The 72,089-nt window shown below is 40.2% G+C and overlaps 1 protein-coding gene across 1 annotated transcript; it reads left to right on the forward strand.

Annotated features, from left to right (window-relative positions):
* Nucleotides 1–27,878: 27,878 nt before the first annotated feature.
* LOC149251851 (uncharacterized) lies at nt 27,879–33,109 on the forward strand. Its single transcript, XM_089454009.1, has 2 exons — nt 27,879–28,661; nt 29,129–33,109. The coding sequence occupies exons 1-2, from the start codon at nt 27,879–27,881 to the stop codon at nt 33,107–33,109; spliced, it is 4,764 nt and encodes a 1,587-aa protein (XP_089310135.1).
* Nucleotides 33,110–72,089: the final 38,980 nt, after the last annotated feature.

Raw genomic sequence — 72,089 nt, forward strand, 5'->3', positions numbered from 1 at the left:
AAAGGAGGTTGCCCCCTCGAAGAGGCTGACTTCTAAGGCGTGGATCTCTCTTTTCTATCTTTTTGTGAGCTAGTTTCATAACACTACCAACATTGAAGAAGGATTGTTGAATGTGCAACTCTTTGTAGTAAGGGTTGCTAATGAGCATTTTGTAGATATTATTTACTTTTTTACTACTGGAGTAGCCCCTACGGAGTATACAACGCAGTAGAAGACAGAACTAGTAGTCAGAGCCATAGATTTTTCTCTGATTGTTGGGAATTTGTATAAAATGGACCCTGATAAGACATTGCACAGATGTGTCCCTGATCATGAAAGACATAGTGTTTTGGTAGAAGCACATGGTGGTGTCGGGGGAGGACACTACATAGGAAAATCCACCTCACAGAAGATTTTGAGAGTAGGACTATGGTGGCCCACAATGCACAATGATTCTAAAGACTATTGTAGTGGTTGTGACATTTACTAGAGGACTGGAATACCATCAAGAAGAGATGAATTTCCACTGAATCCACAAGTTACTTTTCGGGATTTTGATAAGTGTGTGATTGATTTTGTTGGGCCGATCAATCCATCGGGCAAGATGACTAGTGCACGATACTTATTATTGTGACAAATTATCTGACCAGGTGGGTCGAGGCACAACTAGTGAAGGATTGTAGCACAAACATTGCTACACACTTCATCTTTGAGTATATATTTTCGAGGTTTGGGTGCCCAAAGATCTTGATGAGTGACAATGGATTGCACTTCCTAAACAACACTATTGAAGCATTAACAGAGGAGTTTAAGATACATCATCAGAAGATCACACCTTATCATCCTAAGGTGAATGACACATTTGAGGTTTTCAACAAAATTTTGGAGAACACTCTAATTAAGGTGTGCAATGTCAACAGGAATGATTGAGATGTGTGCATACCAACAATTTTATGGGCATATAGGACTACTTGCAAGAAGTTGACTGGGCATACTCTATTTAGACTGGTGTATGGATAGGAAGTTGTAATGTTGATGGAATATATAGTACCAAGTCTTAGAATCGTAGTAGTCATGAATATGGTAGACAACAATATTATGGAAGAAATATTGCAATAACTGCTCATGCTAGAAGAAGATTGCTTTCTTACAGTATTCAACCAACAAGTACAAAAAGCCTGAGAAAATGCGTGGCACAATCGAAATATTAAGCAATGAACTTTTAAGAATGGAGAATTAGTTTCATTGTACAATAGTAAGTTCACGCAGTTCCCTGGTAAGTTCAAGGTGCATTGGCTAGGCCTATACATTATTAGGGATATCTGAGATGGCGGCGTAGTTCATCTCGCAATTTTGAATGGAGAATTATTTGTTGGGTGAGAAAATGGGAGCAGGTTGAATATCAACAAGGATGATTCCATCATTGGGACTGGGCGATGACTATATGAATGTAGGATCGTCTTAGTGTTACAGGCAGTTGGAAGGAAGCACAGGACTATAAATTTCTCTGCCAAAGAAGGATTTTGTCGAAGAGGGCGAGCTTCGCAGTATTTAGGAGGATGGTGTAGATGGAGGAAGTTGCGATGAAGAAGGGGTACCTACACTACAGGGAAGGGTCTAATGCAGGTCGCCCAAGATATGACCATTGGGGTTGCTAGAGTTTATTTGACAAAGAAATTTTCATTAAAAGGAGTGGGGGAAAGACATTTAAGGAGCATATCTTGGCAAATATGGCGCCAAATTTGCATTTATGAGGAGGATCTAAAAGAGATAGAGGAGTTTGAATTTAAAAAAGGTTATAAATATGAAACCCCTCTCCACATTCAGACACTTTGCATGTTGAGAACTCGAAGTGTGATTTTTCACCTAAGTGTGAGCCAAGTGTTTTGTTGCATGTCTAGTTGGAGTTGGGAAAATCTTGAGCAAGAGTTTCTTAGGAAAGGGATAGGATCCATTATGACTGCTACACCACCTGTACATCCCACTTCACCAATATCGCCAAGAACAAAGCCTACTGCCACAACAGAAGTAACCAAGAAGCAGAAGAAGCCACAAAAGCCTCTAGTTGGGCAATCACCGTGGAAAATCCCCACAAAACAATGGTCTAAGAAGAGAATGGATAAGTTGAAGCAACCGATGTAGCCTAAAGATTTGGATGAGGAAGAAGTGGTCGGAAGAATAGAAGATATTAGTGCAGATGAGGTGGAAATCAATCTTTAGGTTACCACCCTATATGCCACCACGGAAGCCAACGTCAAAGGTGACCAAGGACCCAGATGCTATAAAATTTAAGCTCTTTACACCCTTATTACCACAGGACGTACCGATTGAGGGAGATTTGTTGGTAAGGGTGCCAAAATTGTGCATGGAGGTCTGGGATTTGAATGATCGAAGCAATTATCCCAAATTTGAGCACAACAAGTATTTGAAAGTTGTTTACTATGATGAATAAGGAGTCACAAGGGTCGAAGCACTATTGTGGGTAGCAGGAATTCATCGATTTGGGTTGATGAGTATGCTCTATGTTACACACTTTTGGCGTAGCAACATAAATACAATCTCTGTGTGCTATCTATTGGCATTGGCACATGATGGGTTCTTGTGGCTTGGGATGCTGATCCTAATTAATGATATGTTAATTCAAAGGATTACTGTGTTGCCTTACCAAGGAAAGAACTTTTCTAACACATTTGTCGGGAAGTCTCAAAAGAAAATTTTGGCTAATCAGATGAAGAATGACTTTAGCTCAGTTAAGAAATCCCTAGGATATGCTATTAGCTCTATCAGTAATCTAATTGTGCATTTTTCCGCACATATTTTTGTTGGTAAGATAATGAGGAAGTTTCGGGAAAACGAAGTGATAACCCCAGTTATATCTTTGGCTGTGCAGTGAAGTAAGGGGGTCCAGTTTAACTAGGCAGGGTATTTATGTCAGAAATATTTGGACGACTGTCGAGAAGCGCAAGAAGATGGGAAGCAATTGCACTATGCGTGTTTATTTCTCTTAATTGCACTAACAACATGGAGAACATCGAATGAGTCACAGTTCCCCATTGTGGACCCTGATGTGTGCGAGGCTATGAAGTATGCCTTGTTGTGGGCATCTAAAGAACCGACCCGGATTATAGAGAAAAAAAAAATTGGGTCTTATTTGAGATGGATCTGTGAACGGTGATTAGCCAGAAGCCACGACTATCACCAAGTTTGTTTCAAGAATATTATAGCATTGCCAACTTTAAAGTAGATTTTCACCATGTGTATATCCGTGCGAAGAAATATTTGGAGGCGATATGGTATGAATTACCATTCTTAGTTATTGAGGAGGACATCCTGCTCATAATAGGAATGTTGTCTAGTAATTGTCTCATTCCCACTGTAGAGGATCCATAGCAAGAAGACACAAGTAAGACACATCAAGCCACTGGAGGTGCATAGACCGAAAGGCCAATGGTAAAGGAGAAGGTGCCTCAAAAGGTCACAATTGACCTTGAGAAGAACACGACACAAGAACTAGAGTGTGAAGTTGAAGAAGAGGAACTAGCCACCGACGAGGGAGATCAGGGTGGTGATGACCCTTTTGTGGACACGGAGGACTTTAATTCCCCATTTATAGTCAAAATATGGAAGAAGCGAAGTGTTGGAGGTGCACAGAAGAAGCATAAGTCTGATAGATCCACTGGAACAGAGCCAATGGTCCTCATTGAATGGGACATCGATGAGATAGGAGAAATAGTATGGGCTATGATGAAGGAATTCTAGGGAAACATTGAGGACTAGTACAAAGCGGTGTTGATAGAGGTACAACAAGGCCTCAAGAAGTTGGAAGTTCAGGTGAGCGCAGTTCAAGCAAGAGTGACTCAGGAAATCATGTGTCAAGCGGGCGTGGAATTTTTTTTTACCACTATATAAATCACCTCTAAACTATGAGCAATGCAACTACTAGGGGGCTCTCTCAATTTTGAGATAGCTGAAGACTAGGAGTGCACGTTGTACTATAAAATATAAGTTTCAACCTTGTGTCGTTCCCCATTCAGGCATTGCATGATTTGCACTAGGGAGTCTCTCATGAACTGAAGATACGGGAGCAGTGAGCTCTATTGGTCATAAAAGAAGTGAAAAAAAACAACCAACAGATGTTCAAAGAGAAGAATAAAGTGATGCAAGATCACAATGAGGTAGTTTCATGTAGCCAACAACTGGAAGAGACTATAACCAAAGTCTGCAATGAGCTTCTAGAGCTCTAGATCCCAGCCGAGGAAGGTTCAGCAAAATATCTTCAGAAGCTGGAAACAGTGGTCAAGGAGTCAAAGGCAGAGGTGGGCAAAGTTAGACTTGAGTTGTAGATGTAGATTAAATAACTCTAAATGAAGTTGTATCCTACAACACCACCTAAAGTTTGAGAGCAACACGAAGTTGCAATAAAAGTTGATATGGAAAAGATAGCCACTATAGTCAAGGACTATGGTCAACATTTTGAGGATACAATGGAAATATGGGCGTCGCTACAGGAGGACCCACATGTGAAAAATATCGAGGTGTAAATCAGAGACAAACAACTACATTTTGATGAGCTCAAAGCTATAGCGCGGACCTTAGAACCTATGCAACGGTTTGTCTGTCTTCAGGAAGGAACACTTCTATAAGGACATATTGATGAGCTGCAGCAAAAAGCATAGATACTCTCCGTGTGAACATAGCCTTGGGTAGATGAGGCCTACCATATCTCACAAATAGTGGAGAGAAAATTAAATAGCATGCAACAGACATAGAGAACCATTGTGTTGGAAATAATACTGAGAGGGGGGGGGTGAATCAGTATTATCTAGCAATTTAACAAATCTTCCTTATTTGATCTTTTGAATTATTCTTGCATATCAGTACCATAAAATAATGAGCATGAACAAAGAAAATAGACAGTTACACCAAAGAACACAAGATGTAAGGTGGAAACCCAATGTGGGAGAAAACCACTTGCTGCAATATGTCTCTATCTTCTTTCAATTTAGAAATTCTTTTACAATGATTTTGTACTGGTGCAGTCCTTTACCAGTACGCAGGCTGCAACCTGCAGAGAGCTACAACTCTCTCTCGTTCTCCAGTCTCTCCTGGAAGGGAGCTACAACCCCCTACTTCTTTTCATGAAGAATCAAATGATCAACAAGTATACAACAGTTACAGTCCACTACAGTTATCAGATCAGTAATCACAGAACTAACCCAGAACACCTTATGAATAGAAAAATACAGTCAACAGATCATCTTAAGACAGGGACGCAATTTTTCTTTCTGTGGCCTGCGACTGGACGCAGTTTTACCTTCTGCTGCTCTGCGTACCGACGCACTGTTCCTTTAAACTGCTCTGCGTACCGGCGCACCCAACAATACTATCGCGCCACGTCTTTTGCTTCAGAGACGCACCCAATAATACTATCGCGCCGCGTCTTTCGCTTCAGAGACGCACCTGAGCCCTTACTGTACTGCGTCTCGGCGCACTTGCACTTCACTGAACCTGCGTCCCTTCAGATATAAAAGATATGAAGACTTCAGAACTAGCCCAAACAGTCAGATCTGCAGATCTGATCATGCGCCATAGAGATCACAGTCCATTAGAAGATTCGCCCTCATAGATCTGGACTAGATCACACCAAAAGATATTCAACCAAAGATGATGATTAATCCAAATGAACTCCTTTGCTTTATATAGGCAAGCTCCTCCCCAAAACATGGAACAATACCACGAGCCGACACCATAGAAACACAAAACCGTCGGCTAGATACCACACAAGAAACCCCCTCGTGCTTTTCTCTGTCTTGAAATGTGTGCACTGGGTGGACGCACCCCCTGAACGGCTGGCCTGCGTCCCTGGACGCGGGTTCTGCATGGTATACCTGCGGGGACGCACTTTCTGAACAGATTTCTTGCGTCCTTCTTAAAAATAGAGAGCTGATCATCAAGAATAGTGATCTACCACCTGAGTGGGTTGCCATCAAGGACAACACCTGAATCATAATGCCAACAATCTCCCCCTTTGGACTTGATGGCAACCTCATGATATTCAGCTTCATTCTCCCCCTTTGACATCAAGGGCAAAGGGTATGCTCCCCCTACGCTCATGCTCCTCCAGATCTGCAAATAACCAGAAATCCACCATGAAAGAGATAGAGACATATTGCAGCTATTTCCAAGATCTCCTTCTTCATAATGCCAACAATGCATTATGTGCTCCCCCTGAGCCTGTACCACCAATAAGAAGAGGTTCAACAAGATGATGCATCAACAACCCCCAGTTTTTGCCTGAGGTATTCAAAAGTGTCCCTGGGCAACGGTTTGGTGAAAATATCAGCAACTTGTTCCTTAGAAGGAACATACTCCAACTTGACCTTCTGTTCAAGTACTTGTTCCCGGAGAAAATGGTACTTGATTGGTATGTGCTTGGTTTTTGAATGCATAACCGGATTCTTTGAGATGCTGATTGCACTTGTGTTGTCACATAAGATAGGGATTGGAGGTGTACAAGTGATTTGATAATCCTGCAAGGTCTGCATCATCCAAAGGAGTTGGGTGCAACAAGATGCAGCAGCAACATATTCCGCTTCAGCTGTAGACAAGGCAATTGAACTCTGTTTCTTGCTGAACCAAGATACCAGTCTGGAACCCATAAAGAACGCACCACCACTTGTGCTTTTCCTGTCATCCATGCTTCCGGCCCAATCTGCATCTGTATAAGCATGAAGAGTGAGATCTGTATCTCTAGGATACCATAAGCCATAATTTTGAGTCCCTTGAAGATATTTGAAAATTCTCTTCACTGCCTGAAGATGAGTCTCCTTCGGATTTGCCTGAAATCTTCCAACTATTCCAACTGCATGCATGATGTCTGGTCGGGTACCTGTCAAATATAGTAAACTTCCAATCATAGATCTGTAGGTTGGTTGATGTACTGCTACAGATTCATCATTTGCACTGAGACTACATCCTGTGACCATGGGTGTACATACTGGTTTTGCATCTTCCATGCCATATTTCTTCAAAATCTGCTTGAGATACTTGGTTTGAGATAAAAGGATTCCTCCTTCCTTTTGTTGGATTTGCAAACCAAGGAAGTATGTCAGTTCTCCTAGTAAGGACATTTCAAATTCTTTCTGCATGACTGAGGCAAAGCTTTGACTCATAGCTTCTTCATTGCTGCCAAAAATAATGTCATCTACATACACAACAAGTATTAGCAATTTGTCATTTTCAACTTTTATATACAGATTGCTATCTGCTGAACCTTTTGAAAAACCTTGTTGATGAAGATATTTGTCCAACCGGTAGTACCAAGCCCTTGGGGCTTGTTTGAGACCATAGAGAGCCTTTTTCAATCGGCATACAAGATTTGGATCATTTCCAAGAATGAACCCATCTGGCTGTTCAATGTACACTTCTTCTTCCAAGTCTCCATTCAGAAAGGCTGATTTTACGTCCATTTGAAATACTTTGAAGTTCTGAAAACTTGAGAGAGCAAGGAACATTCGGATGGCCTCAAGTCTTGCAACAGGAGCAAAAGTTTCTTCAAAGTCTATTCCTTCTTGCTGCGCATACCCTTTACAAACAAGTTTGGCTTTGTTTCTAATTACTTCTCCATTTTCATTCAATTTATTTTTGAAGACCCATTTAGTTCCGATAACATTCTTATCCTTTGGTCTAGGAACCAGCTCCCAAGTGTTGTTCTTTTCGATTTGCTCAAGTTCTTCATCCATTGCTTTCACCCAACATTCATCTTTGCATGCCTCTTTCACATTTTGTGGTTCAGTAGAGGAGAGTAATGCCAAATAGCTTGAAGCTTCTGCAACTGTTCTTCTAGTTTGTATACCTGCTTCTTTCTGTCCCGTGATCTGAGATTCTGGATGGTTCTTCTGAACATATCTGGATGGAGTCTTTTCTTCTATTCTTGTTCGTTCTTCTGCGTCTTCATGAGGTTCTTCTTGAGATTCTTCTTGAGGTTCTTCTTCTTCATCATTCTGTTTTTGAGGGTAGCTTTCATCTTCTTCGATGTCTTCACGATGTATTTGCCTAGGAATGTATCCCTTCTCATCAACCACTACATCAATGCTGTCAACAATTCTGCCAAGTCTTTTATTGTAGCATTTGTATGCTTTGCTATGTGGAGAATAGCCAAGAAGAATGCCTTCATCTGCTCTAGGATCAAGTTTGCCAAGCTGCTCTTCAGTATTCTTGATATAGCATTTGCTCCCAAAGATTTTGAAGTGCTTTACCGAAGGAGTTTTACCACTCCAGAGCTCATGAGGAGTTTGAGTGTTGTTCACCCGGACATTTGTCTTGTTGAGAATAATAACCGCAGCATGTGCAGCTTCACCCCAGAAAGTTGCGGGAGTTCCTGATTCATCAAGCATAGCACGAGCCATTTGTTGGATTGTTCTGTTCATTCTTTCAACAACTCCATTTTGCTGAGGAGTTCTAGCCGTAGAGAATTCTCTCCTTATCCCATGTTCATCACAGAAATCGAAAAATTCATTTGAAGTAAATTCCCCACCTCTGTCGGATCTGAGGCACTTAATTTTGTGACCTGATTCATTTTCAACCAAGGCTTTGAAGGATTTGAATTTTTTGAATGCTTCATCTTTGTGCTTCATAAGTCCTAACCAAACAAACCTGGAGAAATCGTCAATAAATAATATCAAGTATTCCTCTCCTCTAGGTGTTCTTTTCCTGAATGGTCCACATACATCTGTATGTACTAGCTCAAGAGGCATGCTAGCTGATCCTTCTTTCTCTGGAAAGTTAGTCCTGGTTTGTTTTCCAAACTGACATGATCTGCATATGGTGTTGTCAGGAATTTTGATATCTGGAAGATCGCGAACTGCCTGATATTTGCATGCTTTCCTTATTTGTGAGAAGCTTAGATGTCCCAATCTTCGATGCCATAACCAGTGCTCTTCATCCTTGCTTAGATAGCATTGTTGTTGTCCTTCTTCAAATATGTATAGATTATTTGGAGTTCTTTTCCCTTTGAGAACTGTTTTTCCTGTATCAAGATCACGAACAAGACATCCATTTGATCTGAATATAACCTCGGTTCTTTGATCACACATCTAGCTGACACTTAGTAGATTATGCTTCAATCCATCAACAAACAAAACATTTCCAGCCTTAACATCTTCTTTTAAAGGAGCAATACCTTTTCCTTTTATAGTTGCAGGAGTATCATTTCCAAAAGAGACTTTCTTTCCCTTTTCTAAAATAGAATAAGACTCAAGTTTTTCTTTATCACCTGTCATATGCTTCGAACATCCACTGTCAATGTACCATAGATTTTCCTGTCCTTCTGCATAAAACGCTATCCCACATCTTTCTGTTTGAGGTTCCTTTATTCTCCATGTTTTGGTTCCTGAGGCTTGTTCCTTTTTCCGCTCTTGTTCCTTTCTTTCCTGAAACCTGCTTCTGCATTCAAAGTCTTCATGACCAAAATTATTGCAAATAGAACATTCAACTTCATTTTCAAGAGCCGAAAAGCTGTTATAGGTCTTTTTTGTAATCCCTGTCATACTTCTTTGTTTTTGAGCTTCCCTAGTCATGATTGTTTTATACGCAACACATTGAGCTGCTTTGTGACCAAAGTTATGGCAAGAAAAGCATTGTCCATTGAAGAAGCTTCTGCGGTTATTGAATCTACCAGCCAACTGATTGTAATTTCTATTTTCATCTATTCTTGAACCAAACTGGGAAGATTTTACCTGTGGCTGGTTGTGGCTTTTGTTCACCCTTAAGCTGGATTGCCCCTGATAGTTTCTGTTTGAAGTTTGTCCCTGCTTTACCTGATGATCTTCATTGTGCTTTTGCTCATTTCTTCTTGCTGCATCAAGATAACTTTTTGAAGTGGATGCTTGAGAAGTTTCTCCATTATAGCCTAGACCTGTCTTATTTAGTGGAGACCGCTGCACACTGATAATCTCATCCAAAGTTTCAGATCCTTTGACAAACTTGAGATTAATAGCTTTTGTTTTCTCAATTTCTTTTCTAAGACCAACAATTTCACCTTCTAATTTTTCAAGATGTTTTTCTTTTTCATCAATTTGAAATTGTAGAGTATCAATGATCATGTTCTTTTCTTCTATACATCTCTTGAGCCTAGTAATTTCATCATAAAGGTTATCCACATCTACAGCATCCTCATAATCATCATCTTCAAATGCCATTAACAACCTATATTTATTACCTTGTTCATCTTCATCACTGTTTGATAAGCCATCACTATCTTCATGGGTGTAATAGCTTTTCTTATTTGCACTTTGTTTCTTGTTCCATCTAGCTGGTTCCTTTCCTTTATCCTTATAAGGACATTTTGTAGCATAATGACCTACTCTCCCACAAGCAAAGCATTTGAAGGGTAGCTTACCTCTGAACCTTCCAGAACCCCTTTGAAGATTTCTGACAAAATTTGATTCTTCTTCCTCTTCTTCTGGAACATGGCTTGCTTCATAGTGATCTTCTTTGCCTGATGCCTTAAAAGCAGCCTCCCTTCTGTCTGATGGACCTCCCTTTCTCATTTCATAAGCAGTTAGAATTCCATGTAGCTGAGACATAGTGAGAACATGGAGATTTTCTTTTTCTTCTATTGCAGATACTTTAGATTCAAACTTGGGGGATAATGATCTTAGAATCTTTTGAACTACTATAGACTCTTTTACTTCTTCACCCAAATTTTTCATACAATTAACAATCTCATCTACCCGAAGAAAATAATTAGCTACACTTTCATCATTATACATCTTGAGAGTCTCATATTGAATCCTGAGAGTTTGAAGTTTAGCTTGTTTTACCTGTTCATCTCCTTCATAGCTCGTGATCATTTTGTCCCATATTTCCTTTGCTGATTTGAAGTGCATTACCTTCATGAATTCTGTTTGGGATATACTTCCTAATAGAGTACTGACTGCTTTTGCATTTGTTTCATACTTCTTTTTCTCAGCTGGATCTGTAGGAGTGGCTGAAGGAAAAGCATAGCCTGTTTCTACAATGTCCCAAACTTCTGTACCAAGAGATTGAAGATATGCAGTAACTCTTACCTTCTAATAATTGAAGTTTGTCCCATCAAAAACCGGTGGCCTGATTGATGCTTCTCTCTCGTAGTTGCTCATGATGAACGATCTACCTTCAAGCGATCAAGCTTTTCTGAAGGACCTGCTCTGATACCAATTGTTGGAAATAATACTGAGAGGGGGGGGTGAATCAGTATTATCTAGCAATTTAACAAATCTTCCTTATTTGATCTTTTGAATTATTCTTGCATATCAGTACCATAAAATAATGAGCATGAACAAAGAAAATAGACAGTTACACCAAAGAACACAAGATGTAAGGTGGAAACCCAATGTGGGAGAAAACCACCTGCTGCAATATGTCTCTATCTTCTTTCAATTTAGAAATTCTTTTACAATGATTTTGTACTGGTGCAGTCCTTTACCAGTACACAGGCTGCGACCTGCAGAGAGCTACAACTCTCTCTCGTTCTCCAGTCTCTCCTGGAAGGGAGCTACAACCCCCTACTTCTTTTCATGAAGAATCAAATGATCAACAAGTATACAACAGTTACAGTCCACTACAGTTATCAGATCAGTAATCACAGAACTAACCCAGAACACCTTATGAACAGAAAAATACAGTCAACAGATCATCTTAAGACAGGGACGCAATTTTTCTTTCTGTGGCCTGCGACTGGACGCAGTTTTACCTTCTGCTGCTCTGCGTACCGACGCACTGTTCCTTTAAACTGCTCTGCGTACCGGCGCACCCAACAATACTATCGCGCCGCGTCTTTTGCTTCAGAGACACACCCAATAATACTATCGCGCCGCGTCTTTCGCTTCAGAGACGCACCTGAGCCCTTACTGTACTGCGTCTTGGCGCACTTGCACTTCACTGAACCTGCGTCCCTTCAGATATAAAAGATATGAAGACTTCAGAACTAGCCCAAACAGTCAGATCTGCAGATCTGATCATGCGCCATAGAGATCACAATCCATTAGAAGATTCGCCCTCATAGATCTGGACTAGATCACACCAAAAGATATTCAACCAAAGATGATGATTAATCCAAATGAACTCCTTTGCTTTATATAGGCAAGCTCCTCCCCAAAACATGGAACAATACCACGAGCCGACACCATAGAAACACAAAACCGTCGGCTAGATACCACACAAGAAACCCCCTCGTGCTTTTCTCTGTCTTGAAATGTGTGCACTGGGTGGACGCACCCCCTGAACGGCTGGCCTGCGTCCCTGGACGCGGGTTCTGCATGGTATACCTGCGGGGACACACTTTCTGAACAGATTTCCTGCGTCCTTCTTAAAAATAGAGAGTTGATCATCAAGAATAGTGATCTACCACCTGAATGGGTTGCCATCAAGGACAACACCTGAATCATAATGCCAACACATTGGTCCAGCAACAAGATGGTCGATAACAAATAAGCTCGTAGAAGAAGTTCAACAGGCCACATCGCAATGCACAAAGAAACTTCATCCATTGAAATCTGAATACAGTGATGTCAAAGTAAAGATTGAGGACATATCAGCTGAGTGACTCAAGGAGAAGTCACATCTTTGTGTTGGGGGCATGTTGGGTAAGGGTCCCCTAGGTCGAAGTTTTGTCTAAGTCATGTAAAGTCTCAGTGTTTTGAGGAACAGAGAGTGATTAGTGCAGAGTTGTAAGAGTCAAAGGGGCATTAGGGTGGGTCAAAGCCCCTTATTTTGTAATGGGGTCGGATTATTTAGAATATTTTGAGCTCTGCCCATGGTTTGTGGACCATGGTATTGTAAGGGTAAAGGATATATAAAGGGATGCCTTAGAAATTCTAAGGCAGTGATGAATGTAATGTTCTGAATCTATTTTGGATATATTTATGTATTCGGGTGAAGGGGAAGGCTCCCGCAACTTTGTACGTGGAGACCTTGGTAATTTTGCAGTTGTGTGTGTAGGCCCCTGTAGCTGTGTGCACAGGGTCAGAATGATTGTATCTATGAAGATTTGAGCTAATAAAGAATAAATTGGGACAAATCTATGTAGTTTTGTATGTTCATGTAGCTTTCATGTTTTTTCTTGACTATGGTTTTCTTTTGTATATTCTTTTGTAATTTCATTGTGAAGGTTCAACTACTATTTTATATGATGAATAATGCATGTTAGACTAGCTGAGTGCAACTCATAAGACTATTAAGTAGGAAAACGCTCTAACAATAAGTTTAACGATTCGCAAAGGTTAGATTAAGCCCTAAACTATAATAAACCTTACATCCACACTGCATAGACCCTATGGATGCAAAAACCTAGTTCTAGCATCCCCTAATATTACCTCGGGTGAGACTATGGTCTGTGCTACACAGATCATTGCCAAAAGGGCTGGTAGTATAGGGTTTTGTTGGTTAGTGAAGACTAACTCTAAACCTAAGTCTAAGCCCCTCAAACCAACACTTTATCTAGTTTTGAATCCTTCTCTTGCTTGATCCATGGTTTTCCAAAACCTGGAGCCATTAACATGGTTTCTTGTTGACTCTATCAAAATTGGTTCTAGCCATTACAGTGTGTGCCCTTACTTTCTGCTGCACAAGTCCCAAAAAAAATATTATATTGTTGCTTTGATATTTAGATGATCTTCTTATGGCAACTTTATCCAAAGTGTCCTCTACAATTTCTATTCCTTCAAAAATGAAGGACCCAATATTCCCCAACCACAGCCCATTGACTCACCCTAAGTTCAATGTACTGCTGCTACGTCATAAAAATTTGGGATGGTTGGATTTCGCTTTGATCAGATGCAGTACCTTCAAACTAAGTACCCAACTGTGGAACACTTTGAAGAGTTGACTCCTTAAATGTGGTGAATGCATAAACATATGAGTTCCACGAGTCCATAAGTGTAGACATCTTACTCGAAAATTCACTAGGTTGCGACTGGAAAAGATCCTAGATCTATTGATCATCCATAGTAGACAATGTGCTCAAGGTGATGAAATGTTTATGTGCCTCCAGTCGGAGGTTGCGAAGAATGTGTTTAGTTTCCTTCTATGCAACTTCCAACTGATTAATTTGAGCATCTAATACATGGTCTTGATCCAAGATTTGCTTCTTCATTTCTAGATTTGAAGTCATCATCTCTTGCTAGAACAATTTCTTGATGTTCTTGTGTAAAGGATAAATAAGTGTATTCTTCTTTACAATAACACCACTCCCATAATAAATTTGACTAAACATCTGTTGTGACTCTTGCATAAGTTGTGGAAAAGTGTCACGAATAGAGGTGACTATCTAAATCTTGTCTATAGGGTAGCGATATTGTTTGGGAGTGCAAGATTCTTGGTGACAATTTGTTTACATGTCACTTCAACAAAATTACAACACTTGGCAGAGGAATAGGCAACTAGATATGTAGGTTGTTCTTTGGAAAAAGGAGAAAGTGTAGGCCACATTGACTACAGTCTGGAATGAATATGACTCCCCCGAGCCTCTAACACATCTTTCTGAAGGTGTAATTATGTTTGTATTGAAGCAATGAAATTGAGCTAATGTTTTTGTTCCTCACAGGTAACTTGAAGATTTGTGCACTAAGTATTGGTCTGAACTAGACGATTCTCCAATTGAGATACAAATGCATGAATGAACTGGAACAATTTATGCAAAGACCATGTGCTGAGGATGTCTATTGAAATTGTATCTTGCATTGGAAGTCATAATTGCAGTGGTTGGACATTAAAAATCAAATTCTCTTACTAAGCCTATGTTGAAGGTTCTCTTTCTAGAGTACCCTTCTGATTTTGTATAATTTTGTGAAGAATGGGGACTGGAAGAAAAGCAATGAGATCATGTTGTTGGGTGTCAAGGGAGATCATCTGATGACACTATTTTGGTTTTTTCATGAAATCAATGACATTCTCAGCAGAGATGAGTGAAGTGGTGGAAGATGAGGGATGAGATGAGGTATTGGTAGAAGGAAGAGAGGTTGATGATGGGGTAATGGTAGTGTTAGGAAAAATAGTAGAAATAATAAAACTGGAACTAGTTTCCATGTTTTCCATCTCATAAGTGGAAGTATTAGAATCTGGACAATCAGATAAGGTCACTTCTGATGAATGAGGTAACTTGTGTAAAGCTACATGCAAGGATGGGGGTTGTTCTTCAAAAAATGGGAAAAATAGGAACAGTGGATGGGGGCACGACATCAAGGTTGATGATGGTGGAGGCATGGGTAACGTGTCAGGTTTGGAGAGATAAAAGGAAAGAAGGGGTGGTAGTCGGTTGAATGGTGGTTTTGATAGTGGGCAGTGCATTGGACACAAGAGTGACTATATGTACATGAGTATCTTGTTCAACTAAAGAACCTACCTCAGTCCAGCTAGCATGTGCCGAGCTCACACACTCAGCTTTCTTCAGCAAGGGCTGGATATCTTCTATCGTACCTATAGAGTGCTTGCATGAGGATGAAGGGGCATCTTCGATAGGTCTCATTACATCAAAATTGTATAGGTCCTTCCCATCTAGCTGCCACAACAAGTCTCTTGGCCAAGTGATGACTTCATTATGGAAATCATTCTCGCTGATGTAGAATGACAAATTCTACATGGAAAAAGTTGTAGGATAGGCATGCAATGGTCAGAGTTAATAGGAACTATGTTTTATACCGAACCATACCTGATGAGTGTATTGGTTGAGCATAGGGAGCGACACTCATGGAATGGTTCTAGTCATAACATCCATTTTGTTGAACTGGTGGATAAATCCAAGATCATTAAATTCTTTGTTGACAATGTCTTTAGTGGTACACAAAGGTGCATAAGCATATGCAAGAGGTTCACCTTCAGAAACCATGGTAAGGTCTCAACCTTTTGGAGCACATCATTTGTACATAGCAAGTGGAAGAAGTAGAAATCCAAAAATAAAATACGTGTGCCAGGTATAAACATCATGGGAAACTTCAAATAACTCATCAAGGAGATAACTTGACCAATTGAGTTGGTCCCCTCAGATTCAAGCCTCTGCAACTGATATGGTGTCTAATGAACATTCTCCTCTGGTTAAATGGCACATGAATTTAGTAGCGATAATGGTGGTATCAAATCGAATTAGAAGATTATTGATCATATTAGAATAGCTCCAACACCCTTTTATGGTGGTTCCATATTTTTTGTACAAATTAGTCTCATATGTCCTCTTGTTGCGTTTAGTAGTTCTTTGAAAAGTTGAGCTAACGTTGGAACCATAAGCATACATTCATGTGAGTTTGTAAAAATCTTCATCATGGACGGGTTATTCTCAGTCCAACCAGAGAGAACCCCTATGGAACCGATTTATTAAGAACTCTGTGCAACACATTAGTTTGCCAATGGTGCCAAAAATAGGAAAGTCACGTAGAAGGAGAGTTGATTGTTTGAAATGATGGAAGTCAACTTTTACTTTCAAGGTAAAGTAGGCATTGGGATGGGCATTGGGCTCCATAAAGACATCGATTCGGAGTGCATGGAACAATGATAGATTAGATAGGTCATTATCAACAAGAGTGGCTTTCTCATACTTCCCCAAGAGGTCATCTTAGGAGTGGATACGAGAGTGAGTAGTGTACATATAGACAATGGTTTTAACTTGACTAACCATGGTTATAGAACGATGGGTATACATAAAATGAATAGGGGGGTGATAAGGAAATGAGGGTTCAAGGATAGGTGGTAACGAAGCGAGAGCAGAAGCTTAGAACTCTAGAAAGAAAAGGGTGAAAATGGAAATGAATGGCAGGCATATATAGAACGGTTTGATAGGGTGGAGAAATTAGCTGTTACATGCAATAAATGCAAATCAGACTCAAAGTAATGATAGGAAATTCTAGCATGTATCGAGGAATGTTGTGATCTAACAGAAAATCTAATGGTAGAAGGAAATATTATTGAGAATTTGGAAATGGATTTGGTAACTAACTTGGACATGAAAAGAAGTGATAAGTTATAACAAAAAGGATGAGTATTAATGAAACTTCCTAGATAAGATACGACAAAATATCTCTAGCCACAATGGGTTGTGGTGGGTCACAACTGAAAAGAAAACATACTTGTAGAAAATACTTAAGACACAAACTACGAAATTGACAAAAGACTTATTGATACAACTATCCTAACTCATACCTACTACTCTAGTGAAGAGAGGACACTTCATTTCGAGGTTGAAGCAAAAAAATAGGGCTTGTTTAGCGCCATTCACCCATCTAGATAAAAGTGTACTATCTAATTGAGCAAGTTGAACAACACCAAAATATTTTATTTCCGCAACATAAAAAGGACCAAGCTAATGCATCTGGAGCTTACCGGGATACCTGTGATACTTTCTATCATAGAGTAATACATGGTTTCCAATAGAAAATGATTTCTTCTTGATATATCGATCGTGCCAATCCTTCTACTACTCCTTCTCAACAGTTTGACAGAGATAAGCAAGAACTCGAGACTCATCAAGTTGTAATAATTCATGCACTCATTTGGGAATGGACTCATCTTTAGAATTTTGAGTTGCATGAGCAATAAAAATATTATGAACAATGAACTCAGCAGGAACAACATCTTCTTTCCCATAAACAAGTTCAAAGGAGTGTATGTTTGCAACCACTTGGTTGTAGTTTGATAGGCCCATAAAGTAGCAGGAACTTGTTCATCCCAATCATCTCTATTGGCAGAGAAAACCTTAGTAAGTCCTTTTTCTAAATTTTTATTAAAAGCTTCAACAATACCATTGGCTTGTGTATGATAAGGAGTGATCTTATGGTGTTGTATCATGAAATTTTGTAGCAAAGTCTGAATTGTTTCATTGATGAAATGGGAGCCTTGGTCAGCTGTAAGAATTTAGGGACAACCAAACCTCGTAATATTTTTTTCGAAAATAAACTAATCAGCTCAGTATCAGCAGTGCAATCTTTAATAGGAGCAGCTCCCTCCCAATGAGTCAAATAATCTATTACAGTCATGATATACCAAGCATGCGAATGAAAATCAAGAGGGTGAATAGGCGCAATAAAACCAATAGCACATTTCTCAAAAGAAGCAAGGGCTTTTAATAGATGCAAGGGAATTTCATCACAATGCAATGGTCGGCCAACTCATTGATAGACATCGCAAGTCTTTACATATTATTTTTCATCCTTAAAGAGAGTCGGCCACCAGAGTCCAGCATGCTGAAATTTCCAACCAGAAGCTTTCCCTCCAACATGACTTCCTGTAATTCCAACACATAATTCCCATAATATGCCTTCACATTCATGATCATGAATACAACGACACAAAACTTGGTCTAATCAAATTTTATGTAGTTTTCTTGTAATAAGTTGGTAGTCTACTGCTATAATTACCAAATGATTCTTTTACATAGTAGTATAATTAGGAGGGTATTGTCCTGTAGCAATAAAAGTGGAAATATCTTCTAAGTAACCAGGGAAATCTTCAATACGAAACAAATGAGCATCTAGAAAATGATCATTAATTGATCTCCCTGATTCTCATGACTCTAACATAGACAAATGGTCTGGCCCCACATTCGATCTTCTTGGCTTGACAATCATCTCGAAAGTAAATTCTTGAAATAACAATAACCACCAACAAATCCTTCCTTCGAGTATCATCTTATTAACTAAATATTTCAGGGTTGAGTGGTTTTTGAAGAACTTGAATGGACCTCCCAGCAACTAATGTCGGAATTTTTGGAGATTATATACCATAGCTAAAGCCTCTCGTTCTGTAGTAGCATAATTTTTCTCTACGGTGGAAAGTTTTTTTCTTACAAAATAAATAGGATGATCCAAGTTTCCTTCACCTGGTTGCATTAATATATCTCCTAAGGCAATTCTAGATTCATCAATATAGACATGGAATTTCTTATTCCAATCAAGGTAGACCAAGATGGGTGCAATTGCAAGTTTCTCCTTCAAAGTATCAAATGTAGCATCACATTCAATAGATCACACAAATCGTTTAGATTTTTTAAGAAGCTTCTTAAGAAATGTTGTGATTAAAGTGTAATTTCTTATAAATATGTGATAATAACCAGTGTGTCCCAAAGTGGAATGCAACTATTAGGTAGTAGTGGGTGGCAACATATCCAGTATTACCGTAACCTTGGAAGGGCCCAAACATACTCCTTCTTTGCAGACGATATGCCCCAATAATGTTCCAAAAGGAAAAATGCAAATACGTTTCTTCAAGTTCAAATATATTTGAAGGTGTATGCATCTATCAAACATAACTCTCAGCAAGCTAGGATGATTATTGAGAAATATGTAAACGGTCCAATCATCATATAAACTTCAAGAAACTTATGTATATATTCACGGAAGGCAGCAATAAAAATGCTCAAGAAAACAACAGGGAATTCTTCAACCCAAAGGGCATAACATTATAAGAATAACACCCCCATTTGATAGTGAATGTGGTCTTCCTCTTATCTTCTCTTACAATGTGGACTTGGTGATACCCTGAGAAACTATTAATAAAAGAGTAAGCTTCATTTCCCCCAACATTATCAAAGATTTCATCGCTAAAGGGAGTTGGAAATGGGTCATGTACACAAGTGTTATTAAGGCTCTGGTAATCAACAAACACACACATGAATTTCCTCTTAATCCTTCTTATCTTGGATCACAATGGGGCTTATCCATTTAGCCTCATCAACCAAGAATATAAGACCAACAACTAGCATTTTTTCAATTTCCTTCTTCACTTTCTCCTTGACTCGCAGATTCAATTTGTAGGGTCAATGTTTAACTGGCTTCACATCTGGCTTTAGTTCTATTTTCATTTTTCCCAAATATCTTTTAATTCCCTTCAATTCTAAGGTGGAACAAGGAAAAAAATCCTCATATTCTTTGAGTAGATCAAAAATTTCCCGAGTGATTTGATCATCCCAATAGTCCCCAATAGAAGCAAGCTTTGGTTTCTCTTTTATCCCGATATTCATCTTCTTCAACTTAAGAGGTTTCATATGTAGAGTATCATGTATAGGATCCTCTTTTACTTTCTTTCCCCTTTAGACTCTTTAAAGGAAAAATGTCTTAGCTCCTCCAGGTCATCATTCTAATCTTTATTAACTTTACTACAAACAACACCTTCATGGAACCCTGATTCACATTGGTGTGCAAAGTCTCCATACCTATTACATTTTGCCAAAGTATTCCCACCTGAAAATCATACTCCTATGATAGCTCAAAGGGCTTTCTCTATCCTTTCATTGGCATCATAAACTGAAAAGTTTCTATAGATTTGGGCAAACAACACATCGCAAACTATTGTTTTTCATTTCAACTCCTCCTGCAAATAGCAAGCTTGCAGAATATTTCCCTAGGAATGGATAAATAGATGCGGCCACATTTCAACTGCTAGGCCATCAGCGTACCATATAGAAAAACAATACTCAACATGCTGTTGTGGTCAAGTACGAACATCATAATTGGGGATTTTACCTAAAATATCATTCAAAGGAAGAAACCAATAAAGAAGGACAACCTTAATTGTGCTCCAATATTGAAGCTAATCTTGATGGGTTGCCCACCATCTTGCAATGGTCTCTTGCAAAGAAACACTCATTAGAGGAACCTTTTGAATTTATTCTATGCAGGATTCAACTTGTTTAATAAATTTTACAACAAATTTAGTACCATTTAAGATGGGATACCCATGTACCTTAGTACTAATCCAATAGACACATTGAACAATGGCACAATGTTGGGAATGAATTTCATGAGCTCCTTGTTGCCAATGTTCCATCGAAGCATCAAAGCCAACTTCACTACTTTGAATACTTCACCAACTAATAGTTCTAGCTACCATGGGTTAATATAATCTTGTCGCCTCCCAGTTGTTAGTTAATATAATCGGTCCAATATATTAGGTGGCTCAACATCGTCCATCAATTCAGTAAATCTTGGGCCCTGATAAGGATCAAGAGGTTGTATGAATCACATTCCATCTGCTTCAAAGGTAATAGTTTCTTGCTTCATATCAATGACTTCATAATTTTAAAAAGCCCGTCCGATGCCCAATAAAGATGGATATGGATCTTTGTCCCCAATAATGTCAACTTTAAATTTGCATATGTTTCAACACTAGAAATATCAACTTCAACATCCTCTAGTCTGCCAATAGGAAGAATGTAATGTTTATTTCCATTCACAACTGAATATAGGAAAATACCAACTTGGGCTTTCCAAGAACTTCCCAGGTGTTATCACTAGGTTGAAAAGGGTTGTGTTGTGTCAACATTCAACCCAGTGTAACTATTTCATACCAAATTTTGACAGGGCTCTCTCAATATACTTAAAATTTTGACTATGATAAACTCAAAAATACATATGGCTAACTCTGTGTTTCATGTGATTTTGCATGTGAAAGACTGTTAGGACAACCACCATTGGGCATGGAGTTAGTTAAAGAAAATCAATTACAAACAACATTGTTTTGTGGAAGCTGAGGCATTTTTTGGTTTACTAATGTGAATATGGACATTTACAGTAATCACAAAAATATTGAAGGAAGTTGGACCAATATAACATTAAATTCCAAGTAATCAAATAAGCTATGAAAACTGATAACAACATAGGATTATGATAGGATGGCACATAAAAAAAAAAATGAATCTCAGGTTAAAACAAAGTATTGCTGCAAATTGTATTTTTATTAACTGAAAAATATAAAAAATGTGGTCTTCTCACATCATCCATCCCCCCTTCCTTTCAAAGTTAAGAAACCACACATATGTAGAGTGAGACATCCTTTACAAAATCTGCCACCTGAGCTAGATTTGATCAACAACTAAGAGATATAATCCTATTTGAGTAATAAAACATTGAACCTTTATATGGATATTTTTGTTTTACTAGAATTTGAATACAAATAGGAGTCACTTAAACAAAACCTATCTAACAATCGAAATAATTTAGGAAAACTACTTGAAGTGTTAGTACTATATTTGTGGAAATTTAGAACATGTGGCCTTTCGAATCCTTCAAATGTCATTTTATAATTAAAACGTGCTTGAAAGTTTTCCCACTGTCCCACTGTCTCATTGTCCCACCTTTCACTGCATTCTATTTCATAATTGTGTTGCCGGATATACGCTGAAAAATACCCTCGATGTCCTTTGAATGGAAGGTGAAATGGATGTTTTAATGTTCATTTCTTTGGGCTGTTGATCTGAGCATGTTGGTATTTCAATCATAATAAAGGGAAGGGCCTCTTTACCATGTTTCATAGTGTTCACCGACTATCCGGATGCGAAACTTTCATACAACATGTCACATAAATTATCGCATCCAGAAGGGAACTTTGCATATCACCATCGGAAAGGGAAAAGGGGCTTTAACACTGATTTATAATGATTTTCCAATGTTCCAGACGTGATGTTTTATAGAATGAATCACATAAAATATCACATCTGGGAGGGTCCTCGCACATCGCAATCTCAAGTTAGAAGGGATTTACAATATCGTAATCGGTGGGTGGAACTTGTGATATCGGTGGAGAAGGAACTTTTGATTTGAGCGATCCTTGATTGCGATATAGCAATCAACGAGGAGAGGAATTATCATGATTGGCGGGAGGAATTTATCACAATCAGTGGGCGGAGTGGTAACCGGACTTGGATATGGAAATCAGTGGGTAAATTTGCGATATGTGATATCGCAATCACAAAAGAAAAAGGGAGACAGGCGGATATGTTTTCCAAAAAGGAAAATGGGCCAATAGTGATATGTTTTGCAGGTCTTGGCCCTTTAGAAAGGACTACGACATGATTTCTTAGTGTTAAATGGGTTAATGCAGCTAGAGTTGGGATATTAAGAATGAATGGAAAGGGGTAGAGTTAAAAAAAAAGGACGAAATGGGATGGGTTTTTAGAGAATATGGGAATTTCTCAAAAATAATTTAAACTAGACCTATTCTTTCTCCTTTAATCTCAAAATGTAAGCACAACAACTTATTTCAAAAAAGAAGTAGATAGATGCAAAGATAAATGGTGAAAAACATTATCTCAAATAGCTAATCAAACTAAAAATTATTTTTAGGGGTTATCATGGATAATAATGGCTCCAATAAGGATGTTGTGCCCTTGTGGTGCAACAAAGAACCAGAAAACCAATTGTGTGACCATTGGGCTAATCCCAATTTGAATACTACATTGAAACCTACTTCACCAAATTGAAAAGCGAACTGCAAACCAACTACAAACCAATTACTACTGCTGCAATGTGATATCAAACTTTTATACAAAATAAAACTGAAAACTACAAATTGTAGCCTAAATCTGAAGGAAATTCTTGTTCAACAAGCTTATTTATGTAACAATAAACCTACTCTAACATCTGAAAATCCACCTGCTTAATTTAAGCAATATGAAACCTCCAGTATAACTAGTAAAAAAGTTGATTCAACACTAGGGCTCCTAGACTGTGCTTGAACAAAACCATTAGTGAATCATCTATTGGAAACACAGAATAAAAATTGAATCCATCACCTGAGCTTATAAATTAAAGAAACTCCACCTTCATTGATGCTTGGAATAGACTTACCAAACGATCTTGATAATCATGAAAAATCACCTTTTCTTGATGAGTAACACCATGAGCACTGAATTCGTTCATAACTAATAGTCTCTGTTGTCATAACTGTTCAATTCCAAGAACATCATCAAATAAAAAGGAAACTATAGATTTGTCTTCCCTTCTATGTAAATCAACAAAACCATACATGCATCCTTGAACATCTTCAAACATGACATCCATATTATGTGTGTCAAAACTACTCTTTTTCTTATCAAACAAATCAGATATAACCTTTGGTAGTTTTGCTTGAGGAATGTCATCTTGAGTCTGAACACTAATGTCTCTTATACAAACAACTTCACGCATTTCATCCATGTCATTTTGATGATCTTCAAATAGAATAGGTAAAAATCGTATATTCAGCTCTTCATGTAACTAAGGTTTACCTAAAAGTGAACTTTCATGCACTTTAACCGAGACATCATTATGATTTTCAATAGAAAAAAGTTCTTGTCTAGGTAGACAACTTTCTTCACATGTTACCTCTTTGTTCATAATATTCATGCATGTATTTTCAACAACCTAATCTTGAGGAGTTTCTTCTTGACATAAAATCTTAGAAAAGGACCCATACCTTTGACTGCATATAGATTAACAGGGCTACAAGTCTTCATGGATTTCATGTAATATGACTTGATTGTCAAATTGTTGATCCATTTCATCTTCAACTAAAGAAGAGACATTTGCTTGTTGGAAAAATTCTTGATCATCATGACAACTAGCTTATGAACAAAATTCATAAAGTGCCTCTAACATCTCCTCATCATCCACACATTCTACATCATCATAATTATTTTTGAGATATTGAATGAAACATTTCCAAAAATTACAACATTCTTGAAACAATGGTGATGAAGGATGAGACTTCCCATAATGTCCAAAAAAAATTCTATGAAAATATTAAGAGAACACAAGCTTCTTGATGGGAACCCTTCATACCATAATATAGCTTTGTCTTCTAGAGTAGCTATAAACATCTTCATGAGACAATCCTCATGAAACTGAACCCTCAATCTACATACATGTATATGGAATTTAACCAAATGTAGACCAACATAATCTTTCTTTTCATCTTTAAATATGGGAAGATGGGTTGACCAACCAACACAAGGCATAGTATTTGGAAAACCATAGATATGAGACTGATCATAGGAGAATACCTGACATTTCTTCTTGTAGTAGAACTCATCTTGGAACTTCTTCAAGCTACTGATATTTAAGTAGTGGAGTCACCATGAAGCTTCGATCTTCTAGATATTTTGAAATTGGAATCACTCGGGTAATATCACAACCTTCAAAAAAATCTGATTTCATGTTACCCTCGGGAATAAGAATGAAGAGACTCAAAGAAAATCCGGGAAAAGGAGTTTTTCGGCTCCCGACGAATGCACCAAAATGTTATCACTGGGATGGAAAGGGTTGGGCTGTGTGAACCTTCAACCCAATGTAACTATTTCATGCCAACCTTTTATTGGAAGTTAGCCCTTCCAATCTGAGAGGGCTCTCCCATTATGCTTAAAATTTTGACTATGATAAGCTCAAAAATATAGATGGATAACAATGTGTTTCATGTGATTTTGCAGGTGAAAGAGTGTGAGGACAACCACCATTGGGCATGGAGTCAATTAAAGACAATCAATTACAAACAACATTGTTTTGTGGAAGCTAAGGCATTTTTTTGTTTACTAATGTGAATATGGACATTTACAGTAATCACAACAAAATTGAAAGGAAGTTGAAGTAATATAACATTGAATTCCAAGTAATTTAATAAGCTATGAAAACTAATAACAACATAGGAGCATGATAGGATGGAACTGAAACCAAAAACGAATCTCAGGTTAAAACAGAGTATTGCAAACTATATTTTTATTAACTGAAAAATATACAGAATGTGGTCTTCTCACATCATGGATCCCCCCTTACTTTCAAAGTCAAGAAACCACACATATATAGAGTGATATCTCCTTTACAAAATCTACCACCTCAGCTAGATTCAATCAACATCTAAGAGATCTAATCCTATTTTACTAATAAAACATTGAGCCTTTATAGGGATATTTTTGTTTCACCATAGTTTGAATACAAATAGGAGTCACTTACATAGAACCTGTCTAACTGTTGCAATCATTTAGGAAAACTACTTGAAGTGTTGGCACTGTATTTGTGGAATTCAGAACATCTGGCCTTTGGAATCCTGAAATGTTGTTTGCTAATTAAAACATGCTTGAAAGTGTTCTTGTTGTCCCACTATGTCTCACTGTCCCACCTTTCACTGCATTCTTTTTGATGACTTGGTGCTGGATATACACCGAAAAATACCCTTGATGTCCTCTAAGAAGAAGTAAAAATGAATGTTTTAATGTTCGTTGATCTGGGTCGTTGATTTGGACATATTGGTATCGCAATCGCAATACAGTGGAGGGCCTTTTTACCTTGTTTCATAACATTCATCAACTTTCTGAATGTGAGACTTCATACAACATGTAACATAAATTATCGCATCTAGAAGGGAACTTCGCATATCACCATTGGAAAGGGAAAAGGTGATTTAACATTGATTTATGGTGATTTTCTGATGTTCTGGAGGTGATGGTTTATAGAATGAATCACATAAATATCACATCTGGAAGTTTTGTCGCACATCGCAATCGCAAGTTAGAAGGGATTTACGATATATCAATTGGTAGGTGAAACTTGCAATATCTACGGAGGAGGAACTTTTGATTTGCACGATCCCCAATTGCGATATTGCAATAAGTGAGGAGAAGAATTATCGCGATCGGCAAGGAGGATTTATCGCAGTCGGAAAGAAAGTATTTATTGCAATCAGCAAGAAATCCTTTATCGCAGTCGGAAATAAGTATTTATCACAATCGGCAAGAAAGTATTTACCACAATTGACCGGCGGAGTGGTAAAGGAATTGGATATGGAAATCAACGGGGAACTTTGCGATATGTGATATTGCAATCGCAAAATAAAAAGGGAGACATGCAGATATGTATTGCAAAAAGGAAAACGGGCTGGTAATGATATGTTTTGTGGGTCATAACCCTTTAAAAAGGATTGCAACATGATTTTTTAATGTTAAATGGGTTAATGCAGCTAGAGTTGGAAATGGGTTAATGTGGCTAGAGTTGGGATATGGGTTAATGCAGCTAGAGTTGGGATATTAATAATGAATGGAAAGGGATAGAGTTTTAAAAACAAAGGATGAAATGGGATGGGTTTTAGAGAATATGGGAATTTCTCCAAAATAATTTAAATTGGACCTGTTCTTCCTCCTTTAATCTCCAAATGTAAGCACAACAACCTCTTTCAAAAATGAACCAGATAGATACAAAGAGGAGTGGTGAAAAACCTTATCTCAAATAACTAATCAAACTAAAAATTATTTTTAGGGTTTATCATGGATAACAATGGCTCCAATGGGGGAGACAGAAAAAACTGCTCTGATGCAAATCACTGCCCAACGCAGCCAAACCCTAGCCAGCAGCCGCCCCTGACTGCCCTCACTGTTGCAGCCGCCGCACCTCTGCTGGTCGATCGCAATGGAAATGGCGGTAGGAGGGGAGAGCTCTGCTTCCCCTCCAAAAAACTCCACAAACTCTGACAAAACTAAGTACGCTCAGCCTCTTCACCCCTCTGGCGCAGGCCCAGTCGAAGGACAAGACGGACATCAGAAGAATGAAGCAAGGATACATACGGCCCCGACAGAAGAAGACAATGCAGACAAAGAGATACACAATAAAGCTAAGGTGTCTCAGCCAAAGGCAACCTCAGCCACTTGTATCCCAAAAGCTGCCGAACCCATCAAGGTTGACCTGCCTAGCCACCGCATCAATGGTGAGATCCAGTACATGCAAGATCATGCACTAATCGGAAAGTTTCTAGGCTTCTGGCCTACGGAAAAAGCCTTACAAGGTTGGATAGCTTCAAAATGGAAGCCCAAAGGACAAATTACTCTGCAACTAGGACCAAAAGGCTTTTTCACAGCAATCTTTCACTGTGTGGAGGACAGAGTGCGGATATTTGAAGGAGGTCCTTACTTATTCAACTCTTCAGGTCTCTATCTCACAGAATGGAAACCAAGATTCAATCCCGATAAGGAAGATTTCAGCTGGGCACCGGTCTGGATCAGGATGTACTCCCTCCCAGCGGAGTACTGGAAAGAAGAAATGCTGGCGGACATAGGCAACAAACTTGGCACCTTCATCAGAGTCGCGGATGAGACAAAAACTCACAAATATACCTCATATGCCAGGATCTGCGTCTAGATGCATCTGACCAAAGCTCTAGCTGATACGGTAAGACTCTATCACGATGATTATGAATGGACACAACCTTTAGATTATGAGCATATTCCCTTCCGCTGTCGTAAGTGTCATGAGCATGGCCACCTCTTCCGTGACTGTCCATTAAATTCTCAGTCCAAAGCAGCTGCTGCTGTCTCTGATAAAGACTCTGAAGGTTTTATCAAAATTCCCAACCGCCGTAGGCATGCCAAAAAGAGTCAGCCAGTCATGGAAAACGCTCTCAAAACTGACTCCCAGAACAAATTCTCTGTTCTTGCAACGCATGATAAGCAAGATCATCCCAGTTCTGAACCCCCACTCAATCCCTCTTCGCCCTCTTCCTCCCTCCTTCACTCAGACCCCTTGCAGCCCTCTGATCCTGCTCCATCGAATCCCAATCCAAACCCTTCTTTGGAGAAAGGAAAATCGGTGTCAAGTCTCAGTCCCTTCTCATTCTCTCAAGAGAAGCCTACATTGGATAATAAGCAGCAAGACTATGATATGGAGACCGATGCTACTCTGGCTCTTAGTCTTCAGCAAGAAGCGGATGAGGAAGAACTAGGAGAAACCACTGTCATGGAAGAAGATCAGGCGGATGTTAGTATAGATGGTTTAGACATCTTCACACTTGAAACGGCATGCAAACAGAAAGAATACAACTCTATTCAACCCTGGCAAATAGACAAGCTGGAAGGAGTCTTAGCCAAGGCGCAGCATAATAAAAGCCTTGGCATACAGGGAGGCAGCCCTTGGGACGGAAAAAAGGTACTCAAAGATCTTAAGAAACGAGGAAGAAAGACAGACCTTCAACGAACCATAGCATTAGGTGAAATACTTATGGAGTCGGGGCGATTCCCTAAGTTGACAAAGTTCTACAAACCCAAATCTCAGTTTACATGAAGTTAATATCCTGGAATGTGAGAGGACTCAACAGCCCCTCAAAACATAGAATGATCAAAAACTTGATTCAACAAGAAAAACCAACCATAGTTTTTCTGCAAGAAACAAAAAGCAGCACTGATGCTATTGAAAGAATTCGCGGCAAAGTCTGGGCAGGAAGCAGAGCCATCTCTGTAGACGCCTCTGGAGCCTCAGGTGGTTTAGCTATTTTGTGGAACCCGCAAATCATCACACTATATGACTTCCACGCCACCCTCCATCTTATTCAAGCCTCCTTCCACCTCGTTGGCACTGGAATCCATGGTCATCTCACAAATGTATATTTTCCTCAGACAATTCAGCAAAAACTAGAACTGCTGGAAACGATCTCTATCCTCAATGAAAACAGGAAATTCCCGCTCTGGATTGGCGGCGGCGACTTCAACATAATAACTTCCATGGCAGAGAAGCAGGGAGGCAGAATCAGGCTCGACAGTGACAGTGAGGGCCTCAAAGAATTCATTCAAAACAATCAACTTATGGACATACCAACCTCTAATGGAATTTTCACCTGGACTAACAAGCGACGAGGTATTCATCACATTGCCTCCAGGCTTGATAGATTCCTTCTTTCTGACAATGCAATCCATCTGGGAGGGGATTTCAATGCTTCCATCATCCCCCAAAGTGGTTCTGATCACTGGCCAATTTTGCTACAATGGTCCAGACCAGGTAACCGCTGCAACAGACCTTTCAGATTCGAAGCATTCTGGCTAACAAATACCACTTTCAAGACGGTAGTCAGCGATGCATGGGCAGCTTACATTCCGCCAGAGGGAGCCAAAATGTATCAATTCCAACAAAAATTGAAAAATCTGAAATATGTCCTCAAAGTGTGGAATCGCACAAATTTTGGTAACATCCAGGAGAAGCGCTTACAATTGGAACAGCAAATGCACAAGCTTCAACAAACTCTCATTCTTCAAGGCAGATCAGAAGAACAAGCTCAACAGGAACAGATACTCTGGAACCAAATCGAGGAACGCAGGAAACAAGAGGAAATACTCTGGCGGCAAAAATCTAGAATCAATTGGCTCAAAGAGGGGGAGAAGAATACAAAATTCTTCCACAAAGCCACCATTCAAAGGCGAATGCACAATAATATTGCGTTCATCAACAACCAACAAGGCGAAAGAATTGAGGAACATGAGGATATGGAAAAGGACTTCACAGGGTATTTCAAGGAAATTTTAACGGAATCCATTGAGAACAGGGATGCAGCAATCAGAGCCATCACGCAGCATATTCCAAGCATCATAACTGAGGATCACAATAACAGATTACTCCAGCCCACGACCTTGCAAGAAGTTGAAGAAGCCATGGCTCAACTCAAAGATGGAAAAGCGCCTGGACCTGATGGCTTTACAGCCAATTTCTTCCATGAATTCTGGGACCTCATCAAAAATGAAGTTTGGGACCTCGTTGAAGAATCCAGAAGCATGCACTGGATCCTCCCGGCCCTCAATACCACCTTCCTAGCTCTGGTACCCAAGGGCGAAGAACCCAACAGGCCAGAAAACTACAGACCAATCGCATTATGCAATGTTATATACAAGCTAATCTCAAAGGTCATTGCAAATAGGCTCAAACCTCTCTTGCCCTTACTCATATCTCCGGAACAAACAGGATATGTGGAAGGACGGCAGATCATGGATGGAATCATACTATCAAATGAGGTAATACACTCATTAAAGATTCTTAAGAAACCAGGTATGATCCTAAAACTCGACCTCTCCAAAGCTTTTGATAAGCTTAGTTGGAATTTTATTCATAAAATGCTTTTAGCCTTTGGCTTCAGTGCAACCTGGACCAGGTGGATTATGAATCTCATTACCTCTCCAAGCTTCTCTGTTCTTTTGAATGGCTCTCCCTCTTCCCCCTTTCGACCCTCTCGCGGCATTAGGCAAGGGGATCCTCTTTCTCCTTTTCTCTTTGTTCTAATGGCAGAGGGCCTCAGCAGACTTCTCAAATCAGCCATTGCCTCTCAAGAGCTTAAAGGTATTTCTATCCATGGTCTCAATCCTCTGTCTCATCAGCAGTTCGTTGATGACACCATGCTATTTGGTCATCCCTCCTCGAAAGAAGCCTCTGTGTTTAAGTCTCTCCTCTCCCTTTACTCTGATGCCTCCGGCACCTCCATCAATGCCTCGAAGTCTCAACTCTTCTTTTTTAACACCCCCCCCTCCACGCAAAGGAATATTGCCAGAATTCTGGGATTCACCATTTCCCATTTGCCATCTAAATACCTTGGAGCTCCCCTCTCAGACTCAGCTATCAAACATGCTTCCTGGCGGTCTCTCCTTGATAGGCTGGAATCAAAACTCTCATCGTGGACCTTTCGTGCTCTCAACATGGCAGGCAGATTGGTCCTGATCAAGTCTGTCCTTCAAGCTATGCCGCTGTACCTCTTCTCCACCATGGCAGCTCCAAAATGGGTCCTTAAAGCCATTCGTAACCTTCAGCGCAACTTCCTATGGGGTTCCACTGGTAGGAATCGAAAATGGGCTCTCGTTAATTGGAAAGAAGTGTGCAAAATCAAATCAGAAGGAGGACTAGGGCTTCGAGATCCACTTCAAAGTAACAACACTATGGGAGCCCGAATGTGGTGGAACTGGATCTCCAAGCCTCATTCACCTTGGGCTCGTTTATGGCAAGCAAAATATGCTCTGGGAAGTCAATGGCACGATCTCATCAGAATTAACTCCACAGCCCAAGGCTCACCAATCTGGAATGCTGCAAAGATACATAGCCGCTTCATTCAGGAACACAGTTTCTGGGAAATCCACTCAGGCACGTCAGCCAAGTTTTGGGAGGATTCGTGGCAGCAGCTCCCTAAACTTGCGAATCTATTCCAAATGCCCCTCTGGCAATCTTATATGCAGCAAGAAAACCTCATTCAGGTTCAACAATTCTGGCAACAAACAGAGCATCATGGGTACCAACTATGGAAACCCGCGAGCAGCTGGCAAAGGGATTGGGAGGGCGAAACATACTCAGACATGGATCAGGAACTCTCTCATCGCAGAATCCGCCACTCCAACCAGCAGGATAAGCTCAGATGGGGTCACACGCACAAAGGCACATTCACCACTAAAGAAGCACATCAGCTGCGCTATTCAGACACCCAAGCGGATAAAGATCAAATTTGGGCACGAGTTTGGCTACCAGGGCTATGGCCTAAAATCTCAACCTTCTTATGGCTGCTCAGTAAAAAGCGCATTCTTACTTGGGATAATTTGATAAAAAGGGGATTCATTGGGCCTTCTAGATGCCCAAATTGCAATCTCAACGCTGAGACAATCAGCCATTTAATGGAGACATGTCCGCTAGCAAAGCAACTTTGGGAGAAAGTGGAGAAATGCAACAAAAGAACAGAACCCAGGGGCGAGGATGTAACGGAAAATATCAGGAACTGGGACAAGAACCCATTCAAAAGCCAACTTCTCAATACTTTATGGGGTCTAATTCCAGGTTTTTTGTACTGGCTTCTCTGGAAAGAGCGCAACTCTCGAATCTTCAACAACACTTCCCGGACAATCGACGCTCTGTGGCTCATCTACAAAAGAAATATCCAGGAAACCTTAGCCATAAGAACCTGGTATGATACAGACATGCCAGAAGCGCAACAAGAGAGGGATATTTTTAAAGAATGGAATCTTGACCTTTCCGCCTTTGCAAAGGTCATTACCCGTCCCCCACGCAGCTCCACCTCCCCGTCCTCCTGGTCCCCACCAGCTTTCAACTCTTTCAAGCTCAATTTCGATGGGGCAGCTAAAGGTAATCCCGGTCCGGCAGGATTCGGAGGAATCATCAGAAGCCATACAGGAGCACTTCTACATATCTATTATGGCTCATTAGGCAAAGACACCAACAATGTAGCAGAGATGGAAGGACTCTGGCAAGGGATCTGTCTAGCAGAGCAAAAACACTTCTTCCCTCTTGAGGTGGAGGGTGACTCTCTCATCCTAATAGCTGCAGCCAAGAAAATTCAGGCAGGGGCGACAGCAGTCAAATTAGCAACCAGCTGGAGACTACTAAGCAGGCTGGAATCCCTGGAGGCAAAGCTTAAGAATCCACAAAGCATAACCTTCCAGCATGTGCGAAGAACAGCAAATCAGGTAGCCGACAGAATGGCTAACCAAGGTGTTTCTCAGACATCACCATACTTCTCCGGCTCCTTGGACATGGTCGAGGATGAACAACTTAAAAAGGACTGCATCGCTTTGGTGCAAAAGGACCTCTCCCTCCCGGATGCGGGTGGTTATATGGCATAGCAGGTCCGTGGCTCGTCATAAGGGCATGTGTACGCCCGGACGAGCCACGTATACCAGGAGGATTTGTATTAGGTGTAGCAGCGTGCAGCATTTAAGTTCGCAGGTGATGGTTCATGGCAGTCGAGTCCTTTCGGCATTTACTGCCCTTCTTGGTAACTGGAACATGGCGCTTCAAAGCCACAGCTTCTCGGTCATTCTCCCGCAGTTCGTGTTGGCTCATGCTCTGGTCCTGAGGGAGGTTGTGGTGGCTCATTGTGTTGGCTCCTGCTCTGGTTCTGAAGGTGGTTGTGGAGGTTCTGAGGTCGCGAGGGGGTATTCCTTCAATTCGAGCAATTCGGGGATGTATGGCATCTCTGTCATTCTCCCGCAGTCTGGTATAAGGATTGGGTGCTCGGCGGTGGTGTGGGCTCATTCTCTGGTTCCGAGGGAGGCTGCGCGAGAGTATACCTGCTACCCGCCCAATTCAAGGATGCAGCGAGAGCGCCAACGAGGGATAAGTCGGCGCGGGAGTTATAGAGGCCGGGCTTCGTCTCAGAGGCAAGCCCCCTCCCCCTCCTCCTCAATCGAGGTTTCTTCCGAACGCAGACGATCCAGGGGACGGGCAGTTGGCAGAGGAAGAGCCGCGGAACACCAAGAACGGATGGAATGTGGGCACTCTGAGCATCCCATGGTAAGATACCGCATTCCATGCACACTGTCAAATTCTACTTTCTTTGTAACGGTTTCGGTGGAGCACTGCAGAAATCCTCGAGGTCAAGATGAGGCTCTTCATGCCAGCCCTCCGCGGATTCCTGGGTTGGCTCCCACAGTTGATATGCAACTTCCCGCCATTGACATGCTGCGCCCTGTTCAAGACAGCTTCTCCCCAGATCTTGGGGCAGGCCTAAGTGAACCTATGCAGTGCAACATTCCCATCGAGCCGGACATCCACCAGCCTCCCAGATGCAAAACGGAGGATGACCCGCACACCACTGATGATGACTAGTTCGCTCTGCAATTCGCCACAGGTTTCTGAGCAAGGAATTTTTTCATTGTCTGCTCTCACTGCTATCTTATATGTGTCAGGTCTTTGTCATTATGTAATTCTGTCCTTCTCTGTTACAGTGACGGCTATCTATAGTTGTTTCAGTCTCCATGTGTTTCAGTCTCAGCTAAACATGTATGTCGGTCTCATGAATGTCGATTTGGTTCAAGTGTCAGTCTTTTGTAATTTTGGAGATGATTATTCCTGAGCTTACTGTCAGTCCTTCGACAGGAATCACAGGGCTTCGGCTCTGTTGTAACACTGATGATGTAGTTTTTTCCTTTTTTGTAATATAATAGCATAGTCTTATTCAGAAAAAAAAACAATGGCTCCAATGGGGATGTTGCACCCATGTGGTGTAACAAGGAACCAACAGACTAGTTGCGTGACCATTGGGTTGATCCCAATTTGAATACTACATTGAAACCCACTGATGGGCCTCTAAATTAGACATAAATTAAGGCCCATGCCTCTAATTTAAAACATAAATTAAGACCTATAACCATCCTTCAGCACATTAAATCTCTCTTTTTGCATTAGATAATTTATTTTTAACTTTAATATATTCATTAGGAAGGTTTATGAATAATTGAATATTTGTGCCTAATATTATTTATTTTTTGTGGAATATTATGAGAATATTGGGCAGATTATGAAGAGTTGGAGGAGGAGATAATTTATGGACTTGTTCCATACTACTAGAGGATCAATAATAAATAATAATTCCACAAGATATTATGGAATTATGGGACAAATTGTGGAACTCCAATGATTGAGAAAATATAGGAATGTGTTCCACTAATTAAGGGAGCAGATCCACCAATCAAGGGAGTAGATCCACTATTCAAGGGATTTTTGTGGGGAAATATTCCACCATCCATGGGGAATTATTCTTAATAATTTTTTGTAAGTACCAAGTCAAATTTTCCTCTAGGGAATGATTGAGAAAATCTAGGAATGTGTTCCTTACCATTTAAAACAAATTCCTAGTATTTGGGACTAGATCCACTAATCAATGGATTTTGGTGTGGAAAGATTCCTCCATTCATGGGGAATGATTCCTAATCATTCTTTATAATTACCAAGTCGAATTTTCCTCTAGGGATAGATTTTCATTTGTGTTATTGTTGAGAGAGCTTGTATTCTTGCAGTGCCATTGTCTTTTCTTGCATGGATGTAATTCTATTGATGAAAATAATGAAGATTGGTGTCATGTTCAGCTTCTAAATATTGTTCTACTCCATAGGTCTCTGATTTTCCTTGGGATTGGCTATCCCAGGAACCTCAGAGCCCTTTTGTATCATTTTCTTTCACTCTTTTCATTGTGTATTCACATGCATCTCTAGTTTTTATTTCTTTATATTTATGCATTTAGTATTAATGACTTCTTGTTGTAGGATTGAGTTAAAGGGTTGATGTAAGTTATTTTGTAGGATCACAAGAATTTTTTCATATTTTGAAAAGCTTTGTAAGTTCATAATAATCATTGAGTTTCTTGGATTAGTCTTCTTATTCCCAAATCTAGATTGTTGGACCTCCTTTTTAGCAAAGAAAAACAAATTTCTTCTAATTTTTAGAGCATTATAATGAGCTTCAATCGCATTGATTCCACTTGAATTAGATAAAAAAAAAGTTCTAATTCATAAAAAAAATTACCCCATTTCATTAGCACTTTATTTGGTTAGGCATTTTTAGGTTTACTAGCTCACTAGTTATCAAATTTCTAGATTTTTCGACTAGTAATGTTTTTTAATTTTTTTCATGGGTTAACAGAGGTATTTTTGAGTGATTCCACTTGGAATAGGGACCTAAGACACCCTAGTTAATAAAAAAAATGTCCCATCCAATTTTGATTTGATTTTATTGGTCATTAAACCCTCACCAATTTCATCATTTCACAAGGAAACTTCTCCAAGCTTCTTGAGCAAATCCATCCAACTCCCAACTTTGGTTTTAAGTTCTAAGTGATCCTAGGTTTTTTTTCACTCCATTCCACACATATACCACCTTACCTAAGCCTCTCATCACCTCCAAGACCTCACATTTTCTCTCGGCTATATCTTGTAGGTTCACTGTAATTCCTACTAGATGATCTTGTAGGTTTCTAGTACATCCGGTAGGTTTTCCTGAAATGACCTGTTTTGAGGCTGAATTGAGAGAAAACCTCTAGGAAGTTGCCAAAAGCCTCCCAAGGGTCTCCCACACCATCCAACCATCTCCTAACCCTTCCATCCAACCTCCAACATCCTTAATTCACCTGCCACATCACCAAGAGAGATTAGTATGCATACTTGATTTTTCATGAAAAGACAAAAAGATAAAAGCAGATTTATTTCAGTCCCTTTACTTGCACATTAGTGATGTTTGATGCTTCTTACTTCCACACTTAGATAGTAGCATTTGGTTCATGATAATTTAGCATTATTGTAAAGCATAGTTTCTTGGTAGTTAATTAGGAAATGGTGTGATTTAGCATTGAATTTCTGTCTCTTTCCTTGTGCTTTCTTTCTTGTAATAGGTTAAGGTTCCATTTCGAAGATTTCATTCTCTGCAATCAGTTTAGGATTTGACTTCAGTACATGCACTCCATTACATCATGATAGCGAAGTAAGGACACATTGTATGCTGCACATATAGTGTCTATACCTCTTAAGTTTGTACAAACCCTGGGTTGATAAGTAAAGTCGGTAGCCTTGGGAGTTGTAACATTCTTGTTGCAATACCGAGGCACATCACTTTTTGGCATCGTTTCCAAGGAGGTGTCAAATTATGCATTGTTTTCTTCCCTAGTTGATTCATTTCTTTTTAATTTTTGCAAAAACAAAATAATAATTTCATTAGTCATATTTCATTTCAAAAATAGAAAAGTGCATTGCATTAGTGTTTTCATTCAATCATAACAACAACAAAAAAATCTCCAACACCAACCCACCCTCTCAATTGATCACATGGTGTAGTAAGAGCCACATCACCATTCACTTTTGCAGGTAGAAGAAGAAAATCACAAATAATGTAGAAGAAGTGGATGGAGATGATGATAATGGGGAAGATCCTCTTAGATTTCCCATTCAAGATATTGATGGTAGTGTGCACATGAAGAACATCCATCCCTCTTTTCTTCCAAAATTTCATGGTATAAGGTCAGAGGATCTAGAAACCTTTCTCTTTGAATTTGAGATTGTTTGTAGATCTTATGGTTACTTATTAAAAACTCAAAAACTAAGATTGTTTCCGGCACTTTGAAGGATAGAGCTTTTAAATGGTTCATGAGTTTAGGGACTAATTCAATAAGATCATGGAATGATATGCAAAAGATATATATAGAAAAATATAAATATCATGATCTTAAAGAAGAAATATTTAGAATGAATCAAAGAGAAGATGAGAGCCTTGAGGATCTAATAGAGAGGTTCATGTATAATGTTAAGATTGGAAAACTACATCATTTAGGATCTGACACACTTAAAACCCTCTTACTTAGAACAATTAGGGATGAGTGGATTGATATTCTTGATCTCATGAGTTGAGGTGATGTATGTCAATGATTATTTGAGGAAATTTGTGAAACATGAAAACACATATCAAGAGGAAAAGCAAGGGTAGGTAAATCTACATCAAGATTGATAAGTCAAGCTAAACTTGGAAATTTGTTTGATGACTTTAAAACATAAATTCTTAGCAATCTCACCAAAAAAGTAGAAATGTTAAGAATAAAAAATGAGGAAAAAAAGATGTTTGTGTTGTCCATGCAGAATCACATGATGTTAAATGTTGCTCCTCATTACCAAGGTTGAAGGAAGTTCACCAAGAGGACAGTGGAGCATGTCAATTGCCAATGCAACAATGTTATATAGCTCCAAGAGGACCATGTGTTACACAACAGTTTGTCATTGTCCCTATACTCCCTGTTCCTTGATCTTGGAGGACCTCTGCAGTGAACCCCACATGCTTTTCCTTCATGAATAAACTCCCATTATGTCCCTGTTCATGAGTAGATCATTTCCCTTTCGCACCATTTCCCTGAAACTTCTGTTTTGACCAGTTTACAAAAGCGACGCTAATGGCCTTTGTCTCCCCCGTTCCAATGTTCATGTTGGGCATGGAATCCCTCAAAGGCATGTTTTGGGGCTCAAAGCCCAAGTTTTGACTAAATATTGTTGTAAAGCTCCGTAAATTGCGAGCAGGGGACACGAAAGTATGATAGAGTCACAGGGTTGTCCGCCTTGGTTTTGTAATGTAATTTCGGCTGGATAGACCTACCCATGGTCCGCAGACCATGGGATTGTATAAATAGAGCGAGGCTCTAAGTGTAAAAAAAGAGAGAGACAATAGAAATAGAATAGAAGCATGAGAAGTATGAGTGATTGAGTCACAGTGTGAAGTGTGTCTTTGGGTCGTAGAGTAGGAGAAGGCTCTGTAGCTAAGTGCACAGAGGCCTAGTAGTCTGCAGTTGAGTGCATGAACCCTTGCAGCTAAGTGTGCAGGATGAGTCAAGTTTGTAACCATGGAAATAATCAATAAATAGAAGTTTGGTTATAATTATGTGTATCTGTCCTTGGGCTAATGCATGATTGATATCATTTGCAAATACATTGTTTATTTACTGTGTGCACCTGTATGAATGTTTTATGTTGTTAAGTATAACTTAAAGCACTCCAGTAGGTAAAGATAATTAAATAACATTGGAATATAAGCAAGGGCTTTGATAACAATGGAGAGCACGATGCTCAGCCCCTGGGTAAGGCTGTGTGAAGGCAGTCTATCAAGCTGCGAGGAACAAGAAAGTGCACAAAGAAACTTGCATGCAAGGACAAACCACGGACTAGTCGAACTCATTAGACATCTCCAGGGCGTGGAAACCTGGTTCTAGCACTCTCCCATACTACTTCGGGTGAGACCTCAGTCTGCGCTCTATGGAATATTGCCTAAAGGGCCAGTAGTATTGGGATTTGTTTGGCTAATTAACTTTGAACCTGGGTCAGGCCCCAACAAGCCAACAAATGGTATTGTTACCGGGACTGGGATCTGCTTAGAGATGTCTAATGTCGTATCACTAGAATCCAACAAAGAAAGGAATTGAAGAGTGGTTGGACAAAAAGATTCAGAGTTTGTGGCATAGGAAAACAGGAATCTACGACTGTCAAAGGAAGAGTGGTTATATTTTTACTTATATACAGAAATTCATGAAATTTTCTTTGCATCCTTCCCCACTAAGTTGTACAAGTGGATCGTGAGGCTAGCAGATATCCAAGGAAGGTGTAAACTTGACAAACCTATTGTGTGGACTTGAAATTGATGCACGGACTAGAAGCATTGGAAGATAAGATCACATGCGCTATCGATAACTGGTTGGATCAAATCATAGGAGGATTCATCACTGAATTCTTGGTAGATACTTGAGTCAACTATAGCGAGGCAAAACGATGCTTCCTCAAGGGACCGTGAGGTAAGTACATTAAATCTTTGAACACTTGGATTAAAATGATACTGATTGAAAAGTGGATTATGCGAACAAATTAATGTTTGGGGCTATGCAGAGTGGGAGGATCTACAGAAACAAAGGTAGCAAAAAACTAGAAACTAGCCCCTTGATTTCACCTTCACGCGGAGGTGAAGAAGAGGTCGCGAAGGTTTCACCAAGAAGTGTGATCAATTTGATAAAGCAGAGAACTCCACACATACCACCCCCACCCACACCACCACCAATTTCACCATCTTCACCCCCAACTTCAACCATATCACCTCTACCATGACTGCGAAGTAGTATGGCTAGCGTGATAAAGCTGTCAGTGTTCAAGGGAGTAGGGAATGAAGATCCAGACCAGTTTTGGTTCATGATAAAAGCTATATGGGAAACACAAGGTGTCATAGATGACAACATAAAGAAGGTAAGGTTGGTCAGTGCTCTGCAAGATCGCGCGCTGACCTGGTACATTAAGCATTCTAGTGACAATTCGAATATGGGGATAGCGGATATCTAAGCTATGCTAAACAAGGAATTTAGCAGACCAAAATTGGAGGCACAATTGATCATTAGATTCAAGGAAATCACAATGCTAACAGGTGAAACCCCATGGGAGCTGGATCAAAGATTGAAGTGCACAATTCGCAAAGCGAACATGACCTTAACAGATAGACAATACCACGAATGGTTTGTAGCCTCATTAACACCGCATCTATAGAACGCGCTATCACAACAAAGGCTAACCACTTAGGATGAATATTTGGAGGTTGCGATGAGATTGCACGAGACTTCGATACAGGATCCTAACCTAAGAGTCTAGTAGATTCACACGTAGTTGAAGAACTTTTGCCTTGAGATGCAGAGTTTGAAACAAGACAGGACGAATTGTCCAGAAGTGTGCGATGAGGTATGGTGTGTAAAGTGCAAGGGCCAGGGGCATGACAAGGACCATTGCCTGGTGTTCACAAATTAACTCGTGGGAGGAGGAAAAATTCCATTGATACTGGAGGAAAAAGTAGGACCAAGTGCAGCACCTGCATTATGGTGTGTGATTTGTCAGATAGGAGGGAAGAATGCTATAGATAATTGCCATCTGTTACAGAAGTATATGAAGAATTCCCAGCAGTTGTTCTGTAATTTCTGCAGGTCAGTCGGCCATGATGAGCACACCTATAGAAGTTATGAATTGATGATGGATTAGACTCCTACCTACAGAGTTCAGGCTGAAACATGGCCCCTTGACCAAAATTTAGGGATGGCACTAACCGGATTTCAGGGGCGTGGATGAGGTCGAGGTGGAATGGGACCAAGAAGAGGTCAAGGACAGTTGATATCTTACAATTGCAGAGGACTGGGGCATTATGCCCGCGATTGTACAAATCCAACGAGACCATCATGCTTATTTTGTATGTAGTTTGATCACGTGACAGAGGATTGTCCCACACTGATAGTAAGGTTTCGTGATAAAGAAGCACTCCAACCTCCCCTGACTTACAACTTGCAAAATATGAGGTCAGAGTCATGCGAGGAAGACCTGAATGTAAATATTGTGCTCCAGAGTGGTATCATGACAAGGGATGACAAAGGCAAGTAGCCTAAAGAGAGTACCTGGGTACACAAGGCCAATAAAGGAACCAAAATTTGATTTCAAGCATGCTAAGGAGACATTCATGGAAGCTAAGAGGAGTTTCATGGATGCCTCCACTTCAGGAAGTAAAGACAGACTGGAGCTAGAAATGGACCCATAGATGCTCACTACATTCTTGGAGACATGCATGAAGCTGTTGCACAACAACAAAGCTATGAAAGGGATGCAAGAACTCATCACTATATGTGTTGGGACTGTGCCCGAAGAACCGCGCATAGTCTGAAAGCTTGAGAAGTACACGATGCGAATAGGAAGGGAGATGAGATTGACTGCGCAGATCAGGGAATATGAAATTGATCAAGTGATTTTGGATCTAGGATCGAATGCGAACGTCCTACCAAAGCAGACATGGGAGCACATGGGAAGGTCGACGCTGTAATGGTCTCCTATCCAACTATGCATGATGAACTAGCAAAATATCCTACCTATGGGAAGATTGCAAGGAATCGCAGTAGATATCGATGGTGTGAGCACGTTATTAGATTTCTAAGTAATAAAGATTGTTAATGACAACAATCCTTATCCTGCGCTACTCAAAATAGATTGGGCCACTGACATGAATGGAGTGATAAATCTAAAGAACCGAAAGATGATTTTTGAGAAAACGTCACTACGCATAGTGGTACCTTTAGACCCTACAAAAGGATCCTGCTACACAGAGGCAGTGCACGACTACGACAATGACGACGATCTATACTGAATCTACAAGATAACTGAATTGGAGAAAAATTGGGTAAATCCAACCATGGATGGCCGAATCTTGGGGGTGTGTAATCTCCTGCACATCAGATTCTGATGAAGAGATAGAAATATGGAAAAATTGGTTACACGAGGTAACCATGCTCAACTGTAACATGATGACAAGGTAGTTGTGTTGCATCGCAATAGAGGTAAGGGATCTGCCTACATACGATGGATTAGGTGAAGTGGAGGAGTTTCTAAACAAATTTGAAAAATAAGTTCCAGAACAACAGTGTTTCGATGCTCTGAAATGGGTAATGCACACTACGCCCGCAAGGTGGTGGGGTACGCACCTGCAGGGTTTTGAGGATTGGTGTGAATGCAGAAGGATGATGCGCCTACGATTTGGGAAGCCTTAGATTAGAATAAAAGCCAAGTATTATAGATGAAACAGCCCATGCACCCACCTTTCCAAATGGATACAGGCATATGGTGCACAACCTCCATAAAGGCGCACCGTTTTTGTGGTAGGAAACACGATTGGTAAGCAAGGGCGGGCAAGACAATGGCACGAACAACCCCTCCGTTTGGGACTGGGAAGTATGGTAAGACCAAGTGCGCAGAAGCATCTTCATGCAGAAGCTTTTGACAAAGTACACGAAGCACTAAACATCATCCACCAGGTGAAGCGGGCTGACTGGGACCTACGTGTACCAGTAGTTCTCTGGGCATATAGGACCATGTGCAAAACCCTAACCATGCAGGCAACACCAAGGCTGTAGTATGAAGCAACTGAAGTAAGACTTATAATACTTGGAGAACTTAGGTCACACATGATCACACTAATAGATGTGATGGTTCGTGAAACCTTGGAAGCATAAATCGAAGAAGGAAATTTTAGGCTCCAAGAACTTGAAAAAGAAAGGGTGCGATTAAGGAGGAACAACGCTTTCGTAGAAGTGAAAGTCAAGGAGCTGGAAGATGAGATAAGGGACGAGTTTCTCGATAAGAAGACCATGGTGATAAAATAGGGTGTGCACGATCATGTTGACAAGCTTGAGGACTATCGCCACAAATTGATTAGTCTAATGCGTTGGCTTGGACTGCATATTACTAAGATAATTAACCAGGGTGATGCACTATAGAGGATAAGGTGCGCGACGCAGCCAGTAACAGTAAAATGTAGGTATTTCCTAGAAAGAATGCTGGATGATTGGAGGAAACCACACATAGGTGGCGTGGCCACCTGACTAGCCGAGGAAGGAACAATGTTAGTGCTCCAAGAAGTTGAAAGGGAGCACAGGACTATAAACTGTTCTGCTCGGGAGCTGCACAATATTGGAGATGCATGTAGAAGCCAAGAGTTGCAAGGTCTGCGACTATGCATGAGGGTTGTGTTGGCATGTGTTGCACAGAAAGTGACTGTTGAGGTCACTATTCACAATGGGATGCTCGAATTGAGGCCAAATGGAGCTGTCGATAGGCATTTAAGACGTAGGTTATTGGGAAGATTTGGAAAAATCTGTCGCTAAGGAAGCATTAATGAACCAGATTTGGGAGGAACGTTGAATTCAAATTCAAAAGGCACTATAAAATACAAAGCGCTGCCCAGCAAGCAACACTTGGTCATTTGCGAATTAAGTGATTGAGCAGAGCCCTAAGTGTTGTGAGCCAAGTGTTGATTGAGCCCTTGAGTTCGCGAGTGCTAGATATCCAAACGAATACAATGGCAACTACTCGAGATGTTATGGAGATAACCGGAATAACCACTGGAGAGGCCGCACAGGCCCTAGCTATGGGAGATGATATGGAAGGAAACATATTATGGCAGAAATCTCGAAATCACCACACACGCCAAGGCCTAAGAAGGACAAACAAGTAATGGTTCTCGTATGTGTGTCCCCGCAGAACCTGCTGCGTAGTAAACTATCAATGGAGGAGAAGGGGAAAGTTGTCACTATAGAGATGAATTAAGAAGAAGAAGATCTGGATGATATTATCATCATGAAGGATGAGGATGAAGGAATGGAGGAGGACTCTCAACTTGCACACCACACGACAAAATTGCCCGCCTATGTCCCCCCATGAAAAGGGAAGGTGAAAGTGCCGAAGGACCTGGACAAGACCAAGAGCTCGCTCCAAACCCCGCTCCTCCTCGACAACATTATGTTTGAAGGCACGCACCTGGGACACGTGCCAAGCCTGAAATTTGAAGTTTGGGACCTTGTTGACCATGAGAAGTTCCCTCACCTTGAGACCGGGAACCTTATGAAGCCCAAATAGAACACCACGATAGGTGTTACAGAACTAGAGCCATGGAAGTGGTTGCGCGGAGTGGAAAAGGTTAGGTTACTAAATTTGCTTTGGGTGCCACACTTCCATCGCACACCAATAACCATTTTCATCATCAGGCAGCTGCTCTGCCTGATGCATGATGGGTGTTTGTGGTTGGAGGAGCCCATTCCCATCACGACATACCTGACTCACTGCATCTCCCAGCTTCCATGTAAAGGAGAGGACCCCACAGACATATCAGAAGGGAAGGGAAGTGACTTGGCCATTGTAGAGGCCATGAAGAAAAAGTATAATCTGGAAAAGAAGAAGAGGGGCTACGCCATCTCCAGCATCAAGCAGAAAGAAGTGTGTGTGGCAACCCAAATCTTAGTAGGAAAGGTCATGCACAAGAAGTACCCATGCCAGTGGTAGTACTAGCTGAGCAGTGTGCAGAGGGGGTCCAGTTTAACTGGTTCGAGTTCCTCTGCAAGGAGTTTTCATAAAATTGATGCAAAGCCTAGGAACAAGGAAAAATGTTCCACTGTGCATGATTGTTGCTGTCCATAGTGCTTGTGGCTAGGGAATTGCTGGAGGATAGTTAATTCCCCATAATTGACAAGGATTTACCGGAGGCCATGAAGTATGCTTTTCTTTAGGCCACGAAGGATGCTAAGAGGATATGCGACAGTAAAATCTTCTGGGTTCTCATGGAGATGAACCTCAGAATGTGGATCAACCGTAAGCCATGGTTGTCACCCACTGTTTACAACAGTCTGCAGAGTTTTGTAGAATTCAAATTGGACATGCATAACATTTATATCAGGGCGCGCAAGGACCTGACCAAGAAGTGGGTAAGGCTACCCTTCGTAGCCACCGACGATGTCATTTTTAATGTACTGGAGGCATGGCTACCAGAGTGGTGTGCCCTAGACATTGCAAAGATTGAGAAGTCAGGGGCGCAAAGAAAGAAAGATGAGGCCAAGCTGTGCATTGCATAGTTGGCCGAAAAACGAAGGAAGGAAGCAATGGCAGCAGAAGTGTGGGAAACACGGGACGCGACACAGAAAGTAGCTAAGTAGGAAAAGGTCACAGCAGCAACAGCAGCACAAGAAGTAGCCGCGAAGGCAGGTGAGGGCCAAACAATCCCTTCGCAGGGGCAGGAAGTAGAGGAAGCAGAAACAGAAGAAGGAGGTGTGGAACCACAAACTGTGTCAACGCAGCTGAAGCCCAACACCCAACATAGTGGGCAGGGTCGCAGAAAAAGGTAAAGGCCTCGAAATTGTCCATTAACCCGATCACCCTAACCGAGGGTGATCTTCATGACTTTGGTGAAACTATGCATGATATCACCTCTGAGGCTCTCCAAGATTTCATATAGGAGAACTAGATTGTGTTGGGGGAACTCAGAGCGTAGTTGCAGGAATTGCAGGCATGCCCCCACAAGGTTGGTACCCTTTCGACCAGCCTCGCAGTCGACTCAACAACAACAGAGCAAATGTTGTGTGCAGAGATGATGAACACCATAGTGCTATCGGAAGGAGCACTAGTGCCACCAAATGAGGCAGATAGGCCCTTGGTTAGTGCGCTGAAAGGTCTTAGTATCAATCTAGTTGCACTCTCGTGTGAGACGTTATGTGTTTTTTAGGATGGGATAACTGTAGAGTTGTGAGCTAGGGATAGCCACGCGCTCCAAGTCCTCAGTGAGTAGAAAATCAATATGGAACAACTCATCTTACAGCGTGATGAATTGGTATTGCAGAATCAACAGCTACTACAAGTGATAGACGACACTTGCCAAAGTGTCCCAGAGCTGGCCATCCCAGCAGATCTACCAGCAGAGGCACGGATCCACAGGCTAGCAGCAGGGGCTCCTGAGGCAAGGGAAGAAATGACAAAGGTTCAGCTGGAACTGAACCTTCAGATCATCGAGCTGTAGTTAAAGGCGCAACCATCCACTCCCCTGGAAGTCAAAGAACAGTGCATTAGCACTATCACAGTGGGATTAGAGGAAATTGGAGGTGCAGTGCGAGACTGCACCAGTATGTTGGAGGAATCACTTGAGGTCCTCTCAAATCTGCAGGAGGACCCCAACATCTAGCACTAAGAGATAGAGGCGCGAGAACTCCAAAAATAGTATGCAAGTGTCCAAGGAACTGCGCAGACGGTGGTCCTCACTCAGAGGCTTGCACGAACGCAGCAGGCTAAAGCACTGAAGGATTAGGTGGATGTAACACGACCTAAGGAAGTAGTCCTAAAGGCACGCGTCCAGCCTTGCCTCGATGACGCCTTCACCATCACAGTAGAAATTGAAGACAAGCTTGCAGACATACACTGGATGCACACATTCATGCAAAGAAGCACTCCTAACGCAGAGGTCTCGGAAGAGCATATGCAATAGATCCAGCAAGCAGTAGCTTAGTGCACTACTGACCTCCATGCAGTTCGAGAATAGTTGGAGGGACTTTTTGCTGACAGAGTGACTCAAGGGTGAGTCACGATGTTTGTTTTAGGGGCCTGTTGGGCATGGAATCCCCCCAATGCATGTTTTAGGGCTCAAAGCCCAAGTTTTGACCGAATCTTGTTGTAAAGCTCCACGAATTGCCAATGCGGGGTGAAAAAGTATGATAGAGTCACAGGGTTGTCTACCCTAGTTTTGTAATGTAATTTCAGATAAATAGAGCTACCCATGGTCCGGGGACCATGGGATTGTATAAATAGAGCGAGGCTCTAAGTGTAAAAAACGAGAGAGACAATAGAATTAGAATAGAAGCATGATAAGTCTGAGTGATTGAGTCGCAGTGTGAAGCATGTCTTTGGGTCGTAGAGTAGGAGAAGGCTCTGCAGCTGAGTGCACAAAGGCCTAGTAGTCCGCAACTGAGTGAGCGGACCCCTGCAACTAAGTGCATAGGGCGAGTCGAGTCTGTAACCGTGGAAAGAATCAATAAAGAGAATTTTGGTTATAATTTTGTGTATTTGTCCTTGGGCTAATGCATGATTGATATCATTTGCAAATATATTGTTTATTTACTACACGCACCTGTATGAATGTTTTATGTTGTTAAGTATAGCATAAAGCACTCCATTAGGCAAAGATAATTAACTAACATTGGAATATAAGCAAGGTCTTGGGTAATAACGCAGAGCGCAGTGCTCAGCCCCTAGGGAGGGTTGTGGGAAGGCAATCTATCAGGCTGCAAGGAATGGCAAAGTGCACAAAGAAACTTGAGCACAAGGAAAAACCGTGAACCAGTCGAACTCATCAAACAACTCTAGGGTGCGGAAACCTAGTTCTAGCACCCTCCCATACTACTTCGGGTGAGACCTCAGTCTGCGCTCTGCAGGTTGTTGCCGAAAGGGCTTGTAGTACCGAGATTTGTTTGGCTAATTAATTCTCAACCTGGGTCAGGCCCCAACAAGCCAATAGTGTAGAGATTAGCCTTACTCCTCACACTAACCGGAGTGACTAAGCTAGGTTTTAGTTGCGTCCTTCCTGTTATGGAAAGTTTTTTAAATTAGAGCTGAAGCTTCTAGCTCTAGAAGCTCTGTAACGGAAGTTTGGTAAATGGTTTGGCCAGATGGGGTCAAGGATGACAGTTTGGGCTCCTTTCCCCTATAATGATGGAACTACCTCAAGGGATAAGTCCTTCTCCCATTAGAAGAGGATTGATCTCCCATCCATATTTCCTATATCAACCTCCCTTCTTGCCAAGGACAAACTAGTCATAGTTGATAGTTTTTGGCTGAGTGTGAGCGTTATAGTTGCAAAGTGTTGATACTATTTTGGAGTAGACAAGCAAACTATTACTAGTTGTGTTGAGGGAGAAGTGTGTTTTGGTTTGGAGTGAAGAGTAAACGGAAGAGATTTAAAACCATTGTTGTTTGAAGCCATCATGGAATGCTAGCAGGAGAGTGTGGGAACTTGATCTTGTTATAGGAATACTGCAGCGTCAAGACGAATGATTGTAATCTCTCTTCGAAATTAATATATGCAACTATTGATTGATTTCCTACATGTTTTGTAATATTACATATCCATGTCTTAATGCTTCTTGAATCGTTAAGTAGGTTGAATTGCAATTTGTCTATTATTATGTTTGCGTGTTGTTGTTGTTCACTTGTTTCAGGAACTTGAAGAAGGAAGTTAGAGATTGCTAGAGTGAGAAAACGAGGACATCATCAAGCAGGATAAACAACCAAGAGGTAGGCCCTCTTGATTGATTCTAACCTAAGGAAATCTTCCATAGAATGTATCTGTTGTGGCTAGACCCATTGTTGGGCTAGAGGAATTCGTTCATGTCCAAATTTATAATTTTACTGCACCACAAATTGGTGATTCCACTGGGGAGATCCCATATTTTTGTTTGTTTTGGATTTCATGATTTCATGAAAAATTTTCTAGTTTCACATTTTCCCTTTGGTTCTGTTTCTTTCCTCCTGCTTATTGGCCTGAGTCCAAAATTCATAGTAGCAGATCTGGTCCTTGTTTTGATTTTATTTCTCCCTTAGTTACCTCGGCCAGCGCACTTAATCCGCTAATAGTTGCACCAAATAGTGTGAATTGCTAGCGAACAGTCACACTAACCATCCTCTAGCGTTGTTTTCAGTTAGGAATTCACGCTGATGCCTGTAAGTGAAGATTAGGGCTAAACCCCAATCTTGGCTAGTTTGTTCTACTCTTGTGTTTATGACCCCGTAAGCCCTTTTGATTGTTTTCTCCTTGATTAGAAAGCTACTTTTCATTTGGTTTTGCTTGCTTGTTGGCTTGTCATCTTGTTATTTGGTTGATTGAGTCATTGAGTGGCCCGTGACACTAGGGAATATAGTTGGTCGCCCATTCAGTAGCTTGTGGACTCACTAAGTCCGGTTGTGGGTGTGTTTACTCCTTGCATTTGTTCTTTGGTCCTTTTACGACTATGACCTCTTTTCAAAAACGTTTGAAAAAGCTTCATTTATTAGCTTGAACATCTCTTTCTGGCAATAGATTACATTGTTGGCCTTGTGTTTGGTAAAGTCGATGTTTCATTGATCTGAATGAACTTCTCTTTTCATGTTTTCATCTGCTTGAAAAGCTCATTGTTCTGAAAAAAATTTCATTGAAAGTTTGTATGCGAAAATTTTGTTTCATTATTTCATGAGAAAGTATGAAATTCTGGCCCGTTGCATCATTCTGTTATGAAATTTGAATCTTTTTAAAGACTAGAATTGAATCAACATTTGAAAAAGGAAGAGAATTTTTTCGTTTTCAAAGGACTTATAGATAAGTGCTTGTCAGGAAATTAGGAATTGGAATGCATTTTTCATTAGTTTATTTTTTGAGAAAGTAAGATAGTGAAAGATCATTTCATTTTCAGTTGCTTGATTTTTTACATATGATTTAGTAGTTTCTACCCTCTCCAGTGTAGGCATTTCATCGAATTGAAAGGGTCTTGTCCCATTTACTTGCATTTTAGGTTTTTCGAGTAGCATCGCTAAGACCTGAAAACTGAAGCTTAACTCAAGACCAACTCTAAAATGAATTCAATTAACCTAAGGAACATTTGACATCAATGATCATATCTAGAAGGTCTAGGCTAGAGACGTGTTTCGACGTCTTTAAACCTAACAACTGTCATTAGCTTCAGCATTAGACAATGCTAGCATGGATTTGTGCTCCCCGTACCATCGAGTATATAACAGGAGACCCCACTAGGCTGCAATCCTTTTATCCTTAGGAAGTTGAGTCGTTCGCCTTGCGAACGTGATACACCGAACACAACATTTGGGGAGATTGCCTGCTCGTACTTCTTGGTTCACCAGGAGGTATTATGCAGTTCACGGTTGCCTGGTAATCCTATTTACCTAGATCATCCAAAGAAGTCATTTGATCTTTTTGACTTATTAAATTTAAAATATCATTCGAGCACTTGTCCTTTCAATCTCGTTTCCAATCGAAAGTGATAGAGTCATCTTTGTTTCTTTCTCGGCCCTTAAAAAATGAAAGAACATCAATATTTTTATGTGTCTTAATAATTGATTGACCACGATCCAAAACATCCTATTAGTCTTTTTAACCAAATCATGAGTTCCCTTAAAAGGACATTTTTAAAGCCTTGAAGTTATTTGTTCTGTCGACTAAGAAAAGGTCATCATGGCTGAACCATCTGGTTCACCCAATTCGTCTTCCTCTCCTCCATCTGAAATATTGTCTGAGGAACCATTTCCTGAGTTATCAGAGTCACTTGAGGACCAAAATGTTGAACTAATAATTGTTTTGAGTGTTCAACTTTTGTCATCTCTTCCTCCGCCTAATTTCGATTCAGGGTCATCCGCTGATCTTGGCCCGAAATCTTCGGACAATCCCATTCGAACTCCAGAGAATTCGCTGACCACTGATGATCAGCTTGGAATCGTTATCTATCCTCCAAACCCTCTCTTTGATGTTGTTGAGATATCACCATAGTATCCTTACAGTTCGTATGACCAGCCAGCTGTTCCTTTGGAACTATTCCCCAGTACACGTTCGACCATTTGTCGTCATTTGTTTTCAAACATGGAACCCGAAGGCGATGCTCCAGTCACATCTCCGGATGAGTTCGAAGTTTCTACTCCACACACTATTGAGGGGGAAGAATAACAATTGCAGTTCCTTCCCAAGTGTTTCCCTTATTCGAAAGGTATTCCCACCAGTTTTCCACCCAACTATGTGTCTTTGGGGCACTTAGTTTCAGGCACACCTAGTGCCTCATCACTCTACCATAATCTTGTATGGACGTTAGGAATCAGGCCTACATTAGGTCTATTCATCACAAACATGACTTCCCAATAGGCTGTTACTTCAATCCCGGTACAACCTACCGTTCCGAATACCCTTGTATCATCGATCCTAGTTACACGTCAGTCACAACCGATAGTTTCAAATATTGTCTCTGTTAGTTCCTCTGTCCCATTAGTCAGTGGCCAGATTGTGCCATCGCTTGGGGGGCAGAACCTGAATGTCTCTATGGTGTCAGGTGCCACTAATTTGAGCAGCTCACAAGCTCACATGCTTGGTATAAACCAGCCCTCTTCTGGTATTATTTATAACCCTATTGATCCTACTAGATAAAGCAATGTCTAATACCAATAGGTTCAGAATCCTGTTGGTCCGTCTAGATCAAGAAATGTTCAGTATTAGTAACCCTATGGGGCTCAAGTCCAATACCAAAATACTTACGTTCCATATTGTTCTCAAGGATTGGTTAATCAACCTTACACCCTCCAATATGGGCAGTACATCTAGCCTGGCTACGGCTAGATTGAGTTCGGTAATTTCCCAGGTGTTGTTCAAGTACCCTTGCAACAGCAAGGACAACCTTTACAACAACTAGGAAAGCCTTTGTTACCACAAGGGAAACCCTTTTTGCAACAAGGGCTCTTCGCACAACACCAAGGATAAACTATCCAGTAGCAAGGTCTCCTACAACAACCGCAAGGCCAATCCTTACAGCAGTTGCAGCAAGCCGTGTCATTGCAGATGCAATATGCTCTGCATACCTCTCAATCCATACCCTCACAGGGCCAAGCTATGTAAACCCAGGGATGAATTTTGCAACCGCAAAGTCAACCCTTGCAACAAAAAAACCAACCAAGGCAGCAACAACCCTTATATACATACCAACAAGGTCAATCCTTGCAAGGGTAGGGTCAAGGTCAAGTCTTGCAATAGCAGGCCCATAATCCTCTTGTCTTTGGTCAACAGGTTCATAATCCTATTGGTCAAGGGCACCAGGTACCAAACCCCTACGTCCAAGGGCAAGAAGCGTATCAACCTTATGCCCAAGGACTGCAGGTCCAAAACCCTCTTGTTCAGGGACAATAGGCTCATCAACCCTATGTTTCAGGACAATAGGTCCCATATCCATATGTCCAAGGTCAACAAGCTCAACAGCCTTTTAACCCATATGTTTTCTATCAGCAACCCATGCTTGGACAGTTTCAATGTGTTCAAGGTCGAAATCCTCCCTATGGTCAAGGTAATACACAATCGATGTAGCCTCAGATGCCATATGGCAAAAATCCCCCACTTTGGGGCCAAAATCCTTACCAACAGGGATAGGCTCCTCCTTGTGGGCCCTCCTATTGACCTTCCATGCCTTTTAACACTCAATTACCTTTCTTGGCTACACTCAAGTTGCCAGATGTATCGTGCCTTATGAATGATCCAATCCTTCATTTGCCGTACTGGCCCCTGGTGTCGTCCAAGATACCAAGTGATTACCCAAAGTTCGATGGAAAAGCTAAAGAAGACCCTTAAGCCCATGTGATGACATATCACCTCTAGTGCTTGTCGAACTCGTACATGGACAATTCCATTCATCTTTGTCTTTTCCAATGAACCCTCATGGGTGCCGCAGTGAAATGGTACATCTAGTTACCTCGAAGTACTTTCCATGACTTTAGTTCATTAGCCATGGCTTTCCTCATGCATTTTCAGTTTCCGGTTCGCTATGAAACTGCCACTTATTTTCTCACATCACTTAAGCAAGACACTACGACGCACATCTTTGATCATATCCATGAATGGAGATGTACATGTAACCTGACCAAATTCGAGATAGCTAATCAGTTTCTCAATGAATGGTCTACCAAATCATTTGTAGCCCCAATTGCTTGTGATATAGCTATGGGTGGATGCATCACTGAAGAGCAAGCCATCGCTTGTGCCCAGTACTTGGATCTAGTTTAATCTAAGTTTGGGACTTTATATGAGTTGTTACCCAATGCTCTGTGGCCATCATCTGATCCCGAAACATTAAAGTCACCAGTTGTTCCTCGCATTGATAGAGTTATTGGTTCAGTATCCCAGACCCCTGCTAAAACTTCTTCCAAACAGAAGTCAGTCTCGAATGCTGCTCCTAATAGTTCATCTCAGAATCCACTTGGCCCTGGTAAAACCTCAGAGGTCCACGTTGTCCAGTCTACCACAGCGGACAAATCCTCAAAAGGAAAGAAGAAAGGCAAAGGCAAATCTAAAGTCGATGCCTCGAAAAAAGGTCCTCCCAAATCATCTGTTGGTGAATCTTTGTAATGGAAACCAAAGTATCCCTACCTCATTTGTGAGGAGGATCACTACACTAATGATTTTCCTCGATGATTTGAAGTTAGTTGCCTACTCAAAGGGACCCCTATTATCCTTAAAGAGCCATTTCTATCTTAGTAGACCCAAATGGCAGACCCAAATGGTAGACCAACCCCGATCTGCTTCCTCTAGATCTCAAGTATTCATGATGAGCACCCCCATTAATGTGGCTACCCAATCGAAATATTATCAAACTCTAGCTCCGGTAGATGGGAAAGAAAAAGAAGTTGTACCTTCTTCTTCTACCCCGAGTTTTGACCCTCTTCAAATCGAGTGCCCTAACCCTGATTTCGCTACACAACCACCCTCTTGAGGTGTGTTGCTAAAATCCTCGTATAATCCCAACACTTGAGCTGCTCAACACTACAATATTGTTGAGGATTTGGCTCAGGCACCGTCAGCCATGTTGGCTCTTGAGGTAGTCCAAAGATGCCCATCATAGCAGAAACCTTTGCTGTAAGCTATCAGGGGCATCGATCCCGCCGATTGTAATTTGATATGATTTGATCTCAAGAACCATGTTCCACAGCTCCCTCATTAGATTGCCTTCCTTATTCAGGTAATCATTAATGAGAATACCATCCACCGCACTGTGATCAATGAGGTGCTTCCACCTACATCATGTCAACTGCATGTTGGAAGGATATTGGCTCCCTTGCATTAAACCAGTCTCCAAACACTTTGGAAGCTTTCGATGGGCACAATTCACGACCCTTCGGTGTCTTTCCTAACCTTGCCATCACCCTGGAAGGAAAGACAGTGCAAGTCAAGGTAGAGATTGTTGACGCCAATCTGAATTGTAATCTTCTACTCGGCAAAGTTGGACTCATGCCATGGCCTCCTCTTTGTTTCACATGATTCATTTTCCCCATTAAGCGAAGATTGTCACTATCGACCAATTGTCTTTTTTTGCCTCTTCCTCCTTAGATGGAAATGTTCCATACGTTAAGAACTCTGGTGCTCCCTATGAGAGTGTGGGGGTGGGTTTCTTCAAATATTCTGCCTTAATGGGAATTTTTCCACTTCCACCTCCTCATGTTGCCTCTGTCAACATGATCTCAGTCAAATCTGATCCTTGGGTCATACCTACACTGGATCTCATTGATACCTGGGGCAAGGTTATGCTGGTTAGTCCCGCCGAAGTCAATTACGTAGAAATTGTTTCGGATTCGAACTCTGCATCCTCTGATTCTCATATGTTGAAGAACTCTTTCGATACGTACTCCCAATCCCCATGGCTTGGCACTTTGGAATTTTCTGATCCCTTAGCCGAGACCTTCCTTGTTGATGAAGGTATCATGGAAATCATGTCTCTCTAGGAACCACCTTGGATCGATACTCATCATCGCTCCTCATTCCTGCCTCACCCGATGGTCATGTCTACCTTTTTTGAAGAATTCTCTTCTCCGCTACTCATTGATGTGTTAGTTTACCCTAACATGATAAAGATCTTTCAACTGAGGGCACCTTTATCCCTTCATGGATTTAGGATTTTTCACCCTCCCCGAGTTTTCCCTAATTACCCTTTATTGCAATGGGGTTACCATCTGACTCGTAACCCTCCCTCACCCAGGGGGAATGAAGGCAAAGCCTTATATGAGTTCTATTGCATTATTTGGCCAAGTTGATGCTTACTCATCATGACAACGGTAAAACTCCAATGTCCTTCTATGTTGATTGATTAACCGATTCCCATCATGGACTCCCTCACGAAGTACTATGCTTAGGTCATCTTGCATGGTTACTTGTGTACATTAGTGTGTGATTCATTTTTGTATAGCATGGTTTTTTGTGATAGTTTTCAAAAATATTTCCTATTTACTATGCTTTTCTTGCTTTGCAGATGTCTACGATTCCTCATGTTGGTTTCGATGGTGCTTTTCGTAGTACCCGGAACCTATCATCTCCTGCTATCTATGACCCTAATAATGAGTTGATTGACCTTCAAGGTATCTACCTCAATCGTACAACCAACAACATCACTGAATATAGTGTGGTCATCGAACTGTTTTCAGAAGCCTTTGCTCTGGGAATTAGAGAGTTGGTTGTCAACCTAGATTCACAGCTTGTCATCCTTCAACTCAATTGGCAATATTCCATTAGGAACCCTCAAATATTACGAATGTATCTCTGTATCCATCTATTGGAAAGACATTTTGACTATATTACATATCATTGTATTCCTATACGCATGAATACATTGACAGATGCATTAGCTAATTATGTGTTGGATAGACATTTACAAAACATGTAAAAGGTAAAACAAACCATTTGTACCATAATAGACTAGAAAATACAACATATATATATATATCTATATATATATGTATATATATATATGATGAGAATCTTTGATAGATCAGAACCCCAAAAAACAATATGTATGTCTAAAATAAAATCAGTGGCTCGCAGGCCTCATACATCTGTGGCACGCAGGCTGTTATCTCAAAACCAATCCCTGAAAGGTTGCTAATTAGGTAGACCTTGAGTAACGCTTTCAAACCTACTTTTGGCTAAGGCTTAGCCTCCTCAACTTGAGAGGGATCTCTCACAGGATTAAATATTTTGATAATGAATAAGATGGCTAACTCTCTGAAACAAATTGAAAAGTGTAAATGGTTGAAATACAATTAGAAAATATTCATTGGGCTTATGGATTCAAAATTTTTTCAGTATGACAATACTATTATCCTTACATGGAAGTCAGAGCATCTAGAATTCAACATATTGAGAACACATCAGAAACATATAGGACAATATAGTTTATAATTGTATGAAGGAAGTTAGAGCACAATCAGTGATTTCTAGGTAATCACACATTCATACCACTACAAAAACTGAGAATAGTACAATACAAGACATTCTGAACATTGAATTCCTTATGATTCCTTAGAAGCAAAGCCAAATACTGTATTACTAAAAACATAGTCTTACACAAAGCACAATATCCAAGTTTCTCTGAAATCTTCCAACCCTTGGTACATTGGATTTTATCCTATATATAGAGCTCTTTACATAACTGAGATTCCTCCTCCAACATGAGTGGAATTCGAATTCTTCCTACTATGACACCTATTGGTACTCAAAACTAACTATTTAATGTAATTAACTATTGACTAGCAGTTCTAGAGACCTAAAACAATTAGGAGTATAACTCCTCATCATGTTGATAGTAGCATTTATTACAATCCAAACTCGTTCTCTGACAAATGGCCCTCTTCAGTTTAGCTTTGGTGGAGATTTGAAAATCCTTGCTGGCCCTTGATCCCTCATCTCTTTACTGCTCCTAGAAACTAGGAAACTGCTCCTGTTTTTCTGCTTTTGGTCTCCACAAGGATCATCGAAATCAATTATCCCTATTGTTCTTCTTAATTACACAAAAATGTATTGAACTATCTTTTTTTCCATGTACTATAGACCTTGCCCATATACACGTGAGAAAACAAAACTTCTTTAATGCTACCTGAAGCCTTATGAACAATACTAGCTATGAAATAATGATCACTCATATAACATATAGCTTAGAGTTCATAGATGTCCTTCCTTTACTTGATTTGCCTTTGCTGGATGCTTACACTTTGCAAATGACCCTTTTCAAAACTCCTCTTCAAAAATATTTCCCCTTTGTCTCTCAAAATTGGTCAACCGAAACATAATATGCAGCTACAGCAGTTTCGTAGCGCGCTACGAAACTGCTGTGCATTAGGCATCACCTACAACAATTTTGTAGCGCACTACGAAACTGCTGTGTAATTTCAAAAACATAGTTTAAGGCCAAAATTTGACTTTCTTGAGCTTTGTTTTTCTTGAAATGGCTTTTCCATCTGTCATGAAGCTGTTCAAACCCGAATACATAGACACGATTCTTCAAGGTAAACTTCGAAAGGTAATCTATCAAAAATTTAGGACTTAGCTCTACTTGCTATGATTTTTCTCTTAGATAAGGACGTCCTTCATGCTAGCTTAGTTGTATCTTCAGATCTTCGATTTGCCTCTTCATAATTCTGATTCCAGCTCTCAGTTTTGTATTGACTTTCCTGATGTATCTTACTTCCTTTATTGCAGGGATTGTCCAGGTGTAGTATTGAGCATGACAGTTGACCACTTTAGGTATTGAAATCATTTTGTCTTCCCACAGAGCGTCCATTTTAGTAAAATAAGCCTCCTTGATTGCATGTTTCCTTGAGGTTTTCCTTAGTTTGGAAATTTCAAGATTTGCTAACTTCAATTTCTTTTTCAAATCTTCAAAACTACATTCCTCCTGAGAGATAATTGCCTTACCTCTATCATTTTTATGCAGCTCTGATGATGTTTCTGATGAAGTCACAGGTCCTTCATGAGATTTTGTTACCTCACCTGTTTCACTTGCTTCTAGCAGTGTCTCGTGTATCTCCTTTGAGTGCCTTGTCACAGGTCTTCTTGGTTTAAAAACAAATTTAGAAGCCTGATCATCAAATTTGAGCTTCTTAGAGGTTTTGGCCCTTTTTGTTTTTCCTTTAACTGTTTCTATCAAGTCTGCTTGAACCAGAGGAGATTCTTCAATGTCAATTGCTTGAAGTAAATCATTCAGACTTCCTTTTGAAACCGGGCTTGCCTCAGTAACCACTGTCTTGCCCTTTTGTTTGGCTAACTGGCTCCTAGTTACTATTCTTTGGACCGTTTCACCTATAGATTGTTCCTGTACCCCCTCTGTGATCTGACCTTTCCATTTTTGTGACTGTTGAGGTGTGTCTTGGATTCCTAGTGGTCTTGTGGGCTCCTTTACCTATTTCCTAGCCTTCAATTTCACGAATCTCCTTGATATTTTTTCTACACGATGACTAACTGCTGGTGGAGAACTCTTCGTAGCCTGAGGACTGAGACCAGTTTCATTCTTAAAACCAGACATAAACACGAACATGGACCATTCCTTATCTATTTTCTAGAGCTCATGCAAAACGATCAGTTTGACTAAGCCGTGATGAAACAATGATGTCTCACAAGTTTCCTTCTTCAACTGAACCTTGTCACACATTTTTCCTAGGCTTCGAAACAAATAGAAACACAAATCGAGAGATATCTTTCCAGTGAAATGAAGCAGAAGCTTGAAGTGATAAGAATACACCTTATGATACCTCCCCTCACAGGTGAAATATCTCTGTATGCAGGAAAGTAAGTTGGCATATGAATCTTTGACAAAACTCCTGGGCACTGACTTGTTTAAGTCTGAATCAATGAACTCTGGCTTCAAAAATTCCTTGTAGGGAGTCATATCAAATACGAAGTTTTCAAACCATATTTCCTGTCTCCTTGGAATTTCAGTGACTGCAGATATAACCTCTGGAGAGATTGGTGATTCGAGCACCCCAACTTTTGAATTCAATCCTGTGAAATTTAAAGCAAATTCTCTGGTGACTTGCATATGGCCTCCTTGCAGTTTTTCACAAAATCTCTAACAGCCAACCTGTTTCAAGGCTCGTTCAACTTCATGGTTCTTTAGGATAATATCTAAACCTTCTGGTTCATTTCTCAGACACCTGCCTGACCTATGATCTTTCCTTTCTGTAGACTCCTCCATGGAATTCATACGAAGTAAAGATTGAGAAAAACCCTCACCGTCTTAATCTCGATCACTGCCTCGCTTGAACTGGATAAGGAAAACTGCCTCCCTTGATCTTCAAAGAATTCTAATTGAACGCTTGTCAATTTTCTCCTTATGCATGAACCCAAACATAATCATGACTATGAATACTTGGCTTCTTTTTGAAACTTGCAACCTGAGCATACCAAGACACCTAACGACCCTAATGTTGAGAATAAGCAGTTGAATGTGATAGGCAAAGTGTATGGGCTGACAATTGATGATGTAAAAATAACGGATTTTGATGGATTTGACAACTGGATGAGATTTTCCATGGATCTACATGAATCCCCGATTTCGTAGCATAGCGAGTGCAAATTCTAGGTTTTGCTACGAAAAATCCTAGATTGGGTTTTGCGCTATGAAAACTCCTAGGCAGTTTCGTAGCACAATAGAACCTTGAAACAAGTTTGACAGATGGAATTTATGTGTGATGTGGGACTAGTGATAGGCAAGAACAGAGTATTGACCCTATTTGACCATACCAACAAGACTCTATTCAAAATCTTAGACTCTAAAACAACTATGGAAAGACCAAACCAAGACTGACACCAATCTTTGGAATCAAATTGATGTCAAAACACATGGTGAGGCTTCTAGGACATGGAATGAGGCTGTGAAACTTTTTTGTGGAAAAGAGAATGACACTTATTGAGATTATATGGCTCAAAACCTATAAGACTATGACTAGAAACAAGGCAAACTTTCTAAAGCTTAGAAACAAAAATTTTAGGGTGATAACAGTGGCTCCAGTAGGGATAGTGTGCCCTTGTGGTATACTAAGAACTTGTAGCTCCAATGCCACTATCCATTCTCTAGAATAAAACTTTGAACTTTCGCCCAATTTGATCCTCAAGCCTTTAATGATTTGCTGCAAGAAGAATTCAAACTGCACCTACTGAAATAGATTCTCAGTCAACATACCCTGAGCTTATTTTCACATTCCTACCTACCCTATTAGCTGCAATCTCCACTTGTAGCTCAAGGAACATGAAATTTCCAATGAATCCAGTCATCAATCTGAATTGACCCTTGAATCTCTTGACTGCATTCAACCTCAAAATAACCATGATAGTGAGATGACCAAATCAACTTATAATGTATATGATCTTCATAATGCAAATGAAAATGAAATACTGATGTGAAAAACTTTTCCATGTATTCATTTATAGGGTCAAAGAGGACATGGTTATTTTGATGATCATCATAACATTCTATATCTTCGGACAACTGATTCTCAGCCACACAAAATTCCTTTGATATGCTATCCAACTGCCTTTCTGCATGATTCCCATAGACAATGTAATTTTCCTCACTATTATGATCATTCTTTGAAGTAATCTACTACAAGGAATTACATAAATGAAAAACCTTTTCCTCTTCCTGAAGGTTATAAAAAATTTCTTCCAGTATTACTTCTTGGTGTTTGCACTTATTTTCATCCTCATTATGATTTGAAGACTGAAAAGTCTGCTACATCTCTACATTAATCTCGGAGGATGTAATATGATTTTCATAAGTAAACCCCTACTGATTTTCATGCTGCATTTCATGGGATGTTATCCTTTCTTCTTGGTGTTGAAATTTATTGTTATGAAGAGCTTCTAAAATTTCTTCATCCATGAATTCATCATAATCATAACAATTCTCCAAATATTGAATAAAACTCATAGAATGTTTACAACAATCTTTGACCAGCAATAAGGAGGGATGACACTCTTTATACATGTCATAGAATACATCATGGAAATCAACAAGAGAATATAATGAACCATTTTCCAAGCTTTTATACCAAGACCATGCTTTTCCTTCTAAAGTGGTCATAAACATCTTCATGAGACAATCTTCAAGGAACTGAACCTTAATACTGCATACATGCATATGGAACCTAACCAAATGAAGAGCAACATTGTCCTTCTTTTCATCTTTGAATATTGGAAGATCACCTAACCAATCAACCTTTGGCATAGGATTTGGAAAACCAGGGATATGAGACCGATTCATAGGGGCATACCTGGAATTCATTCTTGCAATGGAACTCATCTTGAAACCTCATCAAGCTACTGATATTCTAGCAGTGGAGTCACCTTCCAATTTGTTATTCAATGTGTGGAGTCACCAAGGTAGATTGCAGCCTTAAAAAGATGTCTAAGCTCCTGCTACCTTCAGAAGTTCAGCTTCTTAATTTTGGGAATGAATAAACTTCAGGCTCCCGGCAGATGCACCAAAATGTTATCTCAAAACCAGTCCTTTGAAAGGCTGCTGATTAGGTAGACCTTGATTAACTATTTCAAACCTACTTTTGGCTGAGGCTTAGCCTCCTCAACCTAAGAGGGCTCTCTCACAGGATTAAAGATTTTGATAATGAATAAGATGGCTAACTCTTTGAAACAAATTGAAAAGTGTAAATGGTTTAAATACAATTAGAAAATATTCATTGGGCTTATGGAGTCAAAATTGTTTCAGTATGACAATACTGTTAGCCTTACATGGAAGTCAGGGCATCTAGAATTCAACATATTGAGAACACATCAGAAACATATAGGACAATACTGTTTATAAATGTATGAATGAAGTTAGAGCACAATCAATGATTTCTAAGTAATCTCACATTCATGCCACTGCAAAAACTAAGAAGAGGACAATACAAGACATTCTGAACATTGAATTCCTTATGATTCCTGAGAAGCAAAGCCAAATACTGTATTACTAAAAACAGAGTCTTACACAAAGCACAATATCCAAGTTTCTCTGAAATATTCCAACCCCTGGTACATTGGATTTTCTCCTATATATAGAGCTCTTTACATAACTGAGATTCCTCCTCCAACATGAGGGGAATTTGAATTCTTCCTACTATGACACCTATTGATACTCAAAACTAACTATTTAATGTAACTAACTGTTGACTGGCAGTTCTAGAGACCTAAAACAATTAGGAGTATAACTCCTCATCATGTTGATAGTAGCATTTATTACAATCCAAACTCATTCTCTAACAAATGGCCCTCTTCAGTTTAGCTTTGGTGGAGATTTGAAAATCCTTGCTGGCCCTTGATGCCTCATCTCTTTACTGCTCTTGGAAACTAGGAAACTGCTCCTATTTTTCTGCTTTTGGTCTCCACAAGGATCTTCGAAATCAATTATCCTTGTTGTTCTTCTTAATTACACAAAAATGTATTGGACTATCTTGTTTTCCATGTACTGTAGACCTTTCCCATATACACATGAGAAAACAAAACTTCTTTAATGATGCCTGAAGCCTTATGAACAATACTAGCTATGAAATAATGATCACTCATATAACATATAGCTTAGAGTTCATAGATGTCCTTCCTTTACTTGATTTTCCTTTGTTGGATGCTTACACTTTGCAAATGACCCTTTTCAAAAATCCTCTTCAAAAATATTTCCCTTTTGCCTCTCAAAATTGGTCAACCGAAACATAATATGCAGCTACAACAGTTTCGTAGCGCGCTATGAAACTGCTGTGCATTAGGCATCACCTACAACAATTTCGTAGCGCGCTACGAAACTGCTGTGTAATTTCAAAAACACAGTTTAAGGCCAAAATTTGACTTTCTTGAGCTTTCTTTTTCTTGAAATGGCTTTTCCATCTATCATGAAGCTGTTCAAAACTGAATACATAGACACCATTCTTCAAGGTAAACTTCAAAAGGTAATCTATCAAAAATTTAGGACTTAGCTTTACTTGCTATGGGTTTTCTCTTAGCTAAGGACGTCCTTCATGCTAGCTTAGTTGTATCTTCAGATCTTCGATTTACCTCTTCATAATTCTGATTCCAGCTCTCTTTTTTGTATTGATTTTCCTGATGTATCTTGCTTCCTTTATTGCAGGGACTATCCAGGTGTACTATTGAGAATGACAGTTGACCACTACAGGTATTGAAATCATTTTGTCTTCCCACAGAACCTCCCTTTTATTAAAATATGCTTCCTTGATTGCATGTTTCCTTGATGTTTTCCTTATTTTGGCAATTTCAAGATTTTCTAACTTCAATTTCTTTTTCAAATCTTCAAAACTACATTCCTCTTGAGAGATAATTGCCTTACCTCTATCATTTTTATGTAGTTGTGATGATGTTTCTGATGAAGCCACAGGTCCTTCATGAGATTTTGTTACCTCCCCTATTTCACTTGCTTCTGGCAGTGTCTCTTGTATCTCCTTTGAGTGCCTTGTCACAAGTCTTCTTGGTTTAAAAACAAATTTAGATGCCTGATCATCAAATTTGAGCTTTTTAGAGGTTTTGGCCTTTTTTGTTTTGCCTTTACCTATTTCTATTAAGTCTACTCAAACCAGAGGAGATTCTTCAATGTCAATTGCTTGAAGTAAATCATTCAAACTTCCTTTTGAAACTGGGCTTGCCTCAGTAACCACTGTCTTGCCCTTTTGTTTAGCTAACTGGCTCCTGGTTACTCTTCTTTGTACCATTTTGCCTGTAGATTATTCCTGTACCCCCTCTGTGATCTAACCTTTCCCTTTTTATGACTGTTGAGGTGTGTCTTGGATTACTAGTGGTCTTATGGGCTCCTTTACCTATTTCCTAGCCTTCAATTTCACAAATCTCCTTGATCTTGTTTCTGCATGATGACTAACTGCTGGTGGAGAACTCTTCATAGCCTGAGGACTGAGACCAGTTTCATTCTTAAAACCAAACATAAACATGAACATGGACCATTCCTTATCTATTATCTAGAGCTCATGCAAAATGATCAATTTGACTAAGCCATGATGAAACAACGAGGTCTCACAGGCTTCCTTCTTCAACTAAACCTTGTCACACATTTTTCCTAGGCTCCAAAACAAATAGAAAGGCAAATCGAGAGATATCTTTCTAGTGAAATGAAGTAGAAGCTTGAAGTGATAAGAATACACCTTATGATACCTCCCCTCACAGGTGAAATATCTCTGTATGAAAGAAAGTAAGTTGGCATATGAATCTTTGACAAAACTCCTGGGCACTGACTTGTTTAAGTCTGAATCAATGAACTCTGGCTTCAAAAATTCCTTGCAGGGATTCATATCAAATTTGAAGTTTTTAAACCATCTTTCCTGTCCCCTTGGAATTTCAGTGACTGCAGATATAACCTCTGGAGAGATTGGTAATTTGAGCACCCCAACTTTTGAATTCAATCCTGTGAAATTTAAAGCAAATTCTCTGGTGACTTTCACATGGCCTCCTTGAAGTTTTTCACAAAATCTCCAACAGCCAACCTGTTTGAAGGCTTTTTCAACTTCATGGTTCTTTTAGGATAATATCTAAACCTCCTGGTTCATTTCTTATACACCTTCTTGACCTATGATCTTTCCTTTTTGTAGACTCCTCCATGGAATTCATACGAAGTAAAGATTGAGAAAAACCCTCACCATCTTAATCTCGATCACTGCCTCACTTGAACTAGATAAGGAAAACTGCCTTGCTTGATCTTCAAATAATTTTAATTGAACGCCTATCAATTTTCTCCTTATGCATGAACCCAAACATAATCATGACTGTGAATACTTGGCTTCTTTTTGAAACTTGCAACCTAAGCATACCAAGACACCTAACGACCCTAATGATGAGAATAAGCAGTTGAATGTGATAGGAAAAGTGTATGGGCTGAAAAATGATGATGTAAAAATAACGGATTTTGATGGATTTGACAGCTGGATGAGATTTTCCATAGATCTGCACGAATCCCCAATTTCATAGCACAGCTAGTGCAAATTCTGGGTTTTGCGCTGCGAAAACTCCTAGATTGGGTTTTGTGCTACGAAAACTCCTAGATAGTTTCGTAGCACAACAGAACCTTGAAACAAGTTTGATAGATGGAATTTATCCGTGATGTGGGACTAGTGATAGGCAAGAACAAAGTATTGACCCTATTTGACCATACCAACAAGACTCTATTCAAAATCTTAGACTCTAAAACAACTATGGAAAGACCAAACCAAGACTGACACCAATCTTTGGAATCAAACTGATGTCAAAACACATGGTGAGGCTTCTAGGACATGGAATGAGGCTGTGAAACTTTTTTTTGGAAAAGAGAATGACACTTATTGAGATGAGATGACTCAAAACCTATAATACTATGACTAGAAACAAGGAAAACTTTCCAAAGCTTAGAAACAAAAATTTTAGGGTGACAATGCAGGCCTCAAAAAATATGTAAATGCAATTCCAAGGAACTACTCAGCATGGTGGTCATGGTAGCATGAGACATGTCATGCAACACAACTCAGCAGTCGGTGGATCCAATCTGAGACTCCCACTGTGTGCCTCTGGTACTGATGAGGCGTGCCTCCTATCCGAGCATACTTTGGGATACCATGAGTTAACCCCTCGAGGTTCCTCATGATATCTTCCTCGTTGTCACTTCCTTCCTAATAAGGGGTGACAGAATCGATAGGGCGAGGCACGCACCTAGCTATCAGGGACATCCTGGCTGGCCACTCTGGTCCAACATCTGCATAAACACGAGAAATTTTATAAGCACACAAATACCAAAAACAATTAAAAAATATCAAAATATCAAAATTGTTTTTTTACCTTCATCATCAAAGTCCTCTCCATTTGGTAAGGGCATATTTGAGTCTCCACAGAAATCAGTGCCATTGTACGGCCAATCCTCCACGATGATCTTTTGTCATCGTAGCCATGAGAAGAATGCAGGTCAGTATGACCTCTGCTGATCCCTAGTGATCCTAGGCATCAAACGACTCGAGTCGGCCATCCGCGGATTGCATGGCGTATGAGGATCAGCGTCAGTCAACTGATAATGGAACAGTGGCACTCGTTCCAGGAAAAAGGTCACAAGTACTGATTCGAAGCCAAATTGCTTCAGATTCCCCACCTTGGCATTGGACAATTAGCGCTTGATGTTCATCTTCATGGCCTCTGACTAGTTGAAGATCGTAGGAGTTGTGCAGTCAATAGCATAAAGCAACTTCGAATTGTTAGTCTCATTTCCACCTGTGACCCTGCCACTCTATTGATAGTCAACAGAAGCACCCTCAGTGTCAAATCCCACACACTAGAAATTTCTATCTTCCCACTCTTGGATTTCAAGGCCTTAGGGCAGTGTTCAGAAAGCAGGGAAGAAATGCTTGCCTCGACTAGACATGACCCATACAAGTTCACTGGCTCACCTCTGCAAGATAGTCCAATGATGAAGTAGAAATCTGAAGTTGTCAACTCCAACTCCTGGTCCCTAATGACAAAAATCTCCCGATTAATGTCCCAAACGCTTATCAAGTATCGGAGCAACTCGGGCTGGGCCCGCATCCCTGGTGTAAGGAAGAATTTGAGGAGCCCACAAACCCTCAAAGCCTCAAGGCAATTTGGATCATTCATTGCATGGTTGTCAACATCTTCATGTTCCCTTTCCTTCCAATCCACCATTTTCAGCAATTTCTCTCCTGCAAAATTCATTAATTTGAGTTAATAATCATCCTTGGCACATAAAATTCAAGTTTAAACGGTAAGTTTTTGAGGAAAAATGATTTTTCCCTATCCACGATATCGATGCACCTGTTTTAAAAACAGTTGCGCCAATCGATGCGGATGGTCATGCAAATCACCCTCGACCAGTGTAATCCCATGCCTGGAAATCATGCCGACCGAGGGCAATTTTTTTTCTCAAAAACCTCCCTAAAAATCCAAAAATGGCTAAAAATAGAAATGGATGGCATGAAAATGGAGCTCAGGGCTTCGGTTGTTACTTGGAACTGACGGCTCGTTAATTGACCTCTCGGATGTCCCGCAATCTGCTCCGGAATAACTAGGGCAAAAGAGGGTTAAAAGTTTTCAATGCAAAGGTAAATGGTAAATGGTAAAAATATATTTACCTATCCCATTTTTATTCACTTTTGCATAAAAATATTAGGTTTTGTAAATTTTTTTGACCTATTTTACCTCAAGGACTTGATAATACACTTTGCCTTGTGCAACAACAGGTGATGGATGTTCGATGATGGTGATGAGTCACATTTAAGCTCTTTTCTCAACTCGTTAAACTCATATAAAAATATTGCCGAGTATTTTTTCCCTTTTTGACTTGTTAAAGAGAATAAAAATGGGGCATCCACTTTCAGCTCTTTTCTAACCCTTTAAAAGCGAAAAGATGGTCGAGCCCTTGTCGTTTCAAACTCGTTAAAGGATGTGAAATGACGTGTGACCAGTATAAGTTTACCCCTTTTCAGGTTGGGATGCACTATTTACGAAAAAGGTACTTCTTGATGAAATAGTCAAGCGATTCTCTCAAGTATTATTTTCTACCTCTTCAGGCTTGAGAGACACAAATGTACGAAAAGGGACCATGTGGATTTTTCTTTTATGTGTCTTTTCTAAACTCTCTAAACATGAAAAAGATATCAAGTTACACCTTTGTCGGACTTGTTAAACTATTAAACGGGATTGGATTCGTCACCATGACGAACATGAGCTTCTCCTTCCTAGGGCTCATTAAACTTACTAGGTTTGATTCGCCTGAAGGATGAACTTATAGTGGAATCATATGCTATCCCCTTCAAGCTTGTGACTAAAAAATAATTGGGGTACTCGCCATTAATGGTGGGGGAAAGTTTGGAAATCTATCAGTCCTGTCGGCAGCTCACTCTTGAACATGACACTCTTTGCTTTGTGTCGGTTTGGTACATCCTCCTCTGTATCGTTGACCTTCCTGGGTTTGGGCCATTCATTTTTTCCTTCCATATGATCTCTACTATGCCATCATGACCACCAATCCTATGGATCCAAAAGCTACCAAACTTCCAGTTGTGTCGCCAATATGTTCAAGAGTTGTCCTTATGCAGTTTCACTTACCTCTGATTCTCTGTATCATCCAAAATCATTTTACATCCTCGTCTCACATCAATGATGTGTGATTAATTATGGCCCTCCTTCGACATGGTCACTTTCTGTCAATTTCAACTCATTATCCTGGAAGTTGACTAAGAGACTCCCTTCCAGTACCTTAGAGCTTGCATGCCCTAATGGCAAGTTCTTCGCACTCGATGACAAGTTCACATCATTGGCTTTCGATCGAGTGATTTCATGGGTGTTCGACTTCAATCCCTATATTCACATTCCGTGAATTGTGTTGATAGTATCTTGAGTACCATTGTCATTATTGGTGGCTTCTCTCGCGCTTGTTAATAGTTTACATCATTAACTGGTAATCAAGCGACTTTCTAGAATGTTCGACATCAACATATCTATTTTCATGTTAGGATTTGTACTTTGATCGAGTCATGTTGGAGCGCAAGAACCTGGACTTAGATCACAAAAGTCCAGGTTTCGAAGTGGTGTGACGTGGTTATGACGATATGCATGTCTCTTTCAGATGGCTGGCTATGACTAGGCCATGAGTTATAATATGTGTTCCTTCTTATTATTGGATGGTTGCGACCATACTTTAATTTCATTATGATCCTTTTTTACAGATGGCTGCACCCATACCTGGATCCGTTTACATGATCATTCTCTCGATGGTTGAATCCATGCCATGATTCATGTATCATTTGACAGATATCTCAGTCTATGTATATGTATCTGTACTTTCCTGTAGGGTTTCCAATGGCAGACCGGTTTGCCGCACTGATTTATAAATCATTTCATCCCTCACTCCATCTCGGCCTTCACACTTTAGAGGGCATCTATTACACAACATTTTGTCACTATCATTGTACTCCCCATTCCTTGATCCTAGAGGACCTCTACAGTGAACTTTGCATGCTTTTCCTTCATGAAGAAACTCCCATTATGTCCCTCTTCATGAGCAGATGATTTTTCTTTTGCACCATTTCCCCTGAAACTTCTGTTTTTCCTAGTTTACAAGACTGGAGCTAGTGGCATTTGTCTCCCCCATGCCGATGTGTAGAGATTAGCACTACTCCTTGCGCCCACCGAAGCGACTGAGCTATGTTTTAGTCACGTCGGTCCTGTTATGGAAATTTTTTTAAATTAGAGCTGAAGCTTCTAGCTCTAGAAGCTCCATAATGGAAGTTTGGCAAATGGTTTGGTCGGATGGGGTCGAGGATGATAGTTTGGGCTCCTTTCCCCTATAATGATGGAACTACCTCACGAGATAATTCCTTCTCCCATGAGAAGAGAATCCATCTCCCATCCATATTTCCTATATAAACCTCCCTTCTTCCCAAGCAAAAACTAGTCACAGTTGAAATTTTTTGGCTGAGTGTGAGTGTTATAGTTGAAAAGTGTCAATACTATTCTAGAGTAGACAAGCAAGCTATTACTAGTTGTAGCTATCTAGTTGTGTTGAGGGAGAAGTGTGTTTTGGTTTGGAGTGAAGCCTAAAGGGAAGAGCCTTTAAACTATTGTTGTTTGAAGCCATCGTGGAATGCTAGCAGGAGAGTGTGGGAACCTGGTCTTGTTAGAGGAAGACTGCAGTGTCAAGATGAATGGTTGTAATATCTCTTTGACATTAATATATGCAACTATCGATTGATTTCCTACATGTTTTGTAATATTACATATCCGTGTCTTAATGCTTCTTGACTCGTTAAGTAGGTTGAATTGCAATTATTCTATTATTATGTTTGCGTGCTGTTGTTGTTCACTTGTTTCAGGAACTTGAAGAAGGAAGCGAGTGATTGCTGGAGCGAGCAAGCAAGGACATCATCAAGCAGGATAAGTGATCAAGAGGTAGGCCCACTTGATTTATTCTAACCTAAGGAAATTGGTGAGCACCAGTATTGCAGCAATAATGCTGCAACTCCTGGGGCTTCCTACTTTACTTTTATCAACCCGGTAATTCGTAACAAACTTGGAAGCAATGGTGTTATATGCACAAGTACTAGCTCTTACTGCAGGCTGTCACTTGGTTAGTTGGCGCAAGATCACTAGGAGCTAGATCCAAATTCTATGAATTCTCAGAAGAATCTTTTAACTGTGATGAAAGAAAGCTAACTCTACGAGGACTATTCTACTTGCAGAAAGAGAAAGAAGACTAAAATGTAAGGCAAACCCTAACAAACCCTAATTTATCCAACTAACCCTACTTTTGCAGAAAAAGAGATAGAAACTGATGTGATGAGTGCCATTGACTACTAAAAAAGGTAAATTACATCTATTCAAGCTACTTCTAAAAATAAATGGAAGAAAACATCCTTTTGTGCTTTTGAGTGTTTTTATGTGAAATTATTATGCTTGTAATTTATCTGGTTGTGATTGTGCAGAGATTTGGTGGCGAAGGAAGATGGACTTGGTTTTTTCATAGGTGGAGGAAGGTGTGGAGAGGTCCTAAGAAGCCTCTAGTACCCTTCTGAAGACTTCCATCGCAATCGGATTTTGAAAAACCACTTACAGGGAATTCTACAGGAGGCTACAGGGGATCTACAGGAGGATCTGTAGGAGGAGGCCGAGAGCTATTTTTGGAAGTTTTGAAGGTGGAAAAATGATGGAAAAGGGTAACTGAAGGCTAGATGAAGGTGTGGAGGTGTCTGGAGCTTGTCAAGGAAGATCAAGAGGGAACATGATGGTTGGATTTGTTCAAATGGCGAGAGGGAAGCTTATGGAAAAAAATGCAGAAATTAGGGCAGATTGGTGAAATGTTGCGAATGACTTGGAAAACCTATGAGAAGTGAGCTGATTCTGGCTACTTTATGGATGTATGGTGAGCTAAGGTGCCCTGCAAGAGATCTACACATCTACCTACGAAAAATGATCAAAGAAAGGACTAACTATACCATGAAAACAAAACTTTCTCTAGCTTAACCTCATTTCTGACCTACAAAATGTGTTGAACAGTAACCTTTCAATAGAAAAGCATGAAAAGAGATCTAATTTAAAAATAGGAAATGATCTTGGCAGACTGAATCTGAAGCAACACATTTAACTTTCAAATCAAGTCATCACAGTAGAAATTGCATGGAAGAGCAAAACTGTGTTTTTGGTGGCAGCAATGGTGCCATGACCTCAAATCATGATCCCAAGAAGGGAGAAAGGAGATCAGGGCCTGTTGTTGAAATTTTTGAATCTTAATCTATCATTGTATTAACCTACTTCAGCAACTAAAACAAAAGCAGCTATGCAAACCATAAGAAAAAACCTATTCTAATAAGGCAAAATAAATCTATCTAACAGAAATTAACTTGTGAACTGAAGTAAAAACATATAAGTAAAAATCAAGAGGTGTTGGGAAGCTTGGGCTGGGCCCTAACCCAAGAGCTTTAGCCCTCTAAAAGATATCAATACTGGCTCAGGATATATTTCATCTTCATTATCAAAAATAATAGTCACATTACATGAACTGTCCACAAAAAGAAGCTCGAAAATGGGCTGAACAAGAGCTGCACAAAAGTACAAAAATTTGACTAGTAATTGGCTAACCTACTGAGGCTCTAAGCCCCCTTATTTATACAAATGGAGTCCTCCAACAATCCTCCTAAAATCAAGGAGCTCGGTTTGCCAAAATTGGAGATAAACAACAGTCCCTCTTTACTTGCTCAGCTGCCCCTTGGATGCATCAATGTGGGCCTTTGTGCTCCAAGTTGCTGATGGAGGATTTGAGGAAAGGGGTCACAAATGAAGGAGACACCTCCCTACAAATCCTCTTCCCTATTTTCCTCGAGTATTTGCTGCCATTTTCTCATAAATCCCTTGACTTTGTCCAAAATCGACAAATTTTTTTGCATAAAGCACACATTAGACTACATGGCAAAATGACTAACCTAGTTCACTCTATTAGCATAAATATATTCAAAAACATGCAATAAACTAATGAGAATGGTGGATTAATTCTAATTAAGAGGCAAAATGAGCCCATATAATTACCCATTTTTGGGGCTCATCATCACCCCACTACTGAATGGGTTGCTCATCCTCTGAGCAACTAGTCCAACTCTTCATCCTTGATGACTCTGATAGATTCCCTAACATCCCATGCTTCTAATGTGATATCTTCCTCTTTATCATGGAATCCTACTTTTCTATCCACCTCTTCCCACTGTTTCTATTCTTCCTCCTCTTTTACTCCTTCCAGCAGTCCTAGCAGTAGTGGAGGACTGAATTTGAGGCCAATCCAACTGGCCTTCAAACTTTGCATAGAGTGCTTATATAGTGGCACTCTCCTCATGTCTTCCCTCATATTGTTTGGGGAGCGATACTGCTTGATCCGTAGGCTTTGTGGTAATCTGTTCCACC

This window comes from Pinus tabuliformis, chromosome 7 (assembly GCF_031772625.1).
Source record: "Pinus tabuliformis cultivar Carrire ecotype Pingquan chromosome 7, CPIR1, whole genome shotgun sequence".
Classification (NCBI taxonomy): Eukaryota; Viridiplantae; Streptophyta; class Pinopsida; order Pinales; family Pinaceae; genus Pinus; species Pinus tabuliformis.

Excerpts from the sequence above, each read along its gene's own strand:
- LOC149251851 (XM_089454009.1), top strand. The coding sequence starts at position 27,879 with ATGCATCTGACCAAAGCTCTAGCTGATACGGTAAGACTCTATCACGAT. Across the intron at positions 28,662-29,128 it reads GCCCTTGGGACGGAAAAAAG|ACAATTCAGCAAAAACTAGA; the intron begins GTACTCAAAGAT and ends TATTTTCCTCAG.